The sequence below is a fragment of the Mercurialis annua genome, linkage group LG2 (assembly GCF_937616625.2).
Source record: "Mercurialis annua linkage group LG2, ddMerAnnu1.2, whole genome shotgun sequence".
Lineage (NCBI taxonomy): Eukaryota > Viridiplantae > Streptophyta > Magnoliopsida > Malpighiales > Euphorbiaceae > Mercurialis > Mercurialis annua.
In genome coordinates this window covers 6120587-6192675 of record NC_065571.1, presented here as the reverse complement: position 1 = coordinate 6192675, position 72089 = coordinate 6120587, and the positions used below count along the sequence as shown (strand labels likewise).

Here is a 72089-nt window from a genome sequence, read left to right as displayed (position 1 = left end):
CAAATTCCTTGAAAATTTCAACAAAATAATAGTATTGTAATTCGGGGAAAACCTATCTCGCCACCTCATGGATAAAGATGCTATTTTGATACGAAGAGAGCTCGTGAAAGAGATATAGACCATGAGAATTTAAAAGAAAACACGTTTCTTGCAAAATCTAGACGATTAAGGTAATAATAGCTGTCTCTCTTAGCGAACAATGAGGTACTAATACAAAAGGCTGATTAAATATTGATCTTTTCTAATATTATCTTTGAAGATTAAATCTGCGTGGTCATCTTTGTACAAAGACAAGAAAATTGATGAAGGTACAAAAATATACAAAACGATGAGCATTCACATACAGCGGGCAAGATACAACAAAACAGAAAGGATGACAACTTTACCATAAATCCAAATAGGACTGAAGAAAAGAATCCTTTATTCATCACCATTATTTATCCTGATCTCTATAAGTTCTTCAATTGGTTGACGACATATGGGGCACTTATTTGATTGAAGCCTCAGTTCTTTTGCACAGTCACTGCACATACACTGGAAGGATACAACATATCGGACATGAGAAGAACGCAATGTGCACATTAAGAGCAAAAAGAAAGAAGAGAGAGTATTATGAAGTTATAACTAGCACAAGCAGAAAATAGTTCCTTCCAAGCAATGTTTTTACTTGGGAGGAAGCAAATACTTTCCATTTGAAGAACTATGTTTGCGATTAATTGTACGAAGAACCAATACTGAATATTGCTAATAGACAACTCTTCAAAATCAAGAATATGATACACTTCCTAATGCTAAGTAATCTTTCTACATAAAGTAAAACTTAACGCATGTATGGACAGTTATGTGAGAAAGAGGAAGAGAAATTTATCAAGGTATAGGAAAATAACACGCATGTGCGGGAGACGGAGAAAATATATATATACACCTTTCTGGCATCAATATTAACACTGTCTTAACAGCATATAATCAGTGCAGAAGCAGCAACACGGTCTTCATCGATTATCATCTTTTTATATAGAAACAAAAATAAAGGTTAAAACTCACCATATGTCGGCAAGGTAATACAGCAGTGTCCTTAGGTTCTGTCATGCAAATGACGCATTCTTTCCCAGGATCAGAGTCATTGAAGCCTTCAGCTGCTGAGGTTCCTATTCCATAAAGCTCCCGCATCTCATATCGAACTCCATCAATCCACAAAATTTGCTTTATTACTCTTACTTGGAAAGGCTCATTGTTCTTCTTCTCAAGAATAGCTTGACTAATCTGCATATTGCCAGTTGTGTTTGACTCGGAATCATCAACTTGTTCATCTGTTGACTGAACTGCCAAGCTTGTTTCAGCAACTATTACAAGTGGGAAAACATCATCCCCGGGGGATGGTTTTGAGAGATCATTCAGCTCAAAGAAACCCAAATCAATGCCTGTTCCTGAAGGCTGAAAAAATTTCTGGCCAAGACCTTTCTGAAAGGGTATTTTTACAGGCATATGGGCTTCAGGAAATACAGGAACAAATTTACAGTTGGCCTCTTCCTTGGCAAAATAGAAGATTGTAATGCTGTTATATAATAGCACAAAAATGATATCAGGGAAAGAAAAACAAACAAGAACTTGGCAAATCATCCTAACAGCACAAGCTTTTTGTTACTTACTACTTCTGTAGATAGCAGACATATATTATATAATAAAACACAGATAATGAGAACATATACCAAATACCTCACTCACCCAGTCAAGCTCCTAATTGGATAAACAGGTTGTGAAAGAGAAGTAGATAAGAAAACGAAATCCATCTAATTGATAGGTTTCTTTCCAAATGAACATCTGCTTAACCTACTGTGCTTATACATACTTAAATGCTAATCAAGACCGACAGCAAAAATTAAGAGCCAATGAAACGCCATTGCTACTCAGATCACAAATTTATGGAAGTGAGACACTGAGTGCTTCTTGATTCCTTCATGGTGTGTATAGTCATTTGATTTATCTCAACTACCTCACGAGTGTTGCAATTTAATAGCCTGATAGTATACTTCATCTAACCATAGAGTCTGTACAACTACTTGGCTTTGAATTAGAATCCCGCTTCATGTTTTAGTCATGAATTTTCATAGCACCATGTTCTGTCCTCACAAATTGGTTTCATCTTTGAACTAGTCCCAACTATTATTAGCCTGATTTTAGGAGCTGAAGCCTATTACGACTGCAGCTTATGATCTCAACCCTGGACTAATCACATTGCATAATTCTAATTAAACCATCCCTACCTGCTTGTATGGCTTCCCCGTTTCTAGTTCGCCACTAGCTACCACCCTTGCTTCAACCATCAATATACCCAAAGTCCCAAATCAAGAACTCTATAGCAATTAAGAATAAGTTCGTCTTTCAACACGACAATCAATTCTTCTAATTTACCAAAGATTATAAATTCTCTACTCAGAAAGCCCTAAGAGATCCATTCAACTTAAACAATAAAAAGACCAAAGATTCTTACTTTAATTTCTTTGCCAAACTCATAATTAATCAAAGTAAAACACAATCACTAGTACCCAAATCAATATTCTTCTAACAAACAACAAATAAATCAATACCCAAAACTCGGAAATTAACCAATCAAACTAAAATCAAGAACCACTAAAACAAACCAAAACTAACCTTCCATCGAACAAAGCATCAAAAACGAAAGAAACCAAGAAAGTGTCAGGATTCTGTTCATCAATTTCAAGCCTTAACGTATCTTTATGAACATTCACGTCGTTTCTAACCTTCTTAGCATTCTGATGCTCAATATAAGGAGCAGGTTCGATTAGCTGCTGCTGACCAGGAGGAACCCCATTAGGTCTAACCGAACCAGACCACCCATTGGTCTGATTAGGATAATAAAACGGTTGGTAATTGATTCTGTTTGCATAGTTGCAAGAATAGTAATTCGGAGGATGATTATGGGAACTGTAGTAAGGCTGAATTTGGGGCGGTGCGTGTGTAGGGTAAGGATTGTAAGCTGATTGCGGCGGCGGTGGCGGCGGTGGAGGAGGTGCAGGGAGGGAGAGGGGTGGTTCTGTGGAGTAGTGGTAAGGTGGAGGTGGCGGCGGCGGCGGCGGTGGATGCTGGTGGTGATAAAAAGGAGGGTGGTGGTTTTGGTGGTTGTTTCTTCTTCTGTTGTTGCTGCTAAAGGAAATGCCCATTTTTAATTTTTAAAAATTGAGGGGTTTGAATTAAAGAATAAGAGGGATTTTAATTGAAAATTTGAGGGATTTGAAGTGAAAACTTCAGGCGTGTACAGAAGGGCGTTGAAGGGTAGTTTTGAGTGTTCTTGAAGAAATCAGAAATACTATTTTGACTTTTTTTCCTCTTTTGGATATTTTTTTTGACAGTTTATAGTTACATATTTCCTATTGGTCCTATTGAATAATATTGATAATTATTCTCTCTATTTTCTTTTAAATATTATTTTAATTTTAATTTTCGATGATAGAATTTAAAATAATTTTAATGTTTCCCTTTACTTTAGTTAATAAAATAAAAAAAATATTTAAAAACATATTAACTTTTAGTAAAATTATGTAAAGCTAATTTTATTATTTAAAAAAATTATTTAATAATCTTTTCTCATATGTATATTTTATTAAGAAATAACATTTAAAAGAAACATGATTTAGTGGTAATTCATAGACTTCATAAAAAAATGCTAAAATGAGGTCAATTCATTATATCTTTTGAATTTTAGTTTTCATTTTTTTAATCCAATAAGTGAAAAACACTTAAAACAAATAAAAAAACAATCATTTAAACACCAAAAACACACTATTTTTTTTTAAATATACACTCAAAAATATTCATATATAAAATGTTAATAGAGCACTTGTTAATACAGTACGTATTGACCGCATGTTGACCATGTTGTTGATTATAGTTGACTGCGCTGTTGTCCACCATTAACCGGCATTGATTGCCGCCCACGGAAATATTTTTGGTCAAATTTTGGTGATCACAAAATTTTCCAATGAGATTTTGCCGGTGTTTTCTTGATGTTTCAAGTGTTTTTTCAAACATTTTTTTTATAAATAAAAATTAAAAGTATAAAAATTAAAAATATGTGTAATGTTTGAAACTTTACAATATTTTGCAAATTAATTTTTAAACATAATAATAAATGATGTACTTTCCTAAAAAAATTATCTTGAATTAAAAGAATAATTTTTACAATTTTATCCTCTAATTTATAGTTTATAATTTTTTTCATATTTATAAATATTAAGTAATATATTTTTAATTTATTGTTTATATTGAGAAAAATTATATTATTAATAAACAATAAATCAAAAATATAGTGATGAGATATGAGTTAGAGAGTAAAGTTTGACTTTCCACATGTAGAGAGTTAAATATATTTTTTAATATTTTTCTAAAAAAGTTTGTTGAGTTTTAATTTAAAAAATAAACTCATAATTAAATCTTTAAACTATATGTCTTTTGATTAACTGATCCCTGAGTAAAATTTTATCTCCTTTTGTTCTCTAAACTTATAAAAAAATATGTTTATAAGTCCTTCAGTTAAAATCGTGTGATTTACGTCCCAAAAATAACGAGTTACTTGTTAAACAAATGCCACATAATTAACGAAAACCCATCGAAAACTTTGAAAATACATTTTTTGAGTTCAGGGACCAGAAAAAGATAAAATTTAATTTTGGAACCAATTAATTAAAAGACGTCTAGTTTAAGGACTTAATAATGGATTTACCCTTTAATTATTGTCAAACCTTTTAATATCATGATTTTAACTCTTTTAAAAAGTTAATTAAAAATTGTACAAGATTTATATTCCAGCCAGGTGTGTGCAAAATTCGAATCAAATTTACTTATCCAATTGAACTAAATTGGATTTGTATTGATGGATACCGAATCCTACAGTAAATAGAATGGAGCCGAGTCACAGGAGATCCGCTCTCAGGTGATACCGGACTCAACACGAAGGTCTGAAGATATAAAGGAGACACTGAATCCCCTGAGATTCGGTGATATACCAACATATACCGAATCCCCTGAGATTCGGTGATATGCCAATAAAGACCGAATCCCACATGATCCGCCCAAAGCGCGTTAGGTCCGGGATTCGGGTAGACAACCAAGAATGGAAGTATTTTCCTATTCGGACACAAACACCAAATATGGAAGGATAAGTTCTATCTTAGGAAGATAAGACTATTTAGGAAGACGTTCCTAAATAGGACTCTTATCAGATTAAGGTAGATCTCGACAAATCAGGAGAATCCCTACTATGTTGCCAAATCCCTACAAAGTAGGATTCACTTACCTACTATGACACTATAAGGTATATTCGACTACTATAAAAGGAGCACGAGGTATGCCTAGAATCACAATTACATTCAGATACACAAAACGCTGCTCAAAACTCTATATAAACTGACTTTAGCATCGAAGAGTTAATCGGACAACCACCGTCCGGTTAGCTTCTACCCTGTTTTGCAGGTCTTACTCACCGGCTCAGAAGGCAGACTCCATCAAGTATTATAAAAAAAATTCTATTTTTGTTGGTTTATTTTGGGTTTAAATATTAAAAAATTCATTAAATCTTAGTGTTAAACAGAAATTAAAAATCAAACAAAAGAATCAATTTAACTGACTAATCGAATTGGCTTGGCTCGAACTGAATTCATGCCCTTAAAGCTGACTAGTTAGGATGGCTTATTATTACTTTTTTTCTTCTTCTTTTTGATTGTTTAAATTAATATCAAAATGTAAAATATAATAAGTAGTACATAAAAAAGACAATGACTTATTATCTAAGCAACATTATTATACCATCCCCCAACTTGCTAATAAACTCTTTGATATTATTTCCAATCATCACTCTCAAATTTTAAATGTATTTTCCACCCAAATGCAATTCTTTCTTGTTAAGCTTATTAAATAAAAATGAAGAATTAAATGATGAAGTTCAAATCATTTGGCCAAGCATGATGTTTGCTTTCTCCTTTTCATTATAGTTTAAGGGAAATTTCTAGAACTCTTTAATTTTCTAGTTATTTGTACCGATCCTATGATAACCAGAATGGCAAAATCATAAATAACTTTATAGTGAATTAACTTTTGAAGAATAATTATTTAACGTAAAAATTGTGTCACATTATTTGTACAACAAATCAATAATGTATTTATAATATTAGAATATTAAGTCATTAACTAAATTTAATAAATTTATTATCACAAACATCTCATGAGCTTATTGTATAAATGAAGTTGTATAACCCTTGCATGTAATAATCACTCATTTTTTAGATACCCAATATATTTAATTTCACATATGTAAAGAATGCCCTAAATAGGTTTTTTAAAACTAAAGTCTCGCTTACTTATAAATGGCAGCAAATTTTTTTTATTATTACTCGTCAACATTTCAATTTTTTTAGAAAAATATACCAAACAAATATTTTTAACAATTTTTGGATCACTAATGTGCTAAAAATAAATATAATTCTTGTTTTTACTTAAATTAACGTGTCATATTAATAAAAGAATAATAATTGTGCGTGTAATGATATGTTTATATATATAAAATTAAAATGACAAGTTATATAGGAAAAACCACAAAATTATCCAAAGAAACAATTTAATCTTCAAAAATACGCTCTAGGTCAAATAAAATCATCATTATTTCAAAATAAAAATCTTTTTACTTTTTATGCTTTTAATTTCCACATAGATACATATTTGATACCTCAAAAACTATATTCTCATACAAGTACGATATAGAGTTGGCAAAATAAAAAAAAGTTACGCTTTTATGTTAAAATACATCGCAGATATTTGATATTTTAAAAAATACATCCCTTATACATCTATGATACGGAAGAGATAAAACGAGAATTTTTAGACGTTGAATGAAAATATATTTTTAAAAAGATGTTGAAGCGTGTTTCTAGCCATTTTTTGTAATTTTCTCAATTATATAACCAAATTTAAAAATAATTTTTTTATCTTATTAGTAGGTGATAAAAAAAAGATTAAAATACTCATTTGATATACTTTTAAAAATTATACGAAAGAAAGAAATATTCAGATATTAAAATAGAAAAATTAGAAAAATCCAGATCTGTTAGTGTAATTTATCCTTAAAAGAATGAACATGCTTCTATCAATCAAACTGTTATAAACTATATTGCACAGAAACGAAAACACTGGAACATACCGAATTCGGAAACAAAAACGAAAACAAAAAGTCTGAAAAAGCCTCTGAGAAAAACATCAGGGCACAAGTGTAAGAAGCAAACTTAAATCCCCAACAAACAAACACACAACTAATTGAATCTAAGAACAAAGATTCAGCAAAAATCAGGCCTAGTTTTCTTACGAACCGAAATGCATCCTCTTTGATGATCCCTAAAAATTCTGATCTCAGAATAATCTCTCAAGTCTTCAAGACTAATGTACTGCTGCTTAACCATCCTGGAGAAATCGGCACCGGTGTCGTGAATCCAAATGTACGGATGACAAGTCTCATCAAAGTAGTACAGCAAGTTTTTCAGCCCTGCTTCATTATTCTTACCACCTCCTCCTCCGACAGGCATATAGGCTTTGTATATGCTCTTACACTTGAGCCTCTTAGAACATCCTGGTTTTAAGGTATGAACCCTTTTCAGAATTGATCCGACTCTTACTTGAAGCTCTATTGGTCTCTCACTCAGGTTGTAGATTCTGCTGCCGAATCCTGATGTTTGCGTGTGATCTCGGCAGCTATCGAAGCAAATTCCGAAGCGAAATATGCTCCATCCTCGCATTTTTCGATGGACAATGAGGCAGAATATTATTACAAGAAGTGGTGATGAATGAATAAATCTGTGTCTTATGGTAGGACCCTGAATTTCTAACTAGAGGACAGTGAGAAAGGTGAAAATTGGCAATGAAATGAAAAAGAAATAGACATAAGTAGGGCAGGGTTTGGCTTTTCTTTTGTTTGTTTGAGAAGTGTAAATAAAGAAGAAAAAAAAAACAAATGCAACGAGTGTAATTATAATGATTTTGCTTCACCTTTCATCATTGGAATCGCTTTGCAGTGTTCTCCTCCTGTTCAAGTCTTCAACAAACTTACTTTTTCCAGCCCAACTTTAATTAATGTATAGGGATAATTACTGTTCTTCCATAAAATTTAAAAAATCATTATCTCTCCTAATTCTTTACTTTTATAAAAACTGAACATCTCTTCAGTTAAAGAAAATTAAAATGTTATAGAGAAATAGTATTTTTTTTTTCAAACTTCATAGAAAAAAATAGTAATCCATACCATATATTTATGGGGTAATTTTATATGTGGAATCCGGTTTTTCAAAACTTAACCGATGTGACCACAGATTCATGGTTCAACTAGTTTAATAAAAAAATTAATAATTTTAATATATATAAGAATTCTACATATTTAAAATTTTAGCATATATATAAAATTTAACTAGCAAATTTATTGAACAATTAGTAAATAAATCACATTGATTAGAAAAATAAAAAACCGTACAATTTTTATAATTTAACGGTTCAATGGTTTTCAATTTAAAGAGGTTGAACCATCTAGTGGTGTGTACCATAGCCTCCACATTATAATAACTTAATTTCAATTTGAAATGCAGAAGAGCATGTTAATAGGCATCTTCTTTGGAACCACATGCCAGGCCTAGCTATTAGTGACAACAATCCTGTCGGGACCCTAACTTCCAAATTCATATGATTTTTACAGATGATTTTAACAAGAAAAAGAAAAGGCTTACATCAATTTGCATATCTAAATAAAAATCAGCACAACTATTTAATGATTATTTGAATTCCATTTGTAAGTGTCAAATCCAAAAATCTATTCTCCGAGATGTTGATCAGCCTCTACACTGTTGTAGTAAATGATTGGACTATACAGATATCAAATGACAAGGCCATATGCTAAGTTAACAAATATGAAGCACAGCCTCTAAAAGATTAAGGAAAGAATTTACATGGAAGCACTAATTTCATTTTTCATGGCCATCTTGAGGTGCGTCTATCTTGATTATCAGCGGCTGGTTAAGATCAACGGAAGAAGGATCACCGACGATCGGTAACTGCGGTGAAGATAAAATGCTATCTATATCCTCATTCTCAGCCAAGGCTTTGTCTAAAGCATTCTTGGCGACTTTCGTCACACAAAACATTAGAATCACTGCATAAAGCCAGAAAATGATTATTATGCATTACCGTGGAAGTTCCTTCAACTGAGTTTCAAATTGTCGATATTTGAAAAGGATCAAAGTTCACATTTTCACAAAACAAAGGGAGAAGTCTGTTCTAACTTACCAGATACGACAAAGCCCAGTACGATACAGATCTGCAAAGTAGGATTCAGAAAACATCAGAAAAATCAGATACAAGAACTCGTACGAGGACAAAAGAAGGTCGAAAAAACCCCTTAAACATACAAGAGGACAGTATTGTTCTTACCCAACGAGTAGTTGAAAACTCGCTCCAGCCATGGGTCACATCAGAAAGATCCTTCAGAGTTGTTCCAACATATACTAGTGCAAGAGTTATTGGCTGTAAGAGGATGGAAAAATTAATACAATTAGATATAACCAACTAAAAACTCACACCGTTGTCTTGTGCATATCTACTAGCTGCACAGGTTGATAACTCTTCCAATAAGATGAAGGAAAGATAAATTAAAAAATACTTAAGCAAAACAACAATTCAGAAGTATGCTTCAGGTTGATGCTGCACGAGGACTATATCTCTCCATAAGACTGAATCATCATCCCAAATAAATCATATATCTAATATTATGTTCAACGCATAATACCAATTTCACAAAATTCACATCACATCACAAGAATTAGCATAATAACCAAAAAGTGCAGGATGAGCATACCATCATTCCTATCCAGGATGCCAGCATGTATTCCCCTAAAGGGACAGGAGTCACGGACAACAGGTAATTCAACATATTAAATGGAAGCAGTGGAACAAGTCGAAGCAGCAGAACAATCTGCAAAACAGTAATACGCATGGACATTCAAGTATTTATATTTAAAGTCCACAATATGGAGTAATGGACAAGAAAAAGGAGTTGCATCCAGTAACTGCAACATTAGTAACATCAAAATGAGTTTTTGAAGATCAAAATGCACAAACCAACCTTGAAACCAGATCTCTGAATCGCAATGGCAACTGATCTGAATTGAGGATAATCCTTTAACTTGGAAATTACAAAAGATCTACCAATCTGGACAAAATTCCAGAAAAAAAAAAGATTATATCAACCATGGTTTCTTTACCATCTGGCTAGCTGATGCAGTATACTAAAAGAGATGAAACATGAATAAGAAGAACACGTCCTTTCTTTTAAACTAAGTCTTTCATAATATAGGACAGTAAATAAAAAAGCAGAGAGAAAGAGGGGGGTGAAGAGAGAGTAAAGGGCAGGCAAGATAAAGAGAGATAATAAACTCTAGCAGTCACCAAACCGTGCCCTTTGTTTCAAAATGGTACAATGTTTAACGTTTTGTCTGTTTGGTAACCAGAATTCAATTTTAAGTTTCACAGTGAGTCTTTAATGAAGTTTTGGCAGATATTTCGCTGATGTGGTGAAGTTAAAATTGAAGTATGGCTATCATAAAGTATTGTTTCACATCAGCAAAAAACTACAAGAATTTCATTAAAGAATCACCAACAAAATTGAACCCTGGATATTTAGAAGTAAAAAAAATAAGATAGTACCCAATTTGACACAAAGGGTATAATTTGTGCCCGGCTGAGTTTATTATCCTATGAAGGACTATATTCTTCTTTGCTAATGTATGCAATATGTTCCACAAAAGACCAAGGGTGAAAATTAAATATCACAAGGTTCTAAAATCTTACTGTTCTTCCAAGAAGAAAAGCAGCCCCTGCACCAACAGTGGCACCAATTGAATCAGCAACAAACCCCACAGGCAGTCCAAAGAGATAACCACCACCAAGCTGAAAGAGGATAATCAAGTTAGTAGAGAATCGATACTATTCTTCAACTGTTTCTAGCATAAAACTACTTTTCATAAGCACCATGGTGGTGTAAAGCACCTAATATGTGCAGTACTTCAAATTAATTAGATAGCATAGGTGTGAAGAAAGACCGAAACCGAGAATAAGGGTCATGGACTTGATAATACTGAAGTGGAATTTCGCATAAAAAATTTAAACAAATTAAACCCAGAAGAATCATAACAATAAACTGGTTGTAGTAAACATTATACAAACGAAGCTAGGTTGCGACATTGTAAGAAAGGTTATTGAGGCTTACAGTGAGCACTGATGCTGGAACTGCGAGGATTGTGAGAGGAATATACGCAACAGCCCTGCAAATCACACAACAAAGAAATACATCTTATTATGAATTTATGATAAATTGCCACCATTCATACCACAATGTTTTATGACCAGACAGATAGAAAAAACTCTTTCCAATGAAGTGAAAGACTTCAGTTGGACCTTTACAAAATTCTAGAGGAATCAAAATCATTTTCTCTGTGAGAGGCAAACATGAGGAAAAGGATTTGCCCAACTACATAACGAAACAACAAGAAGGAAGCAAAGATAAAATGACTTACAGCACAAGGGGTCCCCAAGCCCCAAGATCTTGCTCTACCCATAATAAGAAGTCTTTCAAAATCTGCAAGGGAAGTTGAAGTTCTGTTTTAGTTGAAGCACAACGGCTAACCCAAAAACACATCCATCATAATCATCTAGAAGAACATAGTGCAACAACCAATATCATGCCTCATCATCACATAACTACATATCAAATTAAACATCTAAATCTAAATAGTCATAATAGTTGATGACCTAATGTAATGTAATAACCACAGAACCGCCATTTCGCATGTAAAACACATTATCAGTTAATTGAAAATAGAATTAAAGCAAACAAAAAACTTCAGCTTAATCAGCTAATTCCCTATATTAGAACCAACAATACATAACCAGCAATTTAAACACTAATGAAGAACCAAAATCCGCATAAAATCCAATACAAGATCGAAAACCCAAAACTAAAACAGACCCAGATAAAAACATGAGAAAAAACACAAAAATAAAAGATACCCAGATAGAAATAACATACCTTCTCAACAGGGAGAGTATAACAAGCAATACTAACGGCGGCAACCAGGAGAACAAGGAGAGTAATCCTGAGAGCAGAGGCCCAGGTAATGGAAGCCATCGACGTAGACAATCTCCGGCGCCAAGGCCGACACTCTTGGTCGACGTTCTCGAATTCCAATGTGGATTGCTTCAAAGACAAACGCGGCCTCAGTCCTCCAAGATTTGCCAGATTTCTGGCCCCCGTTTGCCTCCAAATAGAGCTCGGGAAAACAAAATCCAGATCGGATAATGTTTTCAAATTCTTTTAAAAATTGTAAAATTATAATAGCCCCAAGAAATAATTGTCATGTAATGGTCAAATGGGTATGAGAGTGAGCATCGTTTTGAAGTGAATTAGATTAGATTATATTAGATTAGGTTTAATAATTTTGGATTTGGGGAAAGATTTAAGGAAGAGGAAGGTGTGTTTATGTGTGAGTTTGTTTTGGACGGAAATTTCTGATTTTGCTTAATTTTTTGTTTTTCTGATTGGGTGCAAGTTACGTCGACGTCATTAACTTGAGAAGCGTAATAATGAAAATACACGTGCGCGTGATTTCATTCGCTACTCGTTGCGAGTAGAAGTTTGAATATGATGATGGAGAAATATCGAAAATGTTAAAAAAAATGATTTCCGTTGCCGGGACTTGAACCCGGGTCTTTCGGGTGAGAGCCGAATATCCTGACCAACTAGACTACAACGGATTGTTGCATCAGTTTAAATATTATTTGGTACTATAGAAAATAACTTTTTCTATTTACTTTAAGCATTGAGAAATTGTGATAGGAGAGATTAATTCCAAATCATTTTAATTCTACAAACGTGAAAGCATTAACAATAAAAACTACCCATTCATCATTGATTTGTAATTATAAAACAAATTTCACTATAATTTTGACAATATGCATGAAAAAATACCACTTTTATATGTTTTTTTTCATTTTAATTACATATTTTAAAATATTTCATATAAATTCATCACTTTTATTTTTTATGTGAATTTATCACCGAATGTGAAAATTCGGTGTCTACTGTCTTTCTCCTCCGAAATAAATGCTCGAATCTAATCAATCCCTAATTAGAATAAAAAAATACATTTCTCTTTCTTTTTTTGTCGAGTCTGTAAAAATACACCGGATTTTCACATTACTAATAGATTTGAAAAAAAAATGTTGAATTTATATGACACCTTTTAAAAAAACACAATTAAAATGAAAAAACATATTAAAATAGTGATCTTTTTATAGAATTAACCTTTATTTAAAAGGTTAAACCGGTGGAATCATAAATCGAATACATTGTGTTTTTTTTTATTAAAGATGAGATTTTATTTACAGATGAGAATCCCATACTGGTTCCATTTTTTTATGACACTGATATTTTGTGGCATTCATTAGTGATGGAAATAAATTGTAGCCCAGTTGCTATAAAGGATCTCCATAAATGGAAATTAAACCTGCTAAACCAGTAGTGGGGCATAGGACCACGATAATCTTGGATTCAATTGACTTTTTTTTCTCAAAGTCTTGGATTCAATTGACAGTATGGACGTTTTGAACTTATAATATTTATTGAATTTATAAATTGATTGTTTATACTAGTATTTTTTTTATTAGAGATAGGCCTAATCTAATTGTTAGCGGAAATTGATTGTTAGTATTTGATTTTAATATTGTATTTGCTCCAACTATTATAATGAAAAGTTAAAGTTAATTATAGGGTTAATTTCATATAAAATCACCACCTTTACACTTTTTTTCATTTTAATTACGTATTTTAAAAGGTGTCATATAAAATTTCCACCTTTCATTTTTTGCAAATCTATCAACAATGTGAAAATTTGATGTATCTTTTATAACTTGGCAACCGGAATCGACAAAATAAGAGGAAAATGAATGTATTTTTTGTTTTACTTTAGTCAAATTAGGATATTTATTTGAGAGGAGTAAGATACCAGATTTTTTCATTGATTTGCAAAAAAAAGGTAGTAAATTTATATGACACATTTTAAAAAACATGATTAAAATAAAAAAAAATGTATAAAGATGATGATTTTATATAGAATTAACCATTAATTGTAATATATTTTGTACACTATCTTTAATAAATAGAAAAAAATTGAATTTAGAGTAGTATTATTTATTTCTTGATAATGCTCTTTGTGACTATTATTATTTTAACAAAGGCTAAAATTTTCATTAATAATAACAAAAATTACATGAATGGTTTCTCAACACACTGAGTAAACTATTCTAAAAAGGATGATGAGAGCTGTAAAAATGCAATCATCAAATAGGCTAAACATCAAAGGTCACCCAAATACATAAATCAAAATAACTAGATTTAAAAATTAAATCTAGACAATAATAAATTACAAATCTAAATAATTACAACAAGAAAATCCATAGATCTAGGATCTAAGAAATAATAATCAAGTTGAAAAGATCTAAATTTGTAAGTTAACCTTCCAAATAGACGATTTCTTGTAAAAATCCCATTTTTGAAGAAGACAATACTCCATAAAAATGCTAAACTCATAAAGAGTAGGAATTCAAAATGAAAAAAACAACAATAAACTCATTTATATGATAGAATCATTTATTTTATACGATTTATAAGAAGATTTGAGTGTGAGGAGGTGATTTTTGACCAAAAATTGGTCAAAAACCACCTCCCCAAAGAGGAGGCTATTAGGGTTTGTGAAAGAAGAAGAGGGATTTGGAATTTATATATGGATGGAAGAAATAATCGTAACGAAAAGGATCTATTTGTGACTATTTTTGAAAAGAGTTATTTGTGCTTATTTTTAGTTCATGTCAAAAGTAATATAGAATGGGGCTTTAAAGTTACCTCAGAATTACAAAATAATAATTACAATTTCTACCTAAATTAAGCAAAGAAAATATTTTTCAAGCAGAATTGGTGCGGATTGCTGGTGATTCAAAGTAAAATTGGAAGCATAATCAAAGAGTAATTATGATGCCACAAAAAGTCCACAGCTAATTGATAAAACTATCATGCATGAATTCAAAATAGGAAATTAGTACATTGTAAATCCTTCACTTAAACCAAGAGAAACAAAAGACAAAACAAGACATTTTTTAGTAAAGAATCAGTGGAGCCAGAATTCTTACTCCACGATTAAAATACCGTTGAGCCAAACAAAAATTGATTTTTAAAATGACAATAATACTATTAAAAAAATTAACATTTTTAAAGACGGTGAAAACATAACAGAGGGCAGCCTCCCTAGAGGGAGGGCACAATTGAACTACCTATAGGAGGCCTCTAGCTGGCGGAGGGGGTGGCCACCCACCCGGCACCCCCTCCCGCTGCCCCTGAGGTCATGACTGGTTAATGCCTTCTCCAAATTGAAACTAACAGATTGCAACTTTTTTTGCCATGTCTAATCTTCAGCTACACATGCGAAAATCAGACAGCATACAAGTATCAAAATAGAACACAGAACATGCAAAGGTTTAGAGAACAAGTATGCGATGTAAAACTAATCACTATTTCCATTAATTTCTCAAAGCCCTAGTAAGGGTATCTTTGCACCTTATGGCATATATAGCTCGCATAAACAGAAAGTCTGAACATCATCACTGAAGAAAAATATGGAAAAATCGGTCAATCAACGCGATAATCAAGTTTCCATTACTGCAACACTGAAGCCTACAACTATGCTAAATATTTGACAATGCAAACAATATCGAGCTCTGAAACATTCGTCAATTTGAAACAGGGACGATTCATAATGTAAATATGCCTTCAACACTCAAATAGCTGAAAAAATAGATGTACCGTGTACGCCTCCGAACCAATTGCTCAGTTAGTACGGGACACATGCAGAAAATGATGAACTCTAGTACAAATCAACTAAGGCAACAAACTCATGCTAGTTTAGATGCTTAGAAAGTGCAATTATACAATGAACAACAGTAAAAATGTAAACCTCATCAAACATGTGGATAATTACAATAAGATATGACATATAAAAGGAACCTCTCATCCTAAAATTATTGAGAACCAATACTATAAACAAATAAAGAATGCTGATTCTAACTTAAAAAACAATACAAGCTAGCAAGTGAAAGTCGCTACCTCGTAAATTTGCCTCCATAATTCTCTCTCTAGCTCACATCAATAGCAGATTCCAACTTTCTTCCAAACTCGTGGCACAATCTACTCTTCTTTCCAAAAAATGTGGCCATTCTCGGTAACAGGTTGGCACCAAGTTCCTTATTCGCCAGTATGCATTCATAATGGGTCCTCGAAAGAATAATTCAGTCACATTGATCCCTTCATTTGATATCTAAACATAAAACATTAAAAAGCACATGAGCCAACATAAGGTCGACAAAATATTGGTGTCCAATCTCACCATCTCTCCACTTCATCTTTGCCGGAGCTCTGCCATAATGTACCCCGTCGTTGCAACGATTGTCATAATGCCACGGATATGTCATATCAAAGTTATCAATCACCCCAGAAAGAAGCCCTGCCTGCCTAAATTTATCCAAAACCACCCAATTGTATACCTCCATCTTGTTCGGATTAAATGCCAGTGATCTAGCATACCCGGCAGTGCTAATAGTGGTCCGATAGAAGATATGCGGAGCCACTAATCCTCTCTGCTTCACAGAATCCATAACTTCTTTCCAAAACGACACTGCATAATCAGCTCCGGCAGAAAATCTTCTGATAGTCCTCCAATGTATACCGTCATGTAAACCGGAATTCATGATTATAGAGTCTGGCACAGTGTCTTCCGAGAAGTATTTCTTCACCAAATTTCTAAATCCCTCATCTTTCAATGAATCCAACCCTAGATAATTCCCCGTCTCGTTCCAATGACCATTAAAAATGCTCGTAATTCGAACTGATTGAGAAGCATCTTTAGGATTTGTAAAATTCATATCAAACCGTCTAGGAACAGATTTAACCGAAGGCAAGTCCAATACAAAATTAAGCATGTTTCTTATAGTATCAACATGATTAGAGTCTCCCCAAAAGAAAAGCCACCTACCCTTCAAGCAATTCCAAGCAGAATCAGCTGAAAAGAGCCTAAATGAACAATGACTAGAGTAAACCCAGCCATTACTCTCTAATGAACCTAAAGAACCATCACACCATGGACTTTGGCACGGAAAATCCGACCCCAAGCAACGGTACCGGCCATCGTTACTAATTTTACAGCCATCGTTTTTACCATGCCTAGTCCACCTCCCTAACCAAAGCTCTTCAGTAAAATCAGATTTTTGACAAATCTGCAGCTCTGGAAGCTCATAATGAGCTTTAACAAACCTAATTCGAATCTTACGCAATTCTTTATCATAAACAAATCTCGAAGGCGAAAATTTCAAACCCTCATAATGCCTAAAAAGCAAAATAACAGTAAGATTATAATCACCAGAAAAATCAGGATGAACCTGAAGAGTGACCGAATACGAGCCGTTTCCGAAATCTTTGAGCAAAGGCCTAGACTTCCATGACTCCCCCGAAAGATCAGTCTCAAAATAATCCCCACCTAAACACCTCAGATTCTTGAACTCGTCCACTGCCTGAAAAACAAACTCATGACTCTTACCAGCAGGCAGCTCAATCAAATCTTGACCATCCAATCCAGGTATTACAATGTCCACCGTCCGTGAATCTGTACACGGCACAACCCCTGGAGATAGCCACCTTGCTATTAAATTTATGGTCAAATTTGCCTCTAATTTTGCTGACACCCACTTAACTTTATCTTCTAATTCAAGAATCCTTACCCCATCAGTTGTATTCCGATCAGAACTCACATTTTGCTGCAAATCAGCTGACACCCACTTTTCAATAGCTTCTCTTGATTCACTTTCAAGAATCTCATCAGAAAAGCTAGAGTTTTTGCTGCTGTCAAGTATACTATAGCTGGAATTAGTAACTCCGGCGAAATCTCCGGTACCGTTGGAAGAAAACGAAGGCTGTGAAAAGAATTTCTTTTTCAAATACCCTTCTTGTTTAAACCTCCAAGATTCAACAACGTTCTTTATAGTACATCCGTCTATACTCCAAACGGTCACCATACCGACAAAAACTAAAGCTGTAAGAATATGAAACCGCCATTGAAGTAAAGGACTTGACCGTAGTAGCCATGGTTGGTGATTTGCTGACGGTGGTGATGAGCTTAATCCTTTATCCGGCGGCATCTCAAGAAACTAAAAAACTTACAAATATGAGAAATTTAATTAGTAAAGTTACCATGTTTTATGACGACAAGAAACAGATAAAAGAAACGTTAAGGAAAGCAAATTCCAAGAAAGTTAAGAAGAAAGATTTGATAAAATCAAGAAAATAAATACAAAAACATTAGTCAAGCGTATTACTTACTGGTTTTAAGCTCCAAGAAATCTCCTGCTCAAACAAAGAAAAATCAATGCTGATTCAGAATTAAATAGTGTTTGTTATTTTTGGTTTCTTGATTTTGGTTTCTCTGTTTTTTTGTGTGGTTGATGTTTATCAAAGACTAAAACAAGGAGAGTTTGTGTTTCTGTAAGCTACAACATTATTTTATTTTTCCAAAAGTGATTGAAAATTGAAATTGTTGTGTTCTTTAAATTCAAATAGAATATTTATGATCACTATTTTGTTTGAATATTAAGATTAGAGAAGTTTATTTCATCAGAAAAAGAGATTAGAGAAGTTTAATGAAATTGAAATAGAGTGAAAATAAGCACAACTATATCCGCATTTATCTGAACGGACTGAATCTATTTTGAATTATTTTCGCAGGAAACTAGGATCTTTTGAACATTCTTGTATTTTATCTTCCACTCAAAAATAATGTTTTCTTCTCTAATCTTTTAAAGATTTCACAAACCGCTTGTCGATGTAAATTTATTTTCAAATATAATATATTTTCTAAAAATAATCTACATGATGATTTAAATATTTATTAATTATTAAATTTATTAATTTAATAAATAGTATGAAACTAACATATTTTTTGATTTTCGCGTTTATAAATATAATATTAGTATTATATTATAAAAACAGTAATTAAAAATATTTTTGACTATTAATATCTATTCATTTATTTGCACTGGTAAAGTCCGGCTTGCCAAGTAAAAAAAATTGTTTTAACATCGAGTGTAAACAAAGCTTTAATTTTTATATATAATTAGTGAATAATAAATTAATTTTATTTTATAATTAAATAAAATATATTTAAAATTTACTAATTATCCAACATCGCATATAATTGATTTCTTAAATTTTTTTTAATTACTAGAATTGTCAATTTTTTAAATATTAAATATAAGAGAGTCGTTTGTATTTTTTTTTAAAGTAAATGCATATTATTTTTTGGGTTAATGTCATAAAAATTCACGAACTTTACACGTTTTCTCATTTTAATCACGAAGTTTAAAATTTTCTCATTTTTATGCACGAACTACCACTTTTTCTCAAATTCATGCACGGTGCTGAGATGTCACGGCTATATTGGTGTAATTCGTTGAGGTGGAGGTTATTTTACACCAATAAATGAGTGTCACCTCAGCACCGTGTATGAATTTGAGAAAAAGTGGTTGTTCGTGCATGAAAAAAAAAATTAAACTTCGTGATTAAAATGAAAAAACGTGTAAAATTCGTAATTTTTTTTGACATTAACCCTTATTTTTTAAAAAAAAGTTAAGCTATTTTTACTTTTTTTATTAAAATGTACCGAATCAATGAAAGAAGAGTAATAATATATTAATAAATTATTTAATTATTAGAAATATAATAAAGTTAGAATCTAAAATTATTTAGCTAATATGAATTATAAATTAAACTAAAGTACCACTAATTTATCATAACTAAATTGCTTGATGTATTAGATTATTACAATTTTAATATAATTATATTTCTAAATAAAGAATTATAATTATTATAAGTCACACTCTTAATTAATATACAAATTTATAAGAGATTCTTTTAAAAATATCTTATTTTTTAAAAAAAAAATTATAACATTTTCACCCCTCTTTTTCTAATTTTTTCTCGATATCTTGTTTTAAAAACTAATTTTAAAAATACTTTTTTCTTAATTAGGGCTTCACTCTCACAAATACAATTATGCAGCCGTCACTCTTTCAGTTATAAGGTCGAACACAAATTATTTTTGAATCTTCATGTTATTTTTTTTGTGTGTTTTATATAGTTTGTTTTTGTGAAACTAAGATTGAAATTATTTTGATAATGTTAGTCGTAACAAATTATTTCAAATATCTTGTTCTCTTGTCAATATAGTTTTTTTCTTATTTTGATGCTATTTATTTCGTACATAACGAATTGATTATATTTTTATGGTGTTTTTATGGTATATTTATATTAAAAATTATAAAAATACATCATAAATACACCTTAAAAACACTATAAAAACACCATCAAATATTAAAAAAAAATATTAAAATGAAAAAAATATTTTTTATTTTTAAAATTTAAAAACTAGGTAAGATCATTTTAGTAAATAAAAACGGTTTGAGATCAAAATGGTCCAAAAATCAGGTAGCGTGGTAATTAAGTTGTAAAAGATGGTATCCTAAGAAATTCCCTCTCTTTATATAATCTATTAAATATAATATGTACTTGTACGCTATATTAATTAATATTTTGTTTTATTAAAATTGCTTACTAAAATATTGCATTATTAATTAATTCAAGATGAAACAATATTTTACTTGATAAATGTAAAATATTACCACTTCAGTGTAATTACTATTTGTAATAGTAATTTACTAATAATTCAATATAATTATTTTGTAAATTATTAATTAATAAACTATAACCATTTTGTATAATAACAAAACAGACATATGACTTATTAAATGATTTTCTTTCCGGTTTATAATATTTGCCGTATTGAAGAAATTTTATTAATTAATAATATTTATCACTTTAAAAAATTAAGAAAATATTATTATTATTATTAACTCAAATTTATTTTTAAAAATAAATATTTTAATAAAACTAAAATTAAAACTAAAATACTCCTTCCGTCCCAATAGAGTTGTCCATTTTGAAGAAAAATAAATTGTCTCAAAATTCTTGTCCACTTTCAAAAAATAACTTATTTTTACATTCAATTTTCCTTTATCACCCCCATTTAAAATCTATTAACGAGTAAATTAAAAATAAATTGCAAGTTAATCTTATATTAAATAGGGAATGACAACAAAAGTAATTTTTTTTTTACAAAATCAATAAACAATAATTGCATTCTTTTGATAAAGGCAAAGTGAACAACTCTATTGAGACGGAAGGAGTATTAAAATAGTACTGACTTTTAATATGGACAATTTAAAGCAGAAGGTAACAAGAAAAATGTTTCTCAACTTAATTTGAAATGAAATGGCAAAAGGCTCACTTTAGTCTTTAAAATGAGAGCGAAAGAATTAACAAGACCCTAAGGTTGAAGGTTGCTCACTTTGCCCCCTGACGTTCTCCAAACTGGCTCAGATCGCACCACCGTTAGTTTGTTCCGTCTAACTGATGATGTGGCCCTTAGGGAAATGTTTTAAAAACATCCTTAATGTTTAAAATATTTACAATTTTATATTTATGATTTGTTTTAACTATTTTCACCCTCTTTTTCATTTAAATATATATAATTAAATAATATTTTAAATCAAAACATTTATTGAAACAATCGAAACCCAATTAAACATTTCAAAATATAATTAAACGCTTTAAAATTCAATAAAACCAATCAAAATTCAATTTAAACCTATTAAATCTAACACTCATCCGCCGGATACCACCTTTGTAATTTTTAGAAAGAAATATTCCGAACAAAACTCTAAAAAAATTAAAAAAATTAATAATCAAAAATAATATTTTATTTATTTTTTAATTCTAAAAACCGAACGATCCGTCAGACCCACCGTCGGTGGGTCTGCTCTATAAAAGAGCAGACCACCGTGGTGGGTCTGCTCTAAAAAAGAGCAGACCACCGTGGTGGGTCTGCTCTAAAAAAGAGCAGACCAAAAAAAGAGCAGACCCACCAACGGTGGGTCAGCTCTAAAATAGAGCGGAACCACCACACGGTGGTTCTGCTCTTTTTTAGAGCAGACACCGTGGTGGGATGCTCTATTTTAGAGCAGAACCACCACACGGTGGTTGTGCGTGGTGGGTTTCTGAAATTTTAAAAAAATTAATTTTAGATGTGCGTGGTGGTTCTATTTTAGAGCAGAACCACCACACGGTTGGTCGTATCTCCGATCAAAATAAATTTATATTCGTAAAAAATAAATTATTATTTATTTAATTTTTGAATGAATTTTTCGGCGATCGATTTATTTAATTGGATTTCAATTTGTTTAATTAGGTTTCGACGTGTTTAATTGAGTTTCGATTGTTTAATAAACATTTTATTTTCAAATATTATTTAATTATTGATATTTAATGAAAAAGAAAGTGACAATAGTAAAAAAAAGTATAAATATAAACTTTGGTAAATATTTTAAACATTAAGGATGTTTTTGAATTTTTTCCATACATGCCACGCCATCATTTAACTGAAAAACAGACGGTGTTAAATTTTTGGTGTGTTCTGAGCCAGTTTGGACAACGTTAGGGGGTAAAGTGAGCAACCTTTGATCTAAGGGTCTTATTAATTCTTTCGCTCTGACCTTAAGGACTAAAGTGAGCCTTTTGCCAAATGAAATTAATTCGATAAACGAAATTATTTAATGACTAGAATGCCATTGCCATTTGCCCAGCTGGTAGCTGCAGCAGACAACGAAGTTGGATGACAGTATGACACGCAATCGTCGGTGGGGGCATTGATGTAATTATCATACAGTTTTTATTTTTTATTTTTTGTAAGATGGGTGGACATCACGTGATATGTTTTGATCGGACCGCCCAAAAGAACTCGTTAATTGATGAAAATATCCTTTAATTATTGACCTCTTGTTTTATTGATTAAAAGGACGTCTTGGCCATAATAAATAATTGAAATACTGGCATTACAAATCTTAAAATTTCAATTTTATTTCGATTTAATTTTAATATTCAAAATATTACTCTTCCGGTCCATAATGTTTTTCGCATTTGAGACAAAATTTCGGTTTATAATATTTATCGCATTAGAATATCAAGAAAGCATTAGTTTTTATTTTTCTGTATTTGCTCCCTATTAATTTATTGAAACAGTAAAATAAACAAATAAAAATAGTAGTTATATCTGTAAACAAGTTTTAATGTAAGTTTAAATTAGTGTTTACAAACTAAGGCATATCAATTGTTTTTTAGTTCTTATATGAAAGTAAAATGGGACAAATATTATGGACCAGAAGGAATACAAAATAAATTATAATTTTTTTTTTGTAACTCCAATTAATTTTTCAGCAATATGGATGACAAGTATATAAGAAATTACCGAAAAACGGTTTGTACTACAAAATACTTAAAATAAATAAATTAATATTTATTTTGTAACATTTTAAATGTTGAGCTTGAATTGCTACAAAATTGAATTGTTAAGATTTATTTTACCATATCCCTGAATAGTTTATCATAGTTAAGATTTGAAGGATTTTCTAATAAATAATAAAGTTTGAAATGTTAATCGATTTAAAGAACTTCTCAAAGTAAAATTCTTACTATTTCGTTTTACATTGTACTCTTGTCTTTTCTTTCGTATACTTATATTGATTCAATCGTGAAAATGAACAATTAAAAATTACTTCTAACATTTTTATAACCTCTTGTTTTTTGGCTTTTGGGTTGCTTATTATTGTCTAAATAACTCGAAAGCTCTATGATTTAAATTATGAAAATGCATAATAATTTATTCACTTTGTTTTTAAATCAATATATGCATATTTGTCTTTCTAAAATATAGAGGTAGAGTTGAGTATTTTCATTTAAAACTATAATTTGTCTACAATAGTATTACATCTACTTCTATTAAATAAGTATTTAATAGTTTAATTTTTTTAATCTTTTTTATATACTAATATTTATAAAATTATAAGAAAGCAATAATATTCTTAGTGTAAAATTAAAGTTAAATAGAAATGGGTGATGAATATGGGATTGGCAAATTAGGCCGACACCACACCATGTCTTTGTTAATTTTATGTTGTAGTTGGTGATAGACATGTGTTGATAGAAGAGTATTCAATGCTGCTGCTGCTGCTACACATTTCAAAATCAGACAATGCTCTAACACATACTCCATTTATTTCAATTCTTACATGGTCATTTCCACTTGCTTCGCCACCACTTTGCATGTGCACCAGCTGTGAAGACTCGGGCATATTACATTTAGGCCCTTTCGATATTTTTCACTTATGCCCTCATCTCTTTAATTTTCAATCGCATATTCATTTTTTTAAAAAAATTTATTATTATAAAAATATAAATTTTTTTTTTTTTCAAACGATAGAGTCGATTATGAAGATTCAACTTACAAAACGTGAAAGTCATATAACAATGGATCCATATATGATCTTTCAAATATTAAAATAAAATAATAGGAAACAATAAGATACAAGCAAAAAATAATCGAAAAAAAGAAAATTCTAAACATAAATCCCCAAACTTTAACACAACGATTCCGTTGAGAGGGTGTGTCGATATTTTCTTTTTCCGATCTTCCATTCAATCCGCTTGATCCTTTGAAACCTACTATTTCCGATCTTCGATCTTCATCTTCATTTAAACTCTAAAAAGATAGATCCATACCCTTTTAATTTCTTAGATCTACAAGTCTTTAAAAGTTAAAGCTCAAACAAACACTAAAATTTCTTATGAGATCTAAGAAATCTAAGCAAAGAAGGTATAAAAGACCTTAACTTTATTCCAACAAGAGAATCAATAAGACCCAAATCAAAATTTTGACTTTAAACTAAGATTTATTGAAGTAAAACAAGTAGATCTATAATAATTAGTAATATGGGCGGAGAGAGAATGATTTTCCGGTTAACCGGAAATCATTCTCTCCCACCCTCTAAAAGATGAAGAAGAAGAGACCTTTTCTTAGAGAGAAGTGAGAGCAAAAATTGTATAAAAATATAAATTGAATCAATATAAAATAATATAGATAAAATATTTGTTTTTTATTCCTTATTGAACAAACGGCTATAATTGAAAATGAAAAATTAAAAAAAAAAAAAAATTAAAGTTGATTTTTTTAAAAAGATAACGCCATAAATAAAAAAAAAAAAAAAAAAATCGAAAAGATGAGATATTTTTTAGTTATTTAAATCTTACTTTTATAAGAAATCTAATTTGCTAAATTATTGATCTTTAATATCCAAATAATAATAGAAGAAGAATACTATTAATATTTTAAAGTTTTAATATCTAAAAAATTACTCCCTCCGTATTTTTTACATCTACATCTAATTAAATATATTTATCTACTTCCTCCATCCCGTTTAAAAAGGGATAAATACTTTACACATAAATTAAAAAATCAATAAATGCTATTTTTTTTATCCTATTAAAATTAGTCTTATAATTTATATATATAGTAATAGTCATTACTTTAGAAAGAATAAAGAAGATATAAAAAATATTTTTATATAAAATGATACAAAAATCATAATATAACCTTCTTATATGGAATATTCAAAATATAATATGTCCCTTCTTAAAAATGATAGAGGAGCATATTATTTATTATTTTAAATTTTTCAAAATGATTTTAACCATTATTTTCTGATTACCTTATAAATGACTTATGATAATAATGAGTCAAATATTTTTTTTTTCTTTCTCTTACGAGGATTAAATGATTTCACTTGTAATTCCCGTAGTGACTCGAACACATGACCTTTCGGTCTTAAGCAGGACACTCTTGTCACTAGAGGTAGCTCATCTTGTTCATAAATTAATTAATTAATAATTATATTAATAGAATTATATTAATTTTTATTCTTATAACTTAAATAAAAATAATATTTTTTAATATGTATAATTTTAACTAAAACGGACGAGTTAAAAAAAAAAAGTAGCGATCACTAAGATACTATCTTTACAAATGAAATTAAAAATTGGCTGAGGTTCAAACTTGTCCCTCTATTCCTTATTCCTCTGTCCCCATGTTCTCTCGGCTATTAATGACTTTTGTCTAATCCCATCCCAGCTACTGGCCATATGGTCCAACTAAGATTGCCAAGGATCTCATGTGACCACGTGGCGTACGTTTTTCAAATGAATAATTTGGATTTACAGGAGTCTTGTGATTTCTTGCTTCACTATTGAGAATATTTGCCACATTTTGTAACCAAGGATTTTCAAAGGAAAAACAACCCTTTACGCCACTTATAAATTTTTCTGATAACAAGCCAATGATTTTGATTTTTGTCACTGATAGAAGCTAAGGTAAATGGCTGTGTTAAGTGTGCTCACTAGACCTTTCATTTTCACATTTCATGACAACTTATAGGCAGTTGCTAGGAAACTTTCCCATTTATGGCAATTTCTACTGCAACTGCCAGTCTTTTGCTTTTGGAGTAAAACAAAGCATCAACTGCAAACCTTGTCTTGCAAGTAATTAGCAAGAAAGTTTTGATGATGATCAAGAGTTTTAGCTTCATGGTTCCAGTAAAAAATATGTTTGGAAATACACCCACCTTCTATTATATGGAAAAATAGGTTATGTAACAGTAAAAACCAGCAACAACGAAAGCAGGAAAACAAAGAATGCAAGGCAAAAAATGGCACCGTATTTAGTTCCAAGGATCATCCCAGCCTTTAGGTCCTTCTCGTTTAACGAAATCTATAATCGCCTGTACAGCTTCACCGACCCTGTTCGAGAGAGAGTGATTCCCGTGCTCAATTTCAACTTTCTCAGCACCACCCATCGCTTTGCACAATCTGCAAGATGTAGGTAGTACGGACATAATCAAGTAATTAAGTGTATATCCTTGTAAAAAATACAGTACGAACAATATGATTTGGTGTAATTGAATAGTAACATAAGCAAAGAGTGTCGAGCATCACCTTTCAACCAATGCTTTCTTATCAACATACTCTGGAACGTATTCATCAGCCATCGAAAAGATAACCTGCAACGAGATATGGCAATTAAATGCAGCTGAAACAAAACTTAAAGCAAGATATCGGATGCAGCTTTACGGTAACATCCTTGTGAAAATATTCTCCTCTTATATATCTTCAAATATCTACTCTTCAAAATGATGAGTTCCCCCATATAAATTTGATGACATTATCATGTCACCAACACAAGTGATCCAGTTCCTCAGTAATGTAGTTTGAGTTGCAAATGTTTTTGATGGTGTTAATCTGGTAACAATCAGTCACAACCACACACAACAATGCTGCGAATATAAGTCTAAGATATATCCGTATCTTTACCTGGCAAGGGGTGTTGGACATGTGCCCAAGTCTCATTCTCAGCTGATCATCACTAAGATCGGAACTGAACATGTCATCATCACCCATGTAGGCACAGAGGGAGTTATATCTGCAGTATGCTAATTATTAGCATGAGAACATATCCCAAAATGTTTATAATATATTTAAGCTACTAATATACATTGTAGATAAAATGTCAAAATATGCAAGTATTTTTTTGGAACATGTAGAAAACAAGAGTGGTTTGACTCAACGCAATAAAGGATAGTGAATAAATAAATATGCTGCAACCAAAAAAACTTAATGGGCCAGTAAATTATATTCCGGAATTCAGGCTACATGGAGGGACCCACTAGTTAGTTTTAACGACCTACAACTACAAGGAATTTAAAAAAAAAAATCAGTGAGGCAGTCAGCCAAAGGATATACTAATGTTTAACATAATGTTAATATAATATTCACAATGACTTGTTAAATGCTCACCGGTTAGCAGTAATTGGGGAAGACGGATCTGTTTCCCTAGGCATTAGTTCTGAACCCCGGCCTTCTGCAATCATTGTTGAAGCTAGGTCAATCATAGCAGCTGTTTTAGGAAGAGTTGCATTATACTCCCGATCACTAACTGGAGCCTGAACATTCAAATTCGAATCATCATCAAAGCTGCAAAGTTATAATACAGCATCTATGCATTTATGCATTTGTAGGAAGTACAAATGTTGCCACAAACAAGAGATGGGGAAAATCGGCTTCCCAATCAATAGACCATCACCAAGAAAATCATTTATCTCTAATGATAGTGCACAACCATTTGTTAACAGATAGTGCATCTACCCTGCACTCGTATACCGTCTACAGTTCTAATTCTATGTGCAGACCAGAGTAGCACCAGCTACTCCATATGAAGTATTTCAGCGACAGAAAGGAAAACGAAAGATATCAATGAATTGCAAAGTAAAAAGTACAGATACACCTAATGTCATCATGCTCTTTGGATCTTGGATGGCTTTAGCAATCATTAACTCTATACAAGAGCACCATACTAGCATTCAGATTCGAAAATCAAGCTAAGTCACGATGATTTAGAGTTTGAAGAAACATTCTTCCTTCACAAAGAAACATTAAGCAGTCAAAGATACAACAAGCTGTAGTTTGCTTTTATGAAATCATAGCCATGTTAAAAGTTTGCACACAAAAAAGGCGGGTAATTGATCCTGACCATCACTGAAGTTTCAAGTTTTTTCATTTCAGTCACTGAACTATTTTTTTTTTCATTTTGATCATTGAACTTTAAATTTTTTTCATTTTGGTATTTCTGGCCAAAAATGCTTAGGTGGCAGCCAGAAGTTGACATGTGGCAACCGGATTTTGCTAGTTTTACTTTGAAAATTTAGCACAAATAAATAATTTTACTTTGAAAATGAGTTTTTAGGTCAAATTATGCATACATGGCAAGTTTTTAGATGAAAAAAAATATATTCCGGCTGACACCTAAGTATTTTTGGCTGGAAAATATCAAAATGAAAAATAATGAAAGTTCAGTGATCAAAAAGAAAAAAAAATAGTTCAGTGACTGAAATGAAAAAACTTGAAACTTCAGTGACCTTCAGGATCAATTACCCCAAAAAAGGCAAAATAAGTATAAATGGAACGGGCAATGAGATACCTGCAAAATGGCAGCACGAACTGCTCGGGAGCATGCAGCATTGGTACGCATATAATGCACAATATCCTAGATTGATGTGGAAACAACAAAACATTAATTTTACTTCTGCAAAAAGAGAGCATGATTTATAAAGTTTATACTACAAGTATGCAGTCTCATGAAAATCACCTGACAACCAGTACTATGCCCGAGTAGAACCACGCCCTCAGAATTTTCTTTATTGATCAAATAACTTATGAGCTGATCAATCTCCGTGGAATCCTTCAAGATAAAAAGTGCAAAAACTACGGATTATTTTTAAGGATAACATATAAGCATCAAAGTACACAGAACGAATGGATCTTTCTGGAAAGTTTTAGTTAATCTTTCCCATAAGCTTTCTGAATTTTGATACTTATGGTTTAAACTAGATTTCGAAGTCTGAATAAGAAACAACAGTGTGAAAGTTCATCAGTAGAATTTACAAATTAATTTGTGCATATTCGGTTATTCCCTAAATGTGTCTATTTCATAGTCTAGAATCACAAGATCAAATTGGTTTCCAGAACACAAATAATAACATTTTAAACAGTTGTTTAAAAACTAATACCACATAAAGAGGAAAGACAAGTACAAGCTTCGGGTACCAGTAGCTAGTTGCCAACTCAAATTGTGTGATATTTGACTTCTATTTGGTCTTAGGTGCATGCAAATAATTAATCAGGCTAGTAAGAACATATCATCACATAGCAGAACAGTAGACAGTAAAAAGAAAACAATGTTTTACTTGTTGCAAGGAGGAAGTTCCATATCCACTATAGGATGATGACATAAGAAATTGAACAAGCGACCATTTCTCCTTATCCAAAGCAATTGCCAAAGGTTCTAAATACCTGCCATATATCAAACAGACATATAAAGAGGACATTAATCTTATGGCTTTACAATTATCTTGTCATGTCGAGCTTAGCATTTTAAATAATTTCTAGAAAAATTAGCTTATAACATGTCATTGCTTCGAATAAAGTTGCAAACTCATGTTATCAATTGCATAATTTCATTTCTTTCCAAAATGCCGAAGTTTTCAATCTACAAACTAAGAAGTTCTCCAATTAACTAAAATAAATAGAATTCAATTAAATAGGAACCACTGCAGTATTCTTAAACCTAAATAAACCTCATATAATAAATAAACTAAGTTATAAACAATTAAATATAAGTTAAAATGAACAAGATTAGTAAATAAACAACATACTCAGTAGCAAGAAACCCATCGGTTAGTCCACCAATTATAACCACTTGTTGTTTATGTTCACCTGTTTTAAACGCAACCTGAAGCAGCACAGCAACAACAACAACAAAAAGTTACTCAATCATTTAAAAAATTAGCAGTCAAATCAATTTAAAAAGTTAAATTCAAAATAGACCTGAATAGCCTTGGGTCCGTACTTAAAAAGAACACCTCGGAACTGGTTTTTACCCTTGATTGGACCTAAATTATCAAACGCGGTTGGATTGGCGGCCATTTTGAGACTGGAAGATCGATCAGAGCGGCCGCGAACAATGCCGGAGAACCATGAAGCAGCTGAAGAAGAGGAAGAAGACGCCGGAGTAGATGAAGTGGGAGTGGAAGTTGCGGTTGGAGAGGTAGAGGATAGCTTAGGAGATGATAACGAGAGTTTCATTTATCAAGGTTTTACTGTAATTAAGAAGTTGTCGCCATTGTCGTGCATTTCGTTTCTGTAGAAGAAGATCTGAAATTGTATTTTTTGAGAAAGAAAAAAGAGCCCCTATAGTTTTCCTGAATATGCAATTTTGGGTATTATACTTTCTAAAATTGCAATTAACGAAATTCTTCAGATCAATTTGGTACAAACTCTAACTTGAGTCAATGTTACCTCATCATTTTGAGGCCTTTGTAATGAATAATTATACAATGCAACGGTTGCGCCACGTCATTCATGTAGCAAACCAATGAGGCGTTAGCCATGTGCAAATGTTTAATGATAAAAAAATAAGTGATAAATAAAGATTCCCTATCGCAAATGATTATTGGCTTGTTGTAAAAATAACGTGACACATCCGTTGTGTGGGATAAACATTCCTTTGTAATTTATTATTTTTGTTCAGAAAATACTTACTGTAAAATTATTTTCTTTCAGAATCAGTTTTTCTATTTATCATATTTTTCAATTTTTAGGTTGTTTATTAAGACCATAAAAAAGTATTTTCGAATTTTCTGAATAAAAGTAGGAAAATACAGGAGCCTTGGAATGGGTCTAATCCATCCGCAGCGACAGAAGGCCCAGTCAATAGCTTCCAGTTGGGCTAAAACAGAATTGTTTATTGTTAAGTGAGGCCTCTTTGGAGGAGTAATGAGCGCCTAAAATGGCTTTTGCATATATCATAGGCCCTAAATGTTCAGCGATCAGTCCAGCGTTTGAACTTGATCCAACTTCCAATGTTGTGCCAGTCTAAATAAAATAGAGGGAAAAGTTGAAAAATATAGAAATAGGAGAAAATAATTAGAAAACTACGGATGATTCAAACTAATTGGGGTTAGCACTTTTTAATGTTAATTAATTGTTTAGCACGTGATTATTCTAAACATTTGCATATAGCACTTAATTTTCAAAAACAACCAAAACCTTCATCTTCTTTCTTTTATTCTTTTCACTACTGAATAGCCAACTCCGACGGCTCAGTCGGACCAATCTTTAGAACTGAACGACACTTGGAAAATCGAGCGCTGGCCTTGTAGTACTGCTGGCAGCGAGTGGCAAGCGAGTCAAAGCCTTGAGTTGTTGTTTCTCCGTCAGTACCGGCTAATTCGACAGTTCCTTTGTCGACTTTGATGTCGGGAACGACGCCATTTTCTTGGAGGAGTTCGACGAATGGTTTTCCTTCGGAGGTTTTCTGATAGAGAGGAGCAGGCAGATCAGAAAAGGGAGTCTAAGAATTAGCAGATCGGAAAAATTAAGAAGCAGCGGGGGCCGATAAATCAGTTAGCAATTTCAACCGATTTCAATCGATTTCAATCTATTTTAGCTTTATTTCTTAGTTTTATTGTGATGTTGCTTTTGTTTTTCTTTCATGTTGCCGCTATTATTAGTTTTTTTTTTATGTTGCTACTGCTGTTGTAATCAGTTTTTTCTTACTGTTACTGTTGTTTACTACAGCTACTGTTGTTGTTATTTTCTTAGTATATTTTGTATACTTTTTGTATAGTTTTCGTATACCCTTACATAGTCTTAGTATATTATTTCTTTTTATATGTTAACACAATATTAAGATTAAGATGACAAAGTGTATCCAAATTAATTAATTTTTATATTATATCGATAATATTATTCGTATGTTCCTCAGTTTTTTATATGTATTGTTTAGTTTATTTTTAAAAATTATAATGGTTTGGTATACCTTATGAATTGTACTGATTTTTTTTAAATAATGACAATGTTTATGCTAATCAAATTTTTTATATATATATATTCTTACTGGTTTTTAATGCTTAAAAAATGACAACATCATTTATCATTAGTATTTGACATTACCTTTTGTATATTTTTTAATATTTAGTATTATCATATATATACTTTACGTATGTTTTTATTATACCTTTTACTTTTCTACTTTCTTTTACTTGTGCAATTAATGAAAAATATTAAATTAAAATATTCTTATTTTTAGAATTAATATTTAGTATACTAGATGTATATTTTATGTGCACCAATTGAATAATTTATGTATTCTAATTTTATACTTTTAATATAACTTATGTATACCTTTTGTATGCTGTTTTTGAATAAAATTAGAACTTATAAAACACACAGATATATATTTTTGTACAATTTTACTATAACAATATATACTTCATGTCTTTTTTTTAGTATACCAAGTGTATATTTTATGAATTCTAAATTTATGCATTTCATATAATTTATGTATACCATCTATATATTTAAGGCCTAATCACTCAAAAACCCCTCACCTTTAAACTGTTTTTCAATTCCACCCTGACGTTGAAAATTTGTCAATTTTACCCACTTTTGAATTTTCCGTTTTCAATTGTACCCCAATATTTTAATTTTTGTTAATTTTTTTACTTAAATGATGGAATCATTCAATTAATTAAGTCTAAACATGAAATTAAATTCTTTTTTATTCAAAAAAAGTACAAATAAGTCCTTTATTTTTAAAAACTAACTAAAAACCATAATCAAATTAACACTAATTTATATTCTTAATTAATTTAACTAAATTTAAATAAATTTTAAAAATATACAATTAATATATGCGAGACATGGAGAATGTTTTAAACAAATTTTCAAACACAAAAGACGTTAATTTAATTTTTCAGGGTACAATTGAAACACAAAAATGCAAAATAGGGTAAAATTGACAAATTTTCAACGTCAGGGTATGATTGAAAATGGACTAAAAGGTCGGGTTTTTTTAAGACATTAGGCCTATATTTAATGTATACTTTTGGTATAGAAAATTAAAACATGTTAAAAACAAAAGTATAAATTTCATTATAAAATATAATAGGTTTTACATAAAAAGAACAGTTAAACATTTTAAAAACAAAAGATAAATAAATATTCAGAAAAATAGTGACCATAATAATCCTAAGAAACTAATAATCTAGATAACACTGCGGGCTTTAGTAGTTTTTCGCTTTGAAATATTCCTTCTAATTAACCATTTAATTTTTGGTATACCTTCTGTACACTTTATGTTTATTCTGCATATTCGTTTTAATTTTATAGTTTCTGGTTTTATTATATTTGTATACGTTATGTATACGTTATGTATACGTTATGTATACTTTCTATATACAACTTAAACATAAGTAACATTCAGATAATATTTCATTTCACTAGTGCAATTAATAAAAAAATATTAAATTGAGGTATGCTCATTCTTATAATTAATATTTTAGTATATTAGATGTATATTTTATGTATGTTATATTTTGCGACTAAAAATACATATTATCTTTTTATATAATTTTTTTATATTTTAATATAGAGTACCACACTTCTTATACAATCTTGTACATATATTTGTGGTATACTGTTATATAAAGTTGGTCATTTAGAGTGTGAATCCCTAAAACTTACTATCTACTTCAGCTCCATCAACCAAAATGACACCTCATTTGTATAGATCATCATTTATACTCCACATGTCAAAGCTACTAAAAATGAGGCATGCATATTACAAAAAACCTAATTACCCATTTATTTCATTCTCAGGAACATCTACAATCTATATCCAAGAGTCAATTTCTTTCACATAGTAGTCAATATCATTGTCTTCTTGTTCTTCTTTTTTCCGCCATTCTCTCCTTCTCATTGTCCTTTCCCGAAGCACCACCATTTTCTCCACACCTGCCGCCTCCTTTGTCGGTACCGCCTAAAAGCAGCAATTAGGTCTACGTCTTTGCGGTGGTAACAACTCCATCAAGCAATAACAGCAGGCGAAGAGAAGAGGAGCAAAAATTATTTATTATTTAAACCGACGGTGACAGCGGAAAAGAGGAAAGATTGAAGAAAACGAGCAAAGCCAAGGAAATGGCAGAAAAGACCAAAAATCTGTAGACATATTTATTTGCAAAATTAAATGAAACAAAAATACGTGTTAGATGCAAATAAAACATGGCTATTACGTGTTCATCAAAACATTTTATTTTAGATGCAAAAAATAAGAGGACCACGTGATTTTGGGAATATTTCCCAAAATCACGTGTGTCATATAATTTCCTCTAAAATAAATGAGCAGAGAAGAAAGAGTTTTTTTTTATCTGAGATGGACCTACTTTAAATTAGTTGTTAGCGGAGATTAGCGGGAGTTAATATGCATTTTATAAAAATTAAACAGGCAAATCACGGCCTGAGGAAAGGCAGAGTCGAACCCTTGACCTCTCCATGTTGCAAATTTACCAACAGAACAATATATTAAAAATAAAATTATTGGTGTATCATTAGTAAATAATTGGTTAACTAACAACAAAACCATTACAAATCATACAAACCAATAAATGTAAAATAAATAAACTCATCACTCTGATAACTGCATTAGTAAAAACAAACAAAAAATAATTCTTAAAAGGCTAAAAAGGCGCTCAACCGTTCATCATGGCAGTAGCAGGTCCGGCACCTCCAGCGACGACAACTGGTCATCCATCTCCAACCGTTGCTCCTTCAAAACTCATGGCACGACAACCGCTACTTTAAAATTACCAATAGCTGTTTCGTCTTCAAGAAAAATGATATATGTAATTTTTTTGGAAACGACGACCATCTCTTCACTCACGGCAGCGGCATCATCCGTTAATATCATCGCTGCCATCTTCTTCTTTTTTTCACCGCCAACTCATGCTCTATCTAATCACACCCGCGCCACCACCCACACTGCTAATGCCCCTTCTCCAAACAAATTTTTTCTTTTCTCCTTTTGTATATCTCATCTGATTTTGAACCTTTTTAAAAATCAAATATTAACCCATCACCCATTAATTCATGGCTTAAATGCAGTAAAAATCACCAATTTTCACGTGTTCTAAATATTCACCCGTCCCATAAAAATAGGCAAAATAGAGTTTGCACATAGATTAAGAAATGATTGTTAAAGTAGTTGTATTTTATCAACTTCCAATAATAATCTTAATTTAATTATTTAAATATTTTAAATATTATTAATTTATATTATGGAAAAGGTAATTATTGTGTTGGAATTGTAATTAAATTTTGTAAAGATAAATTTGTTATTAATTTTTGTATTATATAAAATGATAATTAATGATGATTTATAGAATATGACAAAAGTGGTTGAAATTGATGAAAGTTAATATTGATATTATTTAAATTAATATAGTAAATTTTCCTATATTTTGGTACGTCTAAAATAGCTATTTTGCCTATCTTTGTGGGACGGGGGGAGTATAAACTTTTAATTTTGAAAAAAAAGTACACGAACTTTCTAATTTTTGCAATTAAGACACCACACCGTTTTAGATGTAAAACAACATTGTTTTTTTTTAAGGAAACGCAAACGTGATCTTAATTGTAAAAGTTGGAAAGTTCGTGTATTGTTTTGTTAAAATTAAAAATTTAAGTTAAATATCCAAATACGTAAAAATTGATGATTTTTTTTATGTATTTAAGCTAAAAATAAACATGACCAAGAATTGAAAAATTATAGACTTTTCAACTATAATTGACTAACGAATGAAACGCATAGCTTCAAACCAACCTACTTTATTGTAATGCCAAATGGCTTTCATATATAAAGAGAAAACTTATTACTATAATAGTATAAAAGATTAAAGAAAAACATATCACTATAATTAAATTTGAAACCCAAAAAATAATCAAGTAGTGGCATTTATTAATACATAAAATTGAAGAAGTGATGGGTCAACATAGGAATCAATATAAAATATTGAAAATGGTGGGCTCAAATAAAAGAAAAACGACCCCTTGAATAAATTAAAGATATGCACAAATATATATAGTCTTTGGCCTCTCCTTCTCTAAAAAGTCTTGCACGAGACGAGAGGGTCATTTGATTTAAGCTAGTGTAATTATGTAATTAAGTTATCATTATTTAGATTCTATCAAAGAAAAGTATGTTATTATTAAACCCATTATTTGACTTCCTCATGATTGCATTTTGTGTTCTTCTTTATCATTTGAGCCAAATAATATAGTATTCATTTTATTTGGAATTTTTATGTATTGATATTTATATGAATGTATGTGTGAATTCATGTTATAATCTTTGAATATTAAAATATACATGAACATGATTCATAAAAAGTCGATTGAGTAAATTTCTAATAAATTATACTTTCTTCGTCCCAAATAAATAGACTTATGACAAATATAAATACAAAAAATAATTTATATATAAACTAATTTATAAAAAAAATCACCATATTTATTCTTATTTCATATAGTGGTTTAGGGTTTAGGGTTTTAGGGTTTATGATAATATAAATGATTTATATAATTTAAGTTTAATCACTCAAAAAAATCCCACTTTTATCCCTTTTTGCAAATATACCCTGACGTAGAAATTTCTCCAATTATACTCTAATTTGCCCTTTTATGTTTCAATTGTATCCCGAAAGCATTAAATTGACCTTTTTTCACTTATAAAAAGTTTGAAATAATCTTTTATTTTTAAAATTATTAATAATATTAGGGTCTAATTTAAATATAGGATAAAAATGGAGGATTATTTTAAAAAATAAATAAATAAAAAGAGATCAATTTCATGCTTTAGGGTACAATTGAAACATAAAAGGGCAAATTAGGTTAAAATTGGATAAATTCCTACGTCAGGGTATATTTGTAAAGGGGGTTAAAGGTGAGGGGGTTTTAAGCGATTAGGCCTATAATTTAAGATACAAAAATCTATAAATTTCAGATGAAGCGAGTATATTTCATTTATTTATCTATTATTTTTGTAAATTTGTAAAACTATTAGTTCATTCATAAAACACTTTTAAACGGCTCGATAGGTATTTAAAACAAAGAGGGCAAAAGCAACGGAAAAATTCATCAAAACAATAAAAATCACAAAACTTTCATACTATATTATACAATGCATCTAAGAAAATATGTTATATAAAGAAAAAATTAGAAACCAATCGCATCAAAGAAAGAAACAAACTAGTGGAAATAAATTGATGGATAAGGTTTGTGTGGCTAATCTTTTAGCAAGATAATTTTTTCTTAATTGATCAATCTATGGAGCATATAGTGAAAGAATTACATATGAAAAAAATGACAAAGTGATTCTTTTTCTTTCTCTCTTAATTAGTTAATTCATTGAAATCATCTAATCAAATTTATAATGATGAAGGAGACCATAAGTTCACACTCCAATCAAGAATTTAAGGAAATGATGATTAGTTTAAGTAGGGTTGATTGTGATTAAAATATTAATGTAAATCAAATAGAAAGGTAATGAAGAAACTTTGGGTAAAAAAGAAAGGAATAAAAGATTGTGGGTGTCCTTTTTATCAATCATTTAATGTTAAGTGCCAATTTCCTTTTCGATTTGATATATTGGACGAGACTTTTCTGCGCTCCTCCACGCACGCACGCTTGCCCATCATAATCACTACTACAAACCAAAATTTTGATTAAATAAAATCCATGTTGTTTATCCCATAAGGATGCATGCGAATTGATAAAATACTTTCTGACTTAAATAAAATTGCGGATTCAAACCGCATTTATATGTAGCCGTTTTAAATTTAGGAATAGAGTCTTTTATTTCTTGCAAAAAAATTCATCTAGGTACAATAAAAATTAATTTTAATATAGCAAGTGTAAAAGCTGTTTTAATAATTAAGACCCGTCCAAAACACAGTACAGTTAAACTAAAAAATATATGTCTATGAGCGTAGATCCATTTTGCTGAGTTTATTTGCTGATCATGAATTTATAGCTAAAGGTATTTTGACATTATATTTAAATTTGTATGGTACAATCCTTATTGGAGCCTTAGATAATGTTAAATACATCTTCTCTCTAATGATTATTGAAACCAATAGATACAACAAAAACTTTAGGTTATGCATAATAGGACAAACGATTTTTAAAGTTCTATTTGTCTCCACCATATGATATATATCTAGCACAATAAATAAATTTTTTTTTTTACAGTAAACAGACGAGCAACTAAAACGATAATAAACTTTGTCTACATTCAGTTCCATTGCAATTTACAGGCAAAATTTGATGTTTATGTGGAGAGATGTAAACAGTACAAACTGAAAGGGACTTTCATGACACTGCAAATGGCAATCTGATAGGAATAGAATTACTCTTATATACCGGAACTAAATATATAGCTTTGTTGTTATTTAACATACATTTATTGGCGTTTGCATGCCTTGTTATGTGTGTGAGCGTTTCAGGTTCAATAAAGCTACTGTGGAGTGATTTGAGTATAAAAGCATTGAAATCGAAGATTTGACTAAGTCGTGAAGATTTGACAAATAAAAGAAGAGTGTTGCAGAAAATAGTAGGTCTCGTTCGAGACACTTGAAGCAAAAGAGGCAGGGATTTTGGTGCATTAAGTCTTGTTTGAGACAGCCTTTAAACCGAACGAGAATTGAAAAAAAAATATAAAGGTCTCGATCGAGACATCTGAGAAAAGTTGTTTTGATTCAAAGACCTTAAATTCGATTCTATTCTTTAGTCCTGATTAGACTTATATTAGGAATTATTTGTCTATTTCTATTTTCAAAACCTCTATATACGGCAAATTGTTTTTAGTTTTTGGGGTTCAGTTAATTAGTCGTATAATAGTTTTGAGCTTAATTTATCAGAGTTTATTTTTCAGCACTTTTTTTTAGTGTTTTTGAGACAAGATTGATGCGTTTTCTTTTAATCAAAGTTTATTATTCTGAAATGACAATTCCATGTATATTATCTTTAATTATGTTTGGTTCTTCTTTTTATCTCCTTATTATTATTTTAATTGTTATGAATAGCTAAATTTCTCATTCAAGTTTGATATGGATTTATAATAAACAAATGTGGTTTGCTTAGTGATTAATATCGTGTTTCGATCTTGAACTTATACAAAGATTAAATTGATCATTTAATTCTTGAAATTGTGTTTGGTTAACTAATTAAGAGATTGTCAATTAAAAAGATTTAAGTAATCAAAAGTTTAAAAGATGTTATTGTGCGAGTGAGTTAGATTTAAGTAGTTTATGAGTTTGCTTCATAATTACTTTTAATTAATTAATTCAGTGTTTAATTTCATGAGAGCGAATTAGGTGTTGATTAATTACTTAGATTGTGATTTTATCGATCTTTTGAGAGAGCGGAATTCAGTGGTTTAGAGTAGTCTGATTCTCGGTAAAATCTCTAGAAAAACTATTTTTTATGATTTTATTTGTTATTTTGAAATATCAAACTCTTTGAACCTTTTTATGATATTGTTAAAACCTCAATTTATTAATTTCTTTGAATTTGTTCTTTAATTACTTTTTAATTTAATTTGTTACTTTGGTACTTTTAATTGTTTAGATTTTAATTATAAAATATCCAAATCTTTGTTGCTAAATGATCAAACTAATAAACAAAATATCTTTATTCATTGTTTCAATAAGATCGATATCCGTACTTTCAGATAGCATTACTTGCGTGATACCGTTACTTGCGTTTTTGCTAACAATAATCTCTTTATAGAATCACTTTATTCAGCACAAGAAACGAAAAAATAACGTATCTGTCGTCGGGGGGCAATGACCAAGATGAACTAGCGGAAACTTCTTACTTGGCTCTTTAACTGCTGGTTAGTATGGCCTCCATGGTCACAATGTCCCTCCCAAGGATGCCATTAACCTAGCACTACAGGACCATCTTGCAAAACCCTGTATAGAATCCAAAACCACATGATGGCATACCAGCCTTTTTCTGTGACTGTATTTAAATAAAAAAAAATTGTGTGAATGGAGAAAACATAATTGACATCGTTCTCTAACCATCGATTGCAATTTTTTAGTCTTATATCTATATGGTAGCGCGAAATCATTATAATTTTTTTTTATTTTTTAATAAATTCCAATTTAAATTTAATGTTTTCAAATGGATATGAAAAATTCTTTCAGAGAAGCAATCATCATTATGGGTGAAAATTGTTGCTTCTTCTTCTAATATTTCTTATTGGCTGTTTTGAAAATGGCATTAATAACTCTATGTCGCATATTTGGAAAAATATTTGGGTTGCTTGCTTCCTTGATCAAAATTCTTATACTACCTTCATTAGCCATGTCTCATTTTGAATAAACAATGGTAACTTGGTTTCCTTTTGACACGATAACATGCTTAACGGTAGATCGCCTCCGAATATTTACCCTCATCTCTATGGGCTGTCTAATCAAAAGCTTGTTTATGTCTGTGAAGTGCATTCAACAAGTTGGAGGTGGAGGTAGAGGCGTAGAATTCGTATTTCAGAGAAAACCGAGTTTCTCCTTCTTCAAGCTAATCTAGACCGACTCGACTTTTCTACTGCTAACGAGGACATTATTTGGGGGGACGGGAAAAATCATAGTTATACAGCTCGGTCTTTTGCTGCTATTTCTCGTTCACGCCTGACTGCAGTCCTCCATTCTTGTTGCTATAGAACATGGTCACTTCTCCTTGCATTAAATTCTTTGTCTTGACAGCCTTACATGGCTGAATAGACAGTCGTTCATTCCTTGCTCACCGGAGCATCATTCCAAATGCGGAAACTGATTGTATCTTTTGCGGAGAGACGTAAACTAGCGACCATATTCTTATGCACTGCTCATTTTCGAGATCAGTTTGGAATTTGATTGTATCAAAGATTGACTTGCTTTGGGTTATGCCTCGTTGTCTGGAGGATTTTATTCTATATTGGCGTTGTTTGATTTATAACAGTCCTTATTCAAATTTGTGGTTAAGGTTTTGGATTTTCACGATTTGGAATATTTGAAAAATTAAGAACTCATGTATTTTTTATAGAAGTTGCATTTCAACCCAGGAGGTTGTTTTTGACAGTTTCACTATTACTACGAATTCCTATAAGTACTTTAATTCGTCCTTCTCCTATTATAGTTTGGAGTAGTTTAGAAATTCGAATTGTATTTTACTTGAATGATTTTGCTTTGTACTTGTCTTGCTCTTGAGGTGCTTTCACTTTTGAATGTTGGCTTGCCATTTCTCATGATCTTTTTTAATACAATTTTCAGGCATTACGAAAATTTAATGGTTTTAAAAAGGCCTAATCACTCAAAAAACCCTCACCTTTAAACTTTTTTTCAATTCCACCCCGACGTTGAAAATTTGTCAATTTTACCCACTTTTGAATTTTCCGTTTTCAATTGTACCCTAATTTTTAATTTTTGTTAATTTTTTTTACTTAAATAATGAAATCATTCAATTAATTAAGTCTAAACATGAAATTAAATTCTTTTTTATTCAAAAAAATACAAATAATTCCTTTATTTTTAAAAACTAACTAAAAACCATAATCAAATTAACACTAATTTAAATTTTTAATTAATTTAACTAAATTTAAATAAATTTTAAAAATATACAATCAATATATGCGAGACATGAAGAATGTTTTAAACAAATTTCCAAACGCAAAAGACGTTAATTTAATTTTTCAGGGTACAATTGAAAAACAAAAATGCAAAATAGGGTAAAATTGACAAATTTTCAACGTCAGGGTATGATTGAAAAGGGGCTAAAAGGTCGGGGTTTTTTAAGACATTAGGCCTTTTAAAAATGTATAATGATTAGTTTATTCTTTTTTTATTATTTTCATTTACAAAAAAAATACTTTTAGATTTTTTTTTAATTATAGATTGAGTCCTCATAAAAATCAAAGACATTTAGGAATTTAAATATTTTTTAATTTAATAAGAACTTTGAAAATATTTATATATAAAAAATAAGAAGTAATAATTCATATAATTTAAAAATTGAATAAACAATTTCTACAAATATAAAAATCTCGAGAGCATAATTTAACATTAAAATAATATTAATATTAAAATAATTGACAAATTAAATTAAATAAGTATTAATAAAAATTTAAATAAGTATTTTATTCAAGAAATGCTCTTAAATAAAAAAAATTATATTGATTAAAAACTCATGAGAATGAGATGCGTCTAATGTAACTCAGGCTGTTAATCACCAAATTATTCATCAGGCTCAAGCTTGGGGCATTACTCAGGATATTCTGCATCTTAGGAGTTGGTTTATATCACATTTTGGTTTGGTTTCTAGGAAGTTTAATTTTAAGGCTCATGATTTAGCAAAGGATTGTAAGGCTTTGTATTCTAGTTTGCTAAGTCAATGAGTTTTATTAGGATGTAATGGGTTTTATCTTAATATAATAACCTTCTTTGTTAAAAAAAAACTGAAAAATAAAGAGAATATTCTAGAGAAAATAACAAAAAAAATCACAAAACTCTACTTTTTTACATCAACTACCATTGTTTGCATTAATTTTCCATCTGTGCCAAAATTGATCAATTCTTTTCACACAATGCCAAAATTTATCAATTCTTTTCACCCAGTGCCATCTGCCACATGCCTCACCTCTTCCCTTTCCTCTATCCCTATTCTCTTTTCCTTTTTCTCCTAAATCAACCCGCAGCTGGAGACAATTGTTGCTCCCATACTAAATCCGAATTTGATGGCTCACCTTTCTTCCTCCTCTTCATGATAATTGAGAAAGAAAAAAATGGAGCTTTTAGGTTTTACAAATTTGCTAATTTTTTGTAATTTAATGGAGATGACATAAAGAAGATGAGAAAAACCATCATCTTTCTCTTTTACTTAATTAATGTCATTGGCCTTTGTTCCCTTCATTTCTCAATTACCTTCTGTTTTTCAATTTAAATAACAATTTTTTTATATGGCTTTGTTTTTACACTAAATTATTATAATTTATATAAAAGATATATGTATGATACACTTATTATAATTGAAAAAAAAATTAAGTTACTAAAAAATTAATTTTCAATAATAATGAAATACAGTGAATCTAATTTACGTAAAAAAAATTAAGAAACAATCAAACATAAAACAAGGCTCTTGAACAATTAAATTTAAATTATCATCTTCAAATCGTATATAACGGATACATATTCGATACATATATGATACATCGCCGATACATATTTGATACATCGCTGATGCATATTTGATCTGTCAAGTTTTATTGTTTCAAGAACCGTAATCGTTGGAGTATTATTCGTAGAGCAGATACATCTCTAGTACATTTCAGATACATTTTTGATATATTTTTGATACATCTCAGATAATTATTGAGTTATTGTTTTAAAAATAAATAGTAAAATGACGCGTAGGTTGGTTAATTTCTCTTTTCTAAAATCTTGGATTGAGAAAGTGAATTAGATATAATAAAATTGGAGTTTAATTAACTGAATTAATTAAATTTTATAATTATTATTTTTATTTTTATCGATTTAATTGAATCAATCGACTAATTAGATTGAGTCCTTTTACAAAAATGCTGGAGATATATTTGATACAGCTCTGATACATATTTGATATATTTCCGAAACGTACATTTCTGATACATTTTCGATACATTCCCGATACATATTTGATATAATATTCGATCGTTCAAAATATTTTTTCTTGTTTTTATATATTTTTTCGTTTTGTTACGTATTTATATATATATTTGATACATTTCCGATACATTTTTATACATATTTGATTCATTTTATACATATTTGATTCATTTTCGATACATATTTGATTCATTTTTGATACATCTCAGTTATATTAGATGATTATTAATTTATTATTTAAAAAAATAAATAGTTAAAAGACGCGTAGGTGGATTAATTTATCTTTTCCAAAATCTTTTGATCGAGACAGTGAATTATATGTAGTAAATTGGAGTTTAATTAACCGAATTAATTAAACTTTTTAATTTTTATCTTTAGTTTTTATCGATTTAATTGAATCAACCGACTAATTTGATAGGTTCATTTATATATTTATACATTTTTCGATACATATTTAATACATGATAGATACATTTTAAAAATGTACTTTATAGATACATCATGATATATATTTATACATGATAGATACATCATAATATATAATTATACATGACATAAAAATTAAATAATTTATAAAAATTATATTATTTGTGTATTTATTTATTTTAATAAATTTAAGTTTTTAAAATTAAAAGTAATATTATTTTCAAAATTTATGTTATATAAATGAATTATTTAGACATATAGTGTGTGTATGAGAAAGGGGGGCTACGTGGCAAGAGAGGGAGAAAGAAAGAGAAGCACATGAGAGAGAAAAGGATAAAAGAGAGAGAGAAAGGGGGGACCACGTGATAAGAAAGAGAGAGAGAGGGAGGGGACACATGAGAGAGAAAAGGAGACCATGTGGAAAGAGAGACCACATGTCTTTTTCTTATTGGGATGACATGAATGTAAAGTTTTGATGTTTTGTGGTATGAATGTAAGATAAATGAGTTAAATGGCAATTAGTGTAATTGGAGCCCAATTTTTGGCATTTTTGTTGTTTTCTCAATATTCTATAGTAATAATTGTAACAGTAAAACAGTTTCAAAATAACAAAATCAAATAACTAGTTTTTAAAATTAAAACTTCATGATAATTACACATATAAACATTATAAATTTTAAAATAAATGATAATCAATATACTTTTTTAATAATAAATAATTTATAAAATAAAAAACTGAAAATTATCTATTAATAGTAGCTTTTAGAATTATATTATTCAAATTAAAAATTAAAAAAAATTGTTTATTAATAGATTATAAATAACTTGGTCACTCATGAAAATATTTTTAGTTAATTCAATCACATAAATTTATACTTTTTTTTTTATTTCTTTTAGTGTTATTTTATTTAGTTTGTCCTTTTAGATTATTTATTATCTTTTTCCAACTTATTCTTTTTAATTTATAGTTTCACACCACTAATAGTTGTTGCTAGAAATTAAACTTTTTTTTTATAACTGGAAAAAGGGGAGCGCCTGTGGAGAAATCTATCACACGACCTAAATTAAACTTGAAAACATAAAATCTATTTTATATTGCATTTGATGAAGAGTGAAATATGACAATTTTTCCTATAAGTTTTTTCTGGGACATTTACAATGTTATCTAAAAACAAAAATATTTATAAAATTTAACCTCCAAACTGAATGTTTTTAGTCATAGCTTTAAATTTTTGAATTTTATTTTTTTATTATGCAATTTCAAACTGTTTAAAATGGTTTCTAAAAATACAATTGGAAATTGTTTTATAAACCGTTTTAAAGACAGTTTCCAATAGAGTTTCAAATGGTTTTTAAAATAATAATTTGAAACCGTTTTAAAAAATCGTTTCTAATACTGTTTCAACAGTTTCTAAAAAAAGAACAGTATTTTTATAAATATTTAGAGTAAAAAATAATTTTTTAAAAAGAGTAAAAACATAAATTTTCAAAATCGGAGTATTTTTTGCAAATATTTTCAAAAACATAATTTTTTTATAAATACTTTTTTTTTCTTCATACTTCTCAAAAATAAATAAATTAAATAGTATCATAAAATTGAATCAATAGCTAAATTGATATATGACTATCGGTTTACGTTTCAACCACCACCACTTGAATAAAAAATAAATATAAAGTAGAACAATGACACAATGTAATTAGACCTTATATATGGCTTTGTAAGTTAAAATAAATAAATCAATTCCAATTAAATTCATAAAAACTGATTGGAAATAATGGTTTAAACGGTTCAATAATTCATATAGTTTTTCAGTATAAAATTGTTGAACCATAAATTCAAATTTTTAGAACTGAATTTGGCTGATTTTCGGTTTGCGGTCAAAGTAGTTGTTGATCTAGTTTGGTTATTAAAATAATAGGTTTAAGTACTAATTAATTAAAACATTTTATAATAATATTTAATCTCATATAAAATAACACTAGAAGAAGGTCAAATAAAGAAGAAAAAAACTGTTGCCATCAAGCAATGATAATGTTGAAAATTAAAAGTGTGCCTATTTGTGACTTGGCATATTACCAAGTTGTAGGCTTTTGATTATTAAATTTTTCCTTTCAATTGTACGGACTCAAGTGGATTGTTTCAGAGTAGTGTCCTTAAATTCTGATTTAGCAATTTTAAGGAAAAGAATATTGAAAAACAAGAAAAGTAAATTCTTGAATCGTATATTAGTCATTTCATTTCTAAGTTATTTCTTTAGATTCCAAGATTCTTACCACCGTCCCCAATATTTAACCATATCTCATTTTACTTATTTTCTATACCTATGACTATGAGTATGCGATTCCTAAAGTTGATATAAGGCTCTATATTTATACTTCTATATTATTAAAAATCTTTAGAAAGAAAAAACTTGCAAAAATTTGTGGATCGACTCATTTATAAACAAAAAAATTCGCAACTAGTGATTGTGGCTTCAATTTTATTGCGAGTCCATAAAAAGGGAGGGCAGAGTAGGGGTGTAACCGAGTTGAGTCGAAACACTGTCAAGTTCGAGCTCGACTCGACTCTAAAATTTAAAGCTCAAAACCTGACTCGAACTTGATCGAGTTTTATTTTAGGAGCTTGACCTCGAACTCGGTAAAACAATTGAGACTTGGTCTCGACTCGATTATCTATATAAAAATTTAAAATTTAAATTTTAATATTAAAATAAAAGTGTTATTATTAAAATATCTAAATATAAAGGCTAAAACGGAAAATTAACCGAAATTCGATTACGCTCGCGAGATCATCGAGTTAAGTATTTTAGAGTTCGAACTCGACTCGGTAATTAACTCGAGTAGCTCGAAATCGAGCTCAGCTCGACATAAGTCAAGTCGATTTCGAGTTAATCCCGAGTAGTCCGTGAGTTAGCTCGACTCAGTTACACCCCTAAGGTAGAGTTTCAGAAAATTCGCTCGTATTTTTATATAGTTTATTAGACAATCAAGAATATTACTCATACACATACATGATTGTTCATTATTTGATGAAATTTAAATACTAATTTTTTCCTTTATGAAAAGAAAAGAAATTGGAAGATAAGTGGCAAAATTGGCATTACACGTGGTAATTGAAAATTTGAAACATGTAAATTAAAAGATGAACTATCTTTAAAATATAAAACCTATATTCTTTTGGAACACTATCGACTGTTGGCTTGTCATTTCAAGACATTAAAAAATTAATATTTTACTATCGAAACCACTAAAAGGGAAATTCTTTTTGCCCACTTCTTTAGTTGAAAACAACTTCTCCACCCATATTGTTGTTAATGTGGGTGCTCTAGTTTCCTTTTTAATATATTTTTTAAATAGATATTTTGTTTTTATTATAAAAGAGAGGAATTTGTACGCTTATAAGAAAAATTAATTTCACGATAAAATTTATAGCTCATTAGTTTTAAATAGAAATTAATAACTCTAAACATAAACCCGAATTCAAGGAAATTTGTATTAATTAACTATTATATTACATTCAAATGAAGCCTTGGAATCATCTCACTACTTTGAGTTGACTCTCGCTACATATAATGGCATACATTTTCTTCTTTTTGCATATTTAGCCAAGAAGCTATTTTTTTCTGTCATATAGCTAACCTAGTTGGAAAACCTAATTCAGACTTGTGGGTCTATTTGGATCAAATTCAAGTCAACTCCAATTCTACATGACAAATACATAAAACAAAGTGGAAATGAAAATTTTAGTCAATTATTATCAAATTAAATAACAAGCATGAAAAAAAAAAACAAGCATGGACCTTCTAAAAAAACAAAAAATAATAAGAAGTAGCATGTAAGCTTACTCTTGTAACATTCATTATGCATTGTATGAAAATTAAAGCGCTAAATCGAAAAATATGAAAATGGTAAATACTTTTTTTTATGAAGATTATAAATATGAAATTTTAAAATAATAAAAAATTGAAATAAAAAATTTGGTAAGTTCGTTAGTTACCGATCTGAATGATCATTTCCACTCCAATGGTAATTAACGAGCCGAACTACTGACATATTTGGCCGGTTTGGTTTTGACATTTAGGCAATCGATTATTACAGTTTGGAGATTTTTGGCTCGGTTTAGATCCTACCGACCAAATGCTCGCCCCTAAGTTCAACCACCGATTAAGTTTTGCTCATCCGGTTGGACCAGATTTTCAAATTTTCTGGGTTAGTTTCCGGATCCGGTTCAATCGCACCATTCTGGTTTGATTTTAATTATAATGGCTGGTTTGTACTATATAGATATATAAATAGTGCAGGCCCATGGAAACCTTGGTAGCCGGTTGTGGAAGGTTTGATGGTAGTGGTGAGCACTAGACTATAAATACACTAGCAAGTGATATGCACCATCATCACAACAAGTGCTTCCTTATCATACATCTTTTTCAGGTATCAAATACAGCTCATAAAATTCCTCAATACTTTTGCATATATAACCTGTTTTCTGCTGCTCAACACAAGCCAAAATACCTCTGCAAAAAAACTTCTACCGTTCATACAACAGAAGATTTATAAGCCATTTTCGTCCTCGGTTCGCCGCGTATTAATTTTGAGTACAAAAAGGTATGGTTTTGGTGGTCCAAGAAATTTATGTAGGGTTAGTTTAGCTTTTTTGTTGTAGGGTATGAGATAAATTGCAAGTTTGTATTATCACTACTAGAAAACATTATTTTTTACGGACAAACTCTAATTACCGGGTAAAATATCCGTTCGTAAGAGTCTATTTTCTAGTAGTATATGTTTGTTAATCTATACTATATATAAAAGCATGGATTGGGGGGGGGAGGTAAATTTACTGAATAATCCTTTTCAATTTAAAACTAAATAAAGGTTTTATAGTTATTTAATTAATCACTATTGTAATTAAAGTTCTAATTAGAATAGGCAGCTAAATTATCTCCAATTTAGTATTTTAATATGTAAAAAATAACTAAATTGTCTCCAAATTAGTAGGAATACCTATCTTTTAGTTTGATTGAACTACAAAATTAAAATACTGTATTTGGTCAATATATTATTATTCAAATTTCTGATTTATTATTTTTAAAGATATTATTAATAAAATTAAGTTAATTATTTAATTATGGTTATTATAAAACCAAAAAAAGAACAAATTCAGTATGAAAAAATTTTTAATAACCGAATATATTATATTTACTTTTATAAATTTTTTTAATTAATTTAATATTAATTGTAAACAAAAAATTGATATAATTATAATAAATTTACTAATATGTACATTGACGAGTTACGTTACGAGCCACGTGCATAGCACGTAATGCGAAACTAGTTTTTTAAAAAGTTCTTAGAGAGAGTTTGTAATTAGACATTTTCAGGAAATTTGACTTCTATTTTGACTGCAGGTACTTTTCTTGAGTCAACTCCATCAATAATGAATTTGAGGCTCTCAACTTCTGTCCACAAGCAAATGAGTTTCCCAAAACACATAAACATGGACCCTTTTTTCCGGCGAAAAGATAAGGTTGTGTTTGTCGTAGGGCCGACCGGCACCGGCAAGTCAAGGCTAGCTATCGACATAGCTACCCGTATTCCGGCCGAGGTTATAAACTGCGATAAAATACAAGTCTATAAAGGCCTTGACATTGTCACCAATAAGGTCACTGAAGAAGAGTGCCGTGGAGTGCCTCATCATCTGCTAGGCGTAGTAGACCCTAATGCTGATTACACATCCGACGATTTTCGACATCATGCTTCCGATGCGCTTAAATTGATATGTGCACGCGATCGATTACCCATCATTGCCGGCGGATCAAATTCGTTCATTGAAGCTCTAGTCAACGAAGACCCTGAATTTCAATCAAGATATGAATGCTGCTTCCTATGGGTGGATGTATCACTGCCCGTGTTACATTCATTCGTGTCGGACCGAGTTGATAGAATGTTGAAATCTGGTTTAATTGATGAAGTGAAAAGCATTTTTGATCCGACAAATTTTGATTATTCGCGAGGAATCAAACGTGCAATTGGAGTTCCGGAATTAGATCAATATTTTCGCAATGAGACTAGTAGAACTCGCGCTAGATTTTTAGAATCGGCAATTGCAAAAATTAAAGAAAATACGTGTATGCTATCATGTCGTCAATTGCAAAAGATCCATCGACTTCGGAATCGATGGAGTTGGAATATGCATCGTATCGATGCTACGGAAGTTTTTGTAAGAAATGGAGAAGAAGCTGAAGAAGCATGGGAGAGAGTGGTAGCAAGGCCTGGTAACATGATGATTGAGCAATTCTTGTATGATGAAAATGATCATATGACTACAATTGTACCATCGGAGAGTGTCACTGTCATGGCAACTAATGGGATGCCTATTTCCATTCCGGCCATGGCCGCCGCAGCTCGATGAACATATATTTATATATATCACTTTCAGAAATATATATATTTATATATGTGAGAGATGACGAGTGGTGTTTTATTCCCGTTCGATTGTTGATACAATTTTGATATTTGTATATTATTCTAAGAAGAAATATTTAAGATAACGAATGGGAAAATAAAACAAGGATTTACAAAGTGATGTTATTTATGGTGAGCAAATATCCGGTTCAATTAAAATCGGCCAATTTATGAAAATCGGTTTACTTTATCCTTTTAACTGAAGTAAATGATTTTTGAGTAATTTATGTTATTTTTAACACTGTAGTAAACGGATTTTCAATTGCAAAAAAAATAAAATCAAATTAGCTAAAATTGAAAAGATATAAAATCAAACCCATTAAATAGTCGGTAAATTCGGTTTAATTAATAAAAAAATATAAGAAAATCAATTAGAAACATATAATATTTGGTTGATTCGTTTAATTGGATTTTGAAAATTCTTAACCGTAATCAAACCAAATTTTTATGTTGAATGAACCGAATTAATCATAAAATTCAATCAAAATAAATCAGTTAAATACAATTAATTTGGCAAAAAAAAACCCAATGATTACCCCTAGATATTAATCTTGTATAAGATGACATTTGGAATGAGACAAAAATGTTTATTTTTCCTCTTCTATGTATATGAGATTTACCGTTGTAAGTTACTTCGGTTGGTTAGTACTCTTTTTAGTACCTAAACCGTACAAATGACGAGATCAATCTAGAAATTAGGAGCTGACAGTCCGTACTAGTGTATGATGCACCTGCATCAATAATGATACAGTATAAATCCATATGTTAATTTGTGATTTGAAGCTGTATTTTCATCCTTTTTTTCGAACGTCGCATTATAATATATACTATGGAGATTGGAATATTTTCTAGGCGTGTCACTTTTTATTTCACATTAAAATACTTTAATTAGAGAGACATATTTTTCAAAGAGAAAGCTTTGATGTATGTTGGATGATGGAAATTAAACTTTTAATATGTAGATTCTAATTGGTTAGATCGAAATTATCTAGCGTTTGGTTAAATTTTAAATTTAATTTTTTAATCAATCAAAATTTTGGTCAGATTGTTGAAGTATATTTGCAGCAAAACAAGCTGAAAATAGAAGATCTATATGATAATTGGTGTTAGAAAATTCTCAACACTTGAATTCGTTCAGTTCTTTATCACCGTTAATTTTTTTTTTAAATTTGTGATGTACTTTGATGTATATGTTTACATAATTTATCTTCGGAAAAAAATATTTTAATTCTACTATACGTTTTTCTTTGTTAAATAACTGATAGAAGAATCACATTTTGGGATTTAAGGGTGATATAATTTTCTTGATATGAGATCAATGGTCGTGATTGAAATTCAGTGTTCATACATGTATGTACGTATGCGCAACATGCAAAAGGGAATCTTGAAAAATGACAACTTAATTTGGTGCGACCTATGAACACAAAATAGTGTCGTTTTCAAGCTGCAATGATTCCGGCTGTGGAATTCGAATATGGGTGGGCTTTATACCCACTCACCCCTCCATATTTTAATGGTTGAAATCAGATCGGACCAACCGGTTAAACCAATTCAATCGCAAAACAAAAGCCGCTCCGGTCCATCACCTCTTAAAAATAAAAAATAGGATGCAATCAATTTAAATTGAAAAAATTGTACAAATGGGTGGATATTAAACTGGTTTAGCCATAGAAACATGTTGATTTTCATAAACTTTTTATAGTTCATTTATTATTTTAAATAATAAAAAGTTCATGTATAAATTATAATTATATTTTTAAAATTATTATAAACAAGTCTTATTTATAATACATGCATAAATTTATAAAAATATATATTATATAAAATTATAATTTTTATTTTTATTTTAGCAGCTCAATACTGGTTAAACCATGAATCGATCATCACACCAGTTCGACTGCCAATTTGATTTTAATAATGCGGGTTAAGATAGAACCCACGAGGAAAAACATACTAAAGAAAACAATATGAAAATTAAAGAAGGATATTTATATTTTGAAGCTTCAAATTAGGGAAATAAAAAGAGTCAAGATCAACTTTAATAAAGGAAGAAGCATAATCTTGGCTTTGCATCTCTATATTCATAAAGGAGATTATGACTTCTTAATCTTTTTTTCATGGGCATCCATTTTTCCTTTCATCTCATTGCCCATAATTGATTAGATTTGAGTAATAATTTCAAAGTTGTTGCATGCTAGCTAGCTAGATAGTGATGATAATTGAGTCATGTCAATGAGCATAACAAATTGGGACGAATTTGTACATAAATTACGTACTATCAATCTCAATATGCAATTTCTCAATTGATTGTCATGCAAATACCCATATAAGAATTTCATGATTAAATCCATATTTCGGTACTTTTTGGCTTTGTGTGAACATTACAGATTCCTTGCAATGAGCAAAATTATTATATGAGGATTTGAAAATGACTTGCCATTTTAAAAGAATGTATACATTCTAGCTAGGGTTTCTGCGGATTTGTGTTTATGTGATGTTGATTCATTTTAGTGACATTGATTCGAATCAATACGATTATTAATGTGTATCAATATGAATACAATACATAATTAAATAAAGTATATGGGTCAATTCATAAAAAATATATATATGTGTTAGCATGTAATATGTATAATCTATTTAATCTAGTGAATTAATTGTAAATTATATAAATACGAACAATTTTCACTCATTTATATATTTATTTTAAATAAAGTATTTGTATTTATCCATAACTATGATCAAATTAGTTGAAATCTCCTTTTAAATAATATTAATGGTATGGTCCATCTGATAATTATATCCAAGCAACAGATGAAAAATATGAAGAATCTAATCGATAAAAAAAATATTTTAATCCTTTAATTTATTTTTAAAATTTTAGTGCTTAATTGAAAAAAATAGTAAAATATTATTTTATATTTTAAAAAAATTATTTGCCATTATTAAAAAAAAATACAAAACAAAATTTTCAAAATACTGACTAATTTATTATAAAAATAACATAAGATGTTTAATCATATTTTATTTTTGTTTTTATTAATTAGTCTATTCATAATTTTTATTTTCTTTTAGGACATTGATAGAAATAGAAATACGCCTATATATTATATGTTGTATGCATATATGTACATTTGATGTTTGATTTTGAACTTCTTTATACTTATTTTTGTGTTTGAGCATTTTGGGCATTATGGGGGAGTTTTTCATAATATTCAAAAAATTTGGAAGCCATTGAGATCATAATTGAAGTTTTGAAGAAACTCGTGCGAAAATCTGATGAAAATAGACACCGAAAGCACAATTTTCTATTTGTGAATATGACCCCGCTGCATTGATCGAATATTTTTGAATACTTATAAACTTCAATTGACTTTGTGTTATTACAAGAAATAAAGTAGACATCCTAAAATTCCATAGAATATAGAACCGACTCAATCCGACGTTTTTACATCGAGTTATGATATTTTGATGTTGACTGTGTGCAACAGATTTGAGGTGTTTGAACGCACGCTCTGCTATTCCAAGGTAAAAAAATGATTATTTTGACCTTTTCACATCACCCGAATTCACTTACACTTGACGACAACTTCGGAAATACACATGGGTACGAGCCAAATTCCTTCTCCGAGCTCAAAGACATATATATACTGCAATTAACACATCAAAGAGGAGTTCGCAATATTAGACCTTGGATTAAATATTGTTCTAGTATAGATTTTTAGCATCAATTCATCTTTTAGCTTGTATTCATTTCGACATTGTTATTTTGGGATTATTAGCGACCAAGGTACGACAATCAGTGGGAGATTAATTATTGTTGCTTTCCTATTAACTATGAATTCGTTGAGTTTTCTATGGGTATGAGTAACTAAACCCTTTTCAGAGATTATTAATTGAATTTATGCATACTTGATTAATTGGAATTATGGGGCTGATATTACGTTTTAATTATAGTTCTTAATGTTAGAATGTATATGGCCAATTTATTCATGACCTTATCTTTTAGTTTCGACTCGAGAGAGTTTAATTGAAATAGATCGGTTAATCAACAGCGTAGGAGTTAATGACACGAGAATGAGTTTACGAGTACGTGTTCATTAGGTTTGCTTAATAAACATCAACTGATTAATTAAGTAGGTTAATCTATACTATATATAAAAGCACGGATTGGGGAGGGGGGGGCATGCACATTTACGTTAGTGTCCCTTTCACTTATAAAATTTAATTATTAATTAAAAACTATTAAAATAATCATTAAAATTAGAATATTAACTAAAATAAACTACTATGTTAAGATAAGTTAGAGTACTAACTAAAATAAACTATTATATTGAGATAATTGTCCAGAGTACTAATTAAAATAGAATACTTTGACTATTTAATGATTATTATTTTTTAATTATATAAAATTCTAGATAAGATAAACTATTTTAATGAACTACTATTTTAATTTTTACTTTATACTTTCTATTAAAATTCTCTATAATTATAAAATTTGAGTACCAATTAATGTTTTTAAAGATAAACTATTTCAAATTAACTATTATTTTCAAATTTTATTTTTTAATTTGACGAATCGCACTACGAGCCACGTGTGAAACACGTAAAGCGACGCTAGTTATAACAAAAGAGTGAATAGTCACCTGTTAATCGGTTTTTGTCTGTAGCGGTTTGAAAAAGAGATATATGTGTCTTAGATTACTCTGAACAGTAATTCGGCAACATAATTCCTAACCCGTGAGATTAATGGTATAATGACAATTAGTAATTGTTGATATTTACCATTATTGTTTAAATCGTGTTTTAATTTCAGCTTAGTTATATTTTAATTATAATTGTTTAATTATGTCATTTAAACATCTATATGATGTTTTTTTACTAACATCTAATTTATGGTGTTTTTTAAATCTAATTAGTAATCCCTGTTAATGACAATTAGTAATCTCTGAGCTATATGATTTTTTTTTACTAACATCTAATTTATGATGAAATAGGTATAAAAGATACAAGCTTAGAAGAAGCTAATACAAAAGATTTATAATTCTGAGACTAAAAATTGAAATATGTTTATTAATTTTGTAATTATTTTTATGAATAAATATTTTACTTAAACCTAAAAATTGATTAGTAAAAAGTACCCAGATCTAAACAACTTTTAACTTCTATTAATAAAAAAACTTAGCTCTTAACTTAACCATTAAAACATGGAAAATGCTTTATTGTGGAAGGTGCAGTCAATGGTTCAAATTCTTTCTTCTTCTTCTAACTATATTGATGCTTTGATTTCTCTTCCTTCGTTACCTCCTTGGCGTCTGACTGGGTTTTATGGCTTTCCGGAAAGAAGCAGACGCCAACAATCTTGGGATATGTTACGTTCTTTGTACAATGGGACACACAATCCTTGGTGTTGTGTTGGAGACTTCAATGATATTTTGCGCTCCTCTGATAAACGTGGTGGCAATATTCATCCTCATTGGCTTATTGATGGGTTTCAAACTGCCGTTTCTGATTGCGATCTTATTGATCTAGATATGCTTGGGCACCAATTTACTTGGGAGCGGGGCCGAGGTTCTCCTTTTTGGATTGAAGAGCGTCTTGATAGGGTCCTTGTCAATCCATCATGGCAGCAATGTTTTGTTAGCTCAAAACTTCATAATCTTTCTACCATCCACTCAGATCATTCAGCTCTTTTTCTTGAAGTGAAGGCTTGGCAGGTTATCTCTTCTCCGCGCCGGTTTCGATTTGAAAACTATTGGCTTCGTGAGCCAGATTGTGGGGCAGTAATAGAGGAAGCTTGGCAACATTCTGGATGTGTTTCTATTTCAGAGAAAATTTCTAGTTGCGCTTCTCATCTACATTCATGGAGCTCTCGACTTAACCATAATTTTCAAAAACATTTACATATTTGTCGGAAACTCATGGACAGATACAGAGGCGGGAGAGATCGTTTTGGGATGGATCAATTCATTAAGACTACTGCCGAATATTCAAAGTTGCTTACACAAAGGGAGGACTTTTGGCGACAACGGGCTAAGCTTTTTTGGCTTCAAGAAGGAGATCGCAACTCCAAATACTTTCACCATTACGCTTCTGCCCGCAAACGCAGCAATACCTTATCTCAGTTGAAGGACAATAATGGAAATTGGTGTCGCTGTGGTTCGGGGTTGGAACAACTCATTGTTGGTTATTTTGAATCTATTTTTTCTTCTACAGGCTGTGATATGGATCCTTTCCTTTCGATTACACACCCAAGTTTGTCTGACAGTCACAAGGATATTCTTAATGCACCATTCACATCTGCAGAGGTTCAGAGTGCTTGTTTTTCTATGCATCCAGATAAAAGCCCAGGGCCTGATGGACTTAATCCTGCATTTTATCAACGTTTTTGGAGGATAGTAGGGACTGATGTTACCAAGGCTTGTTTGTCTATTCTTCTGACCTGTCAATTTCCGGCCAAGCTCAACGACACGCTTATTGTTCTTATTCCTAAAAAGGCTAATGCTGAATTTATAACGGATATGCGACCAATCGCTTTATGTAATGTTCTGTTCAAGATCATTTCTAAAATGTTGGCCAATCGACTCAAATTGGTCCTTCCGTCTCTTATCTCTTCAGAACAAAGTGCTTTTCTTCCAGGCCGACTCATTACTGACAATATCATAGTTGCTTATGAAGTTCTACACTATTTGAAAAGGAAATCGACTGGTAAGATAGGACTTGCTGCTCTCAAACTTGACATGAGCAAAGCTTACGATCGCATCGAATGGTCTTTCTTACGAGGTATGCTTTGTAAATTGGGTTTCTCTTCCTTGTGGATTACCTGGATTATGCTATGTGTAGAGACTGTCAGCTATAAAGTGCTTCTTGACGGAAAAGAATTGGGTCCTATAGTTCCTCGACGAGGTCTTCGTCAAGGGGACCCGTTAAGTCCTTATCTCTTTATTTTATGTGCGGAAGGTCTGTCTATGCTTCTCCAACATAGAGTTCGTCAAGGGCATATTCACGGTTGTCGGATAGCTAACAGTGCTCCGGTGATTTCACATTTGTTTTTCGCAGACGACAGTTATCTTTTCTTCAAAGCTTCCCCTCAAGAGGCAGCATGTGTTAGCGAGTGTTTGCATATTTATGAGAAAGCTTCGGGCCAATGTGTTAATTTTGAGAAATCCACCATTACTTTTAGCCGTAATACCACGTCTGCCAATGTGAACTTTATCTGCTCCTTGTTTCATGTTACTCCTGTTGCAGAGTTGGGTCACTACCTCGGGATGCCTATTTCAGTCGGTAGGAATAAAACACACACTTTCGGTTTAATCAAAGATCGTATTTGGAGGAGATTAAATGATTGGAAAGAAAAGTTTCTTTCCCGTGCAGGTAAAGAGGTTTTGATAAAAGCTGTCCTGCAATCTTTACCAACTTATCTCATGGGGCTGTTTCTTTTGCCTAATAAGCTTTGCGAAGACATTGAGCGATTATTTAACAAATTTTGGTGGCGCTCAAACAACTCTTCTGGTATTTGTTGGCAAAAATGGCAGCGACTTTGTGTCCCTAAAGGTCTTGGTGGTATGGGTTTCCGGACCATTCACGCTTTTAATCTCGCTCTTTTAGCAAAGCAATGTTGGAGGCTCCTTCAATCTCCTGATTCTCTAGCTGCTGCCACTTTAAAAGCCAGGTACTTTCCTCGTTCTGACTTTCTTCAAGCTTCGTTAGGTTATAATCCAAGTTTTGTTTGGCGAAGCATCCTGGCAGGTCGTTCCATCATGCAAGCTGGTCTTGTACGCAAAATTGGGAATGGACGTTCAACCAATATTTGGCATTCGCCTTGGCTTCCGGATCCTCATAATCCTTTTGTTTCCACCATTCGTTCCCCGATGTGCCATATTTCTATGGTTAACGATTTAGTCCTTTCCTGTGGGGCCTGGAATGTTCCGTTGATCAATCATCTTTTTGATGAAAGAGACCGAGCTTGGATTTTCTCTATTCCATTTCGAATGTCTGATACAGAAGATAGCTGGGTTTGGCAACCTGATAATAAGAAGATATATACTGTTCGCAGTGGGTACTTCCAAGCCATCTGAATTCAAAATTTAATCACACACAACTCTGTGTTTCCTTGGAAAAAGTTTTGGAGTTTGAACATTCCCCCTCCTGCCAAGAATTGCATTTGGAGAGCATTATCAGGCTGTCTCCCCACGATAAATAATCTCCGCACTCGTCGAGCTGCTGTCCCGGACCAATGCCCTGTCTGTCTAACTGTTGGTGAGTCTGAATCTCATGCCTTCATTTCTTGTCTTTTTGCTCAACAATGTTGGCGTTTCTTTTTCAAAGATGACCGCCTTCAAGGTCATTTGATTTTTGAACAGTGGCTTACTTCTTGCTTTCATAATTCTGCTATTTGCCTTCTTGAAAAGATTTGCATGTGTATTTGGAAAATCTGGGATCATAGAAATGCCGTCTTGTGGAATCAGTCTAGAGATACTCCTGCAACTGTTATTACCTCTGCTCTGGTTTTTCTTCATCAATGGCATGCTGCACAGATTTCTCCATCTTCAGTCACCAGCAGTATTGTTCCTACATTATAATGGAGTCCTCCTCCGTTGGGTATGCTTACTTGCAATGTTGATGCGGCTGTCTTTACAAATGAAGGGTTTTCTTCCTTTGGCTTTCTTATTCGGGATCATAGCGGCTATTGCAGGTCAGCTATTTGTGGTTCTTTTATTGGTATACTTGATCCTAAAATGGCAGAGGTCTTGAGTTTTAGAGAGGCTCTTAGTTGGTTGCAGGCAAACAGGTTCACCAATGTTCGTATCGAACTTGATTGCTTGACGGTTGTCCAAGCTATGCATAATGCTCCCCTGGATTTGTCTTATTTTGCTGATGTTATTTCCGACTGTAAACTGTTATTTCAGGCTTTGCAAAACTGCTCTATAGCCTTTGTAAAACGTTCAGCGAATTTCGCCGCTCATACTCTAGCTAAAGCAGCGAATTCCAAGTCTGATCGTCTGGAGTGGTCCTATCCTCCTCCTTTTCTTGTTGATGTTTTAAGTTCTGATCTTTAATAAAGTTGTTCTAGTTTCAAAAAAAAAATAAAAAAAAATAAGGATAACTGATCTACAATTTATTTAATTAAAGTAATCATGAAATTAATAAATTATTTATAATCAATTTTTTAATATATTTTAAGTATATACCGAACCGAATGGTAAAATGACAGATAAAATGAGTTAATATTTCCTCCATCTATCTGTCTGAACATTTTCATCCGATTTCCTTATCTACTACGAAATCGTAAAACGTGTACGGTTAATAGGTCCCACACAATCACTGGGTCCACAATGAATCTCCAGAAATCGCCACGTCATTTTAACACATGAGATAGAAAATGACGTTTTTTTGGTTTAATATTATTAATAAAATTCAGTATCAGAAATGCATATACACTTGCTCCACGAATTAAAAATTAATTAATTACTGTAATTTAGATCCGAAACCCGAATTAATCAACCATGCATCTGGTAAATGCGGTGGTAGCGACCCGGATGCTGTTAACGGTAGGTCAAGCTAACGGCGGACATGAAGGGATACCGTATGGATCCATTTGGTGGTTTGTATATGCTGGAATCTCCTGTTTTCTGGTTCTCTTCGCCGGAATTATGTCCGGTCTTACTTTAGGTTTAATGTCTCTCGGTCTCGTCGAGCTTGAAATTCTTCAACGGAGCGGTACCTCTAGCGAAAAGAAACAAGCAGGTAATTCAATTCAATTTTATTTTATTTTTAAGAAATTTTAATGTTTAATGAGTTTTCTAATTGTATTTCAGCGACTATTCTGCCGGTGGTTCAAAAGCAACATCAACTTTTAGTGACACTGCTTTTATGTAATGCGGCTTCTATGGAGGTAATTTTATCAAATTCACTCGGGATCATATTGAAAGAGTTTAATTTAATTGAATTATTGCAACATTTTACCATTTTTTTTGAGAATGCCTATGTTTTTAAGTGGAATAGCATTGAATTCTAGCTACTATAGGCTTTGTGAACACAAGAATTGCCTACATATGATTGAATTGAACTGAACTTCATTACAGGGGAACTTTTAAGAGTAATTTTAATGTGAGATATATGGTTAGGAGTATCTAAACTGAATTGCTAAGCTTTTTAAGGAATAATTATACAACATAACGGTTGTGCCACGTTATTCGCGTAACAGACTAATGAGACGTTTGCGATGTTAGCATATTTAATGATAAAAAATAAACAATAATTGAATAGTCCACTATCGTAAGTGCTGTTTGGCTTGTTGTAAAAATGACGGGGTACAACCTTGCATGAGATCAACACTTGAGAGTGAGGCAATGGAACATTTGACTCAATATTTTAATTCATGAGGAGATGATAATCACGCATCTCAGTGTTGTGTGATGGCTCACTTAAATGTTATGCTCAGGAATAATTGCTTTAATTTCACTGCAAAAGGGCCTCCAGGATCTAACACTAAAGGTATGCTTGTTGGGGAGACTCTGGTTTAAATGAAGAAATGACTTTAGTTAAATTAGTGTACTCACTAAAATAGAAACAGTGGAATTTGAAATTGATAATGTACTGCAAACACGGATCTAATGTGCTCTTAGAGTTGGTGGAAATAGGTTCATTTATAAGCTTTGCTTTAGAAGGTGTTGTTGTGTAGTGAGCTTGTTGAGATTCTCCTTTTCCTTGATCTATTTTTTTTTTAAATTGACAAATTTCATTGAACTTTTGTTTCTATCTGTTGACTTTGAAATTGCAATTTGCAGGCTCTTCCCATATACCTTGACAAACTTTTCAACCAGTATGTTGCTATTATACTCTCTGTCACATTTGTTCTATTTTTTGGGGAGGTATGTTTACAACAAAATTCCAAGCTTATTTAGTGTGACGATTCTCCTGCAAATTTTCTTGCACAATGTTGCCTTTTTAGGTTGGAATGGAAGTTGACATTTTTTTTTGTATGTCAGGTTATTCCTCAAGCAATATGCACCAGATATGGCCTTGCTGTTGGTGCCAATTTAGTATGGCTTGTACGAATTCTGATGATAATTTGCTATCCAATAGCATATCCTATTGGGAAGGTAAACATAAAGAGAGAAGCAAACGTTTTTTTTTTCCGCAAATTGAGATCATTAATGATTTGATAAGTTGGTATTTCTTGCTTATCAGAAAAAGAAAAGATAAGGCAATCTTTCCTTGTACTGTTGGAAAAAAAATCCCGCCTTTGTTTAGATTCATGTTTTTGTTCGTTGCTAATTGCGCAAAACGAGTTGCTGGTAATAAAACTCTGGTTTTTTTGTTTTAGCTGCTGTCAGCTAAAATGAAGAAAACAAATGTTATTCGGCATCTGTTCCTGAATGTTTAGTTGGTTTATCTCACATTTCTCATACCAACTCTGAACATTTTTTCTTCAACTATAAAAATGTTCATACAGATTCTGGACTGGGTATTGGGGCATAACGACGCATTATTTAGGAGGGCTCAGTTAAAAGCTCTTGTTTCCATCCATGGTCAGGAGGTAATTAGAACATTGCCGAAGTTTTACATTTGATGTTAAAGTTACTGGACCAATTAAAGGAGTGGACTGTGGAGTATGCTGAAAGTGTGAAAAGATTCACCTAGTTTTTTTTTATTATATGACATGCTTTTCTATGTATTTTAAGGCTGGCAAGGGAGGTGAACTCACACATGATGAGACAACAATTATTAGCGGAGCACTTGATTTGACTGAAAAGGTATCCACACACTCTGAAATTAGCATGTTGAAGGACAGCTTATAATTTTGTTGTTTGTGAAAATACAAGCAACAATCAAAGAAACAAAACGCTTTTGTAAATCTAAATATCCCTGGCTAAGGTAGAACTTCTGAACTGAATAGGTGTTTGCAAACAATGTGACACAGTTGTTCACGTGTTCCATCATCATACCTCTTTCCTGTCAAGAAACTGGGAACTTTTGATATTATTGTACCAATGATCTCTTTAAATAATGCTCAGTCTCATTGTCGGTTTAACAGACAGCTGAAGAGGCTATGACACCTATTGAATCTACTTTCTCATTAGATGTCAACTCCAAGCTGGACTGGTTAGTTCTATTCCTATAAAATTATTTTTGATATCACTAGCCTAGCTATTTATTTTTCTGTTTTATATTCTCCTGCTCAACTTACATGTTTCTCATCCATACTGGCAATTCAGGGAGGCAATGGGAAAAGTTCTTGCACGTGGGCATAGTCGAGTTCCTGTTTTTTCTGGGAATCCAAAAAATATAATTGGACTGCTTCTGGTGGGTCTAGAATTGATAGCTTTTGAAAAGTCTTAGAATAATCACTTTTTTCTCTCAATGTTGTCCATATCTTTTTCTTGCACACTGTTTAGGTGAAAAGCCTTCTCACAGTTCGACCTGAGACAGAGACCCCAGTTAGTGCTGTTTCAATTCGGAGAATTCCTCGGTACACTCTATATACTGACAAATCTGTCTTCTATCTTTCTGTAAAAAAAATCCACAACAATTAATAAGCTAATTGTGTGGTTGGATGTTTCTTCAGGGTTCCATATGATATGCCTCTGTATGATATTCTGAATGAATTTCAAAAGGGTAGCAGTCATATGGCAGCTGTTGTGAAGTCAAAATCAAAAGTCAAGGTTTCTATCCCAACAGGAGAAAAATATGGAGAAAAAAACGCGATCAGTGAAGATGCCCAATTGACAACTCCGTTGTTAGCCAAGCAACATGAGAAATCAGATGTTGTTGTTGACATTGATAGGGTTTCCAGGGTTTCCCCTAATAAGCAGACCTATTTGCCGCGTTATGATGCAGCCATCAATGGTTTGTCCCAATCAGTAGAGGACATTGAAGATGGGGAAGTCATCGGTATTATCACATTAGAAGATGTATTTGAAGAACTGTTGCAGGTAAATCATAGGCCCTAGTTGCTTCCTAGTGGTCAGTCTATGTTTCTCAACTCCCATAACCCTGTATGCTTATGATATACTCAACAATGCAGGAGGAAATCGTCGATGAAACCGATGAATACGTTGATGTGCATAAAAGGTGACACTGAAGTTGGAGCATTATAGAGTTGGATGTGATGCTTGGTTATCACAAAATAAAGGAAACTAGTTTTTTTCTCTTTATATTTTTGCAGAATCCGAGTTGCTGCTGCTGCAGCCGCTTCATCAGTGGCACGGGCTCCATCAAGCCGAAGGTTGATAGCTAGCAAAGGAACTGTAAGTGAAATTCATAAACCAAGCATTTTAGATTTTTTCCGAGTTCAATAGTAGTGTATGATTGCCAAACATGAGACAGCAATCTTAGGTTCTCCCTGGGATGCTACATGGGAAGGCCTGCATTTGTTTCATGTTGACTTTTAGTATATCCATGCCTTATTTCAGTCACCATAATGCAAATAGATTTCCATTTAAACTAGCCTGCGAGTAAAATGCAAATAAGATAAGAATTACCTAAGTCAAACGATGCAACCAAACATCTCCCATTAAAAAGTTAAAGAAGAAATTCTATTACTTGAAGTCTGGAATACATGATTATGAATTAAAGTATGGGAATTTTGAAAATTGTGTTTGTGCAGTATTGCACATTTTTAGCCATCATCATGAAATATTATCAAACACCCATTCTTCGATGTCTTAGAAAATGACGGACAGATGAAAATAGACTATTACGAGATCAAATTCGTTACGTATAACCTGCTACCTGGCATTGTGCGTCTCCCTTTCTTGAACAAAGTGGTTATTTCACCCCTGAGGTTACTCCAATGACTCAAGCTTATTTCTGATGTCCTCTTTTCATTATTATATTCTACAGGGAGGCCAAAACAAGCCAGGTCAACCCGTAAGGAAATCTGAGAATAACTCAAGTAGCCCAAGGTAACGAGGGACTGCTAATCAGCATTTTGCTGGAAACAAGAGTCAGGAAAGGATAAACAATTGCATACTTATTGCAACATTTATGAGAAGAGAGGTATCAATTTATTGTCCATTGTCTATGACTCGATAAGTATGAATATATGCTTGTAATATATTGGAAACTTAGCAGATGGTCGATTCGTTTCCACTGCTATTTTTCTGGATGTGTTAAGAGAGAACTGCTCCGATTAGCCCTTTGAACTCTCAAATATAGCATTATTTTTTCTCTCTTTTGCATAAAAGAGTAGAAGAGTTGTATTAACAAATAGGGTTGAGGCTTGTATTCTTTTGGTAGCAATTAAATTTTTGATAAAACTTCCCCATAGGGATAAATGGAAGTAATAAAGAGTGGTTTGGTTTATAATTTTTGAACTAGTTTTGTGTTTCTGTAATGAATGTTAAGTTATCGCCGCTCATAAGTTACTCGTAAGTTTGTATCTCGCCACTGCATCGAGTAAAGTCTATGTTTAGCTTGTCCGACAACCTTTTTGATATAGTTTTTTTGTGGGTCACTCGTTTTATTTTATGCCATCTTATTCTATCTATGGGGCTAAGAGGAGTTTGTGCTGTTAATTGTATCGCGGGATGGAAGCACCAATTAACTTGTATTGTTTCTTAAATTGCATATACGAACAGGCAAATGAGATGAGATAGGCTAGCTCAAGTAGTAAAAGTGCCCCATCTAAGACTGAAAGATCCTGCGTTCGAGTCACCACGGGGATATAAATGGAATTCTTTAATCCTCATATAATAGGAGGAAAAAAGAAAGAAAACAAGACAAATGAACAAAAAATTGCAAAATCGATCATTAGTTGGTATTTTTTTTTTCATGAATGCATAGAATGCATTACCGTTAATTTACCTAGAGATTGAAAAGCCAACTTCAAAATTTCAATAGCGGTGACCGAACTACAATTTCTGAAAATTTCAATAGCGGATAGTTTACAGATCAATTAAATGTTTAGTTTGGTCTATACGTTTTGGCTGGTTTATTTTAGTTCAGTTTGCTCTAAACCATAACTAAACTTTGTTATGTTCAAAATCGGATCAGAATCGAAAAATCCAAATTTTTGTAACATGAAATCAAACTGAATTTATCAGTTCAATTCTGTCACTTATATTGGTTGGTTTTTCCGCACCCCCTGCGGTGGATGTTAAATCTCGAAAGTGTCAAATGACAATTTTTCTTCTCTTCTATAATATAATAAAGAGCAAATTATTTAGACACCCTGTCATTTACCATAATTTGCACCTACATCCCTCTTATTTGTGGATCAAAAGACAATTCCTTATTTTACTATCAAAGATGGAGAAAAATTCAATAATATAGTCGTCCCTTTATTTTATTTTTCACAATACCTTAGTCTGAATATTAACGATTTTTCATGCGCATAACGCTAATTGCTATCGGAATATAAACTTATGAACTATATCGTTTGATCCTGAAAAGAAGAGGGATGCAAGTGTACATTATGGTAAATATAAGGAGTGTTGAATACTTTATTGTAGAATAAAATAATTACAGATATATGTTTGTTTGTTTGTTCTTTATTCCCTGTTGTTTTCCTCCGAAAGTGAAACATGCTTTCAGAAAATTATCAGACCACAAACTCGCCAAGGTGGCCAGTCCTACGAGACATATCTGACCTGCCCTAACTTATACTTCTGTGGTGAGTCTGAGTCGTATCTCATGAAGCTGTCTCTTTTTTTGCCGTTATTAGACAGATCTTTTTTGCCGTTACTTTGAATAGCGGATAATTTACAGATCACTAATCTAACCCTACTTTAGTTTAATCGAGTCAAAGTGCCTTTCAAAACCCTCCACTCACTATTCTAAAAAACAAATAGAATTTCATGCTGATCAAAGAATGGAAGGAAGGGAGGATGCCCGCACGGGTTTGGTCTACTGGTCTAAAAACCTCTATCATATGGGCACCAAGGCTGTTGGTTCAAACCCGGGTATGCCCTTTTTTAAAATGGAGTGGAGGTATGTGGGCTTGCGGGCGGTCCACATTCCGGGATTTGACAATGATTTTGAGTTTCGTTTCAGTAGAATGAGTCCTCGTCACCAAAAATAAGAATGCAAGGAAAATCACAAAAATGCCCTAAAAATGGAAAAATTTCAAAAATATTTTACCTAAAAGTTCTCCCTTTGTCGGCTTCATATTAGAGATGTATGAAAGATGTATCAGCAATGAATAAAATAAAAAACGTTTAATTGTTGAAAGATCAAACAGACACAAACAAACGTGTATACATTGCATGAACAGTAAATCAGCTATATATTTTCTTCAGTTAGCTACAGCATACTTAATTACATTGCTAATTATGATCCTTTGATCCACAGCAAAACTACGTACCAGACAAAATTTCAAGATTTTCAAGAGCTCTTGATCAGACACCATAGCCATATATACAAACCTTCAACTAGCTAGATTCTTAATGCAAATGTAATCAATATTTGTGAAATTCAGTCATCCCAACTTAGAAGAATTACAGTACACCTCCATATGATATACAGCCGAGTTCTTTGCTGCTTAACAAGCCTCGAGCACCGTTGCAGCGACGGGAATTTGGGGAATCGAATCGACGGAGCTGATCGTTGACTTGTCGCCATGTTTATATCACAACTGAGTTGTTTCAGAGAAAAAGTAAGGATTGTGTGTAGTGTAGAAAAATAAGTGTAATAATTGTTAAGGAAGAGCTATGAGGGCATAAGCATTAGATTATATAAAGGAAAAAATGTAGACAGTGTGTGATGATTGACAAGTGTTGGCCCCTGATTGGGTGTGACATGGCAGATAAAAGATGACAAACCGAGCTGACCCGTCAACTTGTCTCCCTCTTTTGCCAAATCGCCTGGAAAAGAAGTGCTAATAACTTATCCTAAATTCTCAAGGCCACCCTTTGTCTCCCCATTAGATTTAAATATTTTTTATGCTCTAATTAATTTGTCCCTCTCTCTGTATGTAGGGGTGAGCAAAATAATTTAATTTGAACGGACGAATGTAATCGACTTATTCCGACCGAATTAATCGGCTTATTCCGTCAGTTTGGTTTTGAATTTTTAAAATTTTGGTCGGTTCAATTTTGCTGGATATTAAACTCCCTAGGTCACTAGGGTTATCTCAAATTACAAAATGATCACTAAACTTTATTTTGTTACAAAATGGTCACTAAACTATACCTTTTGTTACAAAAGGGTGTCACTTATATAAAACGCACCGTTTTCAAGCTAATATTGTTACAAAAAGAATACTAAACTTTTCATGAATTACAAAAAAGTCATTGAATTATACTTTTTATTACAAAAAGGTCACTGAACTATGTCACTTTTTGTAATTTTGGTTTGCCACGTAAGCAAAAACATTGCGTTTTATATGAGTGACACCCATTTGTAACAAAAGGCATAGTTCAGTGACTGTTTTGTAACAAAATGAAGTTTAGTGATTATTTTGTAATTCAAGGTAAACTTAGTGACCCAGAGAGTTTATTATCCCAATTTTGCTTATTCGGTCGCTTCGATTACAATGATTTAGTCTTTTCGATATGTTCTGTTTTAATTGAATCGACCAAAAGTTCAATATAAGAGGCCATTCTTCGTCAAACCAATCGACCAATGGGATATTTATAGACCCAATTCAGTTAAATTTTAGAAACTCTTACACATCTTATTTACAATTTTCTCATTTTCTAATTCCATATCGGTTGGATTCATGAATAAATATGAATCCGATCTAAGCAAGAACTTTCAGTGTATAAGACAGCCCTCACCAACTGCTCCCCGAATTTCAGGATATGCTTTTTGGATTATCGATGCTTGTTTAATTATGTATTAATTATTTGAGCTTTTAAAATATGGATTATTGATTGATTTAGTATGTAGCTAGCTTTCAAAAAGTCACAATCGCCGTGTATTAGCAATTGGATTATTAGTCTAATTGCGGGATTTGTAGAGTCCAGAGAAGCAATCTAATCTACTAATTAACAACAATTTTTAGATGAAGACAGGATATAAAAATGTCGCACGAAAGCTTCCATATCCAGCATGCATATATTGGCTGCATGCATGCACATTTTAATATTAATTAAGCACACTGATTACACATAAAGACAATGTAAGAGAAGAGAGCTTAAAATTATATCCGACCCAATAGCTCCATATATAATTGGAGAGTAGTTAGGATTTTTTTCTATGATGGTGTGTGGACATGTGATATAATTAGATTATGGTAACCAATCAATATAAGCCAGTTTGATGATTTTTTTTAATTAAATAGTTTAATCCAATTATGTTTTGCATCACACAATTAATAAATAAAAACTTCATAATCGTATGTGTCGAATTGGATTTATCTATAGTTTTCTAAAAATAATTGGGTGCCCCAAAACATGAAAGTAATTTAAAAGAAAAAACGAAAAAAAAAGCTAGTGATTGAAAAATAGTGTAGGTTTAATACAGTCGACCCTCTAATAGTTAATATTCTATAAATTTATAATTCTAATAATTAATAGAAAATTGAGAGAACCAACTTCGTTCCACGTCGGATAATTAATAATTCTATTATTTAATAATTAATAAAATTTAAAATATATTCTACATGAATATTAATTATTAGAGATATTTTTTTAAAAAAATATATAACAATTGATGATTTATTTGAGGTAATACTAACCTTAATTCATAAAGTGGAAGTTAAAATACCATCAAATTATGAGTTTCTTATTCTTTGGAGAAATTTTAAAAGAAGTTATTAGATAAACAAATTAAAGTAAGTAAAATATCTCTAGTATAAATGTAATACCCCAAAATATTTAAGTATTTAATTGGACCATGTGTCCAGTCCTGATTCGACAGGGTGGCGATATTGGAAATAATTTTCAAGAAATTATTGTGAATAAGTCTTTAGTAGGTCGGTCTTGGGAAAGTAATTATGCGGAATTTAATATTATATTCCAATTCTAAAGTTGGAATTTTAATTAAAAGGAAAAATATTAAGAAAAGTCCCAAACTAGAGTTCAGGGACTAAAGAGGTACTTTAACCAGTTAAGTCCCAAAAAGGGAAATTATTTCGCCAAGGTTCGCGAAATATTTTATAGTATATGTGGTAAAAGTCTCAGGTCAATTGGAGACCTTTTAAAATTTGGACGCGGATGTGTTTTGGGCTAAATTGCAATTTTTGAAAAGTTCAAAGACCACAATGTAAATTAGCCAATTAATTCTCGAGAATAGAAATTGAAAGATTATTGAAGACAGTTATCCAAGAATGTAGCGAATGAAAGATGAAACATATTGATATAAAGTAAGAAGAGATAAGAAATTTCAACGCTTAGTACATCGCACTTAAGGAATAGGAAGTAAGTCAACGAGGATACGACAGAGGAAGCAGCACATAAGGTGCAATGACATAAAAAGAAGAAGATCGAGTAAGTCCCTGCAGAGAAAGAAAAGACATTATAAGGATGCATCATGAGAAACATCTCATAGATGACCGTCGATAAGCGACGATAATAAAGAATGAAATTGCATAAGGTAAGTAAATAAGACCTACGAGGATAGCGAATAATGGGATGAAGTTCCCAACACCACGATGAATAACAATCAGACGATGGTAACAGTAATGTGAAAGAGACTACGTAAGTAGTGAAGCATGAGTTGTTTGAGTGTCCACATCACTCAACAAGTAACGATGATAAGATTAGACAGTGTTGGAGAACAAGATCAAGTCGTGAAAACGACCAAATAGAGAAGATTAATGGATTATCAGAACGAGGAAGCCTGGTGACGAGGATTATCGTCTTTAGTGATAAAGTATCGCTAGAACGAACTATCATTGGATATAAGCATTAAACTAAGAGTTTATGGTATTAAATGTCAGACAAAAGATAAACACAAGGATTGTGTTATAGAATAAAGAAGAAGAGATCAAAGGTAAAGTTGTCAGTGATAACTAACATAAAAGTGTAAGAAGTACAGAAATTGGAATAACGATTCCATGCGCTGACAAGTGTCGTAAAATAGACACGGTGTTCCTACTATGAAGAAAGTTCAACATGTTAAGGGGATTAAAGTAAGAAAAGAATATGAAAATTCGAGGACGAATTTTTATAAGGGGGGAAGAATGTAATACCCCAAAATATTTAAGTATTTAATTGGACCATGTGTCCAGTCCTGATTCGCCAGGGTGGCGATATTGGAAATAATTTTCAAGAAATTATTGTGAATAAGTCTTTAGTAGGTCGGTCTTGGGAAAGTAATTATGCGGAATTTAATATTATATTCCAATTCTAAAGTTGGAATTTTAATTAAAAGGAAAAATATTAAGAAAAGTCCCAAACTAGAGTTCAGGGACTAAAGAGGTACTTTAACCAGTTAAGTCCCAAAAAGGGAAATTATTTCGCCAAGGTTCGCGAAATATTTTATAGTATATGTGGTAAAAGTCTCAGGTCAATTGGAGACCTTTTAAAATTTGGACGCGGATGTGTTTTGGGCTAAATTGCAATTTTTGAAAAGTTCAAAGACCACAATGTAAATTAGCCAATTAATTCTCGAGAATAGCAATTGAAAGATTATTGAAGGAAAATAATAATTTTGGGATAGTATTATTTATCTAAATATAAATAATACGTATGTAATTGAGTTAAAAGAATAATTTAACCGTTTGGTTAAATTAAAAAGTATAAAAGAGAAATGGTTTAAATTAAAGAAAGGAGGGATTAAAGTGACATTTTTGCCAAAATATATATAAGGATAAGGAATGAAAGAGGAAGGATCGAGAGAGAAAGAAGAGGGAGGTATCAAATGAGAGAAAAAGTGACGATCACGATCGTTTCGCTGCCGTTTCTCCGTTCGACGTCCGATTCAAGCGATTTTCGCGACGATCTCTTCGGAATTGAAAGCTCTATCAACCTTAAGCTTCATTTCAAGGTAATATTGATGTTTTGGTTGCTGAAATTGATAATTATATGGCTGTTACGTCGAGTTCG

At 31.3% G+C, this 72089-nt stretch overlaps 7 protein-coding genes and 1 non-coding gene across 9 annotated transcripts; 2 read left to right on the top strand and 6 right to left on the bottom strand.

Annotated features, from left to right (window-relative positions):
- Positions 1-221: 221 nt before the first annotated feature.
- On the bottom strand, positions 222-3333 carry LOC126669214 (probable E3 ubiquitin-protein ligase LUL4). Its single transcript, XM_050362624.2, has 3 exons — positions 2653-3333; positions 1045-1555; positions 222-534 (listed from the first exon to the last, which is right to left on the bottom strand). The coding sequence occupies exons 1-3, from the start codon at positions 3180-3182 to the stop codon at positions 421-423; spliced, it is 1155 nt and encodes a 384-aa protein (XP_050218581.1). The 5' UTR covers positions 3183-3333; the 3' UTR covers positions 222-420.
- A 3818-nt stretch (positions 3334-7151) lies between these two features.
- LOC126669215 (uncharacterized) lies at positions 7152-7970 on the bottom strand. The gene has a single exon (XM_050362625.2). The coding sequence runs from the start codon at positions 7797-7799 to the stop codon at positions 7344-7346; it is 456 nt and encodes a 151-aa protein (XP_050218582.1). The 5' UTR covers positions 7800-7970; the 3' UTR covers positions 7152-7343.
- Positions 7971-8814: 844 nt separating this feature from the next.
- On the bottom strand, positions 8815-12647 carry LOC126670553 (uncharacterized). Its single transcript, XM_050364307.2, has 9 exons — positions 12131-12647; positions 11619-11680; positions 11312-11366; positions 10894-10992; positions 10169-10255; positions 9902-10018; positions 9478-9570; positions 9334-9364; positions 8815-9199 (listed from the first exon to the last, which is right to left on the bottom strand). Exons 1-9 carry the CDS (start codon positions 12227-12229, stop codon positions 9012-9014), a joined length of 831 nt encoding a protein of 276 aa, XP_050220264.1. The 5' UTR covers positions 12230-12647; the 3' UTR covers positions 8815-9011.
- A 135-nt stretch (positions 12648-12782) lies between these two features.
- Positions 12783-12855, bottom strand: TRNAE-CUC (transfer RNA glutamic acid (anticodon CUC)). Its single transcript has one exon. It is a non-coding gene; the product is annotated as a tRNA-Glu (tRNA).
- A 3176-nt stretch (positions 12856-16031) lies between these two features.
- LOC126669260 (uncharacterized) lies at positions 16032-18942 on the bottom strand. 2 transcript variants are annotated; one of them, XM_050362679.2, is made up of 2 exons: positions 18521-18942; positions 16032-18356 (listed from the first exon to the last, which is right to left on the bottom strand). In XM_050362679.2, the coding sequence occupies exon 2, from the start codon at positions 18337-18339 to the stop codon at positions 16456-16458; it is 1884 nt and encodes a 627-aa protein (XP_050218636.1). In that variant the 5' UTR covers positions 18340-18356; positions 18521-18942; the 3' UTR covers positions 16032-16455. The 2 variants fall into 2 exon arrangements, with proteins under 2 accessions (XP_050218636.1, XP_050218635.1); XM_050362678.2 differs by having other exon boundaries at positions 16032-18348; positions 18521-18941.
- A 7799-nt stretch (positions 18943-26741) lies between these two features.
- On the bottom strand, positions 26742-30972 carry LOC126670452 (UPF0613 protein PB24D3.06c). Its single transcript, XM_050364184.2, has 9 exons — positions 30575-30972; positions 30403-30479; positions 29935-30040; positions 29337-29429; positions 29169-29234; positions 27989-28134; positions 27506-27614; positions 27131-27195; positions 26742-27004 (listed from the first exon to the last, which is right to left on the bottom strand). The coding sequence occupies exons 1-9, from the start codon at positions 30830-30832 to the stop codon at positions 26857-26859; spliced, it is 1068 nt and encodes a 355-aa protein (XP_050220141.1). The 5' UTR covers positions 30833-30972; the 3' UTR covers positions 26742-26856.
- Positions 30973-49074: 18102 nt separating this feature from the next.
- LOC126669410 (adenylate isopentenyltransferase 5, chloroplastic) lies at positions 49075-51209 on the top strand. The gene is made up of 2 exons (XM_050362873.2): positions 49075-49296; positions 50097-51209. Exon 2 carries the CDS (start codon positions 50126-50128, stop codon positions 51098-51100), a length of 975 nt encoding a protein of 324 aa, XP_050218830.1. The 5' UTR covers positions 49075-49296; positions 50097-50125; the 3' UTR covers positions 51101-51209.
- A 9367-nt stretch (positions 51210-60576) lies between these two features.
- Positions 60577-65477, top strand: LOC126669779 (DUF21 domain-containing protein At4g14240). Its single transcript, XM_050363334.2, has 13 exons — positions 60577-60900; positions 60972-61048; positions 61944-62027; positions 62145-62258; positions 62612-62695; positions 62841-62912; positions 63194-63261; positions 63375-63462; positions 63555-63628; positions 63725-64091; positions 64184-64230; positions 64325-64406; positions 65002-65477. Exons 1-13 carry the CDS (start codon positions 60660-60662, stop codon positions 65065-65067), a joined length of 1464 nt encoding a protein of 487 aa, XP_050219291.1. The 5' UTR covers positions 60577-60659; the 3' UTR covers positions 65068-65477.
- The last annotated feature ends 6612 nt before the right edge of the window (positions 65478-72089 follow it).

Coding starts and splice junctions, on each gene's coding strand:
- LOC126669214 (XM_050362624.2), bottom strand. CDS start 3,182: ATGGGCATTTCCTTTAGCAGCAACAACAGAAGAAGAAACAACCACCAA. Junction 1,556..2,652: donor GATGCTTTGTTCGATGGAAG/GTTAGTTTTGGT, acceptor ATTATATAACAG/CATTACAATCTTCTATTTTG. Junction 535..1,044: donor TATTACCTTGCCGACATATG/GTGAGTTTTAAC, acceptor GTATCCTTCCAG/TGTATGTGCAGTGACTGTGC.
- LOC126669215 (XM_050362625.2), bottom strand. CDS start 7,799: ATGCGAGGATGGAGCATATTTCGCTTCGGAATTTGCTTCGATAGCTGC.
- LOC126670553 (XM_050364307.2), bottom strand. CDS start 12,229: ATGGCTTCCATTACCTGGGCCTCTGCTCTCAGGATTACTCTCCTTGTT. Junction 10,993..11,311: donor TTCCAGCATCAGTGCTCACT/GTAAGCCTCAAT, acceptor ATCCTCTTTCAG/CTTGGTGGTGGTTATCTCTT. Junction 10,256..10,893: donor CTTTTCTTCTTGGAAGAACA/GTAAGATTTTAG, acceptor AATTTTGTCCAG/ATTGGTAGATCTTTTGTAAT.
- LOC126669260 (XM_050362679.2), bottom strand. CDS start 18,339: ATGCCGCCGGATAAAGGATTAAGCTCATCACCACCGTCAGCAAATCAC.
- LOC126670452 (XM_050364184.2), bottom strand. CDS start 30,832: ATGAAACTCTCGTTATCATCTCCTAAGCTATCCTCTACCTCTCCAACC. Junction 27,196..27,505: donor TGTCCAACACCCCTTGCCAG/GTAAAGATACGG, acceptor ATCTCGTTGCAG/GTTATCTTTTCGATGGCTGA. Junction 27,005..27,130: donor AAGAAAGCATTGGTTGAAAG/GTGATGCTCGAC, acceptor TACATCTTGCAG/ATTGTGCAAAGCGATGGGTG.
- LOC126669410 (XM_050362873.2), top strand. CDS start 50,126: ATGAATTTGAGGCTCTCAACTTCTGTCCACAAGCAAATGAGTTTCCCA.
- LOC126669779 (XM_050363334.2), top strand. CDS start 60,660: ATGCATCTGGTAAATGCGGTGGTAGCGACCCGGATGCTGTTAACGGTA. Junction 63,262..63,374: donor GTCAACTCCAAGCTGGACTG/GTTAGTTCTATT, acceptor CTGGCAATTCAG/GGAGGCAATGGGAAAAGTTC. Junction 64,407..65,001: donor TGATAGCTAGCAAAGGAACT/GTAAGTGAAATT, acceptor TATATTCTACAG/GGAGGCCAAAACAAGCCAGG.